Below are 72089 nucleotides of genomic sequence, written 5' to 3'. Positions count from 1 at the left end.
AATATATTCATTATTATTAATATTATTAGTTACATATTTATTATTATTATTATACTTAATATTATTATATTAATAAGTTATTATATTAAACCTATTATTATTATTATTATATTTATTTTTTAGTTATTATTATTTATAATGGTATCATTATCATTATTATTATTATTATTATTATTATTATTATTATTATTATTATTACATTACTATTTTATTTTTTATATATCTTATTAGATTATTATCATTATATTATAATAATATATTTATTCTTAATGAATAATATTATTATAATATTTATTATTATTATTGGTATTATTGTTATTATAATGTTTATAATTATTGGTATTATTATTAGTATAATCCTTTTATTATTATTTCATTTCAGTTCAATTCAATTCCATTAAGTTCAGTTCAGTTCAGCTCCATTAAGTTCAGTTCAAACAATTTCAGTCCAAAAGAACAAGACCTAAGAGGTGTTTGGTTGGGTTTTCTGAAATGGAATAAAATAGAGTTGCTCCATTCCAGTGTTTTGTTGGTGTATTATGAAATGGAGTTAGATACCCATGGATTCTAACTTCATTTCAATCCCTTCGAATTTCATACCCATATTCCTCCCTTGATATCAAACTATATTCCTTTCCTTTACAAGTTTAGAATGAATCAAATAATTTTAGAAAGTAATAGATTCTGGATCCCATAGCTCTATCATTCTATGGTATCATACTCCGTTTCATTCCATTCCTTCACCTTGAACCAATTGACCCAAAAAATTGTATACTAAAGGAATGGAACTTAAAACCTTGGTGAAGATCAGGTGGGTATGAGATTTCAACGGATTAGAATGGAGTTAGATTCTAATTGATTCAAACTCCATTCCAAGATAACCAAACTAAACATTGCAATGGACCAAATCTACTCTAACTCATTCTAAGGTTTTTATTTTTACGAGGGGTGGAGGCAGGCTTTGGGGAAGGGGAAGAGTTCAGTCTCGATGGGTACGATTACTCTCTGACGTTTACGAGTGTGATTTAGGAGATAGAAAAAGGTATTTATACGCGGGGGCTAAATTGGTTCTTCAATAATAAGGTTGACTCTGATGGGTTAGGTTGGTTAGTTGGGTAGAAGGGTTTGGACATGGGAAAAGGTTGGTTGATTGAGGTATTGATTGGAGAAGTTAAATAGATAAATTTTATTTTAAAAGTATATTATATAAAATAAGAACTCAACAAGTAATATAAATATAGGTTAAAAACCTTTGAAAGATCATGTATATAAACTCAATTTTTTTCTTTGTTACGCACAAAACTAAACAATCAAATGTTATACTACTTCTTCCAATTCAATGCTCCGTTGGTCAAGGCATAAATTTTAATGTGGAATGACTTTATATTGTTTTTGTGGGGGTATTCTTGGATTTAATTAGGAGTGTTTACAAAAAGATGTCATAATGTGAAGTTTTAATAAGGTGGTTACAAAGACATAATTGTAATATAGAAAGTGGATTGTACGAATATAGAAAGTGGGAACATTGGAATGGATTGAAGGGAATATATGTCATGCTAATATTATATCACTAACTTTTAATCGAGTTATTTTTTTTTTCATGATGAGAATGATTCTAACTACACACGTTGCTCTATTATATCGTCTCGAGTGTACTATTTGGTCCCTGCATTCCTTCACCATTTATCTCATACCTTATTTGCTAACCAAACAAGAGATTTGGCATGCTATTGTTCCCCTCTCATTTCGCAACCCAACAAGGTCTTGATGATCAAGACATTTTGTTGTTCTCTACTGCTTCTCCATATAGACATGACGTTAGGTTACTAACTGACTGAAATCTAAAAAGACAGTATATCAAACATTAGATGCACCATAAGAGTTTTACAACTAAAATAAGTAATGCAAAACACTATAATTACAACTTATTTTAGTATCCGTGCAACGCACGGGCAAAAAAATTAGTAACAAATTAAATAAAGCAATAGTTTTTTGGCCAATTTATCACATTCCCTTAACTTTTTTTTACCAATTTGTCAAAAAAGAGACATTTTTTACCAATTTGACAACCATCCTCCACTTTTTTAGCAATTTGGTTATTTGGCCCATAAATATTACTCCGTCCGTCTCAGAAGAGATTAATAAAAACTACGTACCCTCAACGAGTTAACAAAAATAGAGGTGGTGGAAACAGTATTGAAGGTATACGCCTCAGCATTGGAAACACTCTGACGTCCTCCACAACCGACGCCATTAGAGCATCATGGATTACCACCACTTTGTGGTACTTGGCAGAGAGACTACGGAGAAGGTCAGAAACAGGGGTGCGGAGGTGATGGACAGTTCGGAACAAGTCGCCAAGGTGGTCACAAGAAGGCTGTTGAGTTTATGGATTCAAGTACCTAAGAGGGGGAGGGGGTGAATTAGGTACTATTTAAAAAATTTATAACTCCAACTTTATTGAATTAAAGTGAGTTACGAAAACAAAAGAGATTAGGAGATACTTTGGATAATATTGAAAAACTAAACAAGTATCACGATGAATGTTTGCTGAAGTATGAAAGCAACAATCGTTCGATCAGATCTATTTGTCTCGGTTTGTGGAATATGACGCAAACCAAATGCGACAAAAGATGATGAATCACTTCTAAGGTTAAGCAAAGCAAAGCAAAACAAACAAAGTAAATTGCAGCGGAAATAAAGTAAAAAACAATGAACACGAGATTTTTGAATTGGTTCGGCAAATACTCAAGTGCCTACGTCCAATCTACCTTTTTATTGCTTTTCTTTTAGTGATCTACTCCGACAACTAAAAGACCCTTACAATAAAAGACACCAACCTACTCCGGTTGTAAAGCTAGTACAAGAACTACTCCGTTCTTATGACAAGCTAACTCGCAACCTACTCCGGTTGCCAACTCACAACCTACTCCGGTTGTCAAGAGTTAAAGACTACTCCGTCCTAAACTCTACTTACACACTTAGAATGTTATAGGATCAAGTTTCCACTAACACATTCTTAACAAAGAATAGAGATGGACAACTTTTACAAGATCAACAATTCATAAGCAAGAGAGTTTAGTATAGAAAAGCAACAAAGAGCCACGATCAGTAACAACTTGAAGACACTTGAAGACTTTTAAAGATTTTTGCAAATAAAACACGATTTTTAGCTTTAAAAATAATTTGCAAAGATGGAAGAATTATTTCAGAAAAGTCTTGAGGATTTATGAAGGAGGATGCACGGTTTATATAGAGGAGGTGAGTGAAGGGGTTGCTAGGGTTTTGAAGGGTCAAAGACCTCACATGTGAAGGGCAATAGCAACCACCCAAAACTTGCACCAAAGAGGACTCTTTTGCAAAGGCAAGAATAGAGAAAGATGGTTTGAAAGATATCCTTAAAAGCTCATGCAAATTCAGAAAACAAAGGGAGAAAAGACAAGTCACATGATGACAAGTTAACACTAAAATGGCAAAAAGCATTCTTTGTTTTCTTAAAGAGCCAAAGGATTGAATTTGCATAAAGAGGAAACATTTTGAAAATAATAATTCAAACCACTCTTTATTGAAGACCACCTCCTTAATAAAAATCTGATTTTTATCTTTGAAAAATATGAGTCACGTGAAAGCATTTGAAAGATAAAAAGAGAGCTTCAAGTTTTTACGAGTTGTGGCATAATCCAAACAAATTGTTTACTAATGAAAGCAATATGCTGGACTGCTTTCTATTACTCTAATATACTCTACTTTCTCACTTGTACATTAGATGACACTTGACTAAATACAATGGGATTAATAACAACTTCAACACTTCTTGATCTAAGCTTGATTACATCATTAATTCTGAAAAGGTAAACTAAGATAACACAAATCAAATGGGCATGTTATCATCAACATAAGGAACCCAACAAAGGCATTGGAAATTCTCGGAAAATCAGACCATCATGGACGTTATCATTAGTAGTAAGGTCCGGGCGACGGAGCTTGATTTGGTTAATATGTTGAGTAGACGAAACATAATGAACCGGGATATTATTATTATTATTATTATTATTATTATTATTATTATTATTATATAATGAGGTGGGACAGATTTAAGGACATGTTAAGGTGGCTTTGTGCCGGGTATGGCACTATTACTATTACTATCTTTTTATTATTTTCTTCAAGGTTGGACGCCATTTTTGATGGCTTGAGTATTTTAGCGGGTTTAATACTTTAATTTGATCCGAAATTATGAGAATGTGAATCATGAAAGGTGTTTGTGTGAAGTTGTTATATATATAGTGGAAGGCCGTTACATATATGGTGCCATGGTGGGCACAGTTAAATTCCGTTTGTTATCTCCGATTAGAAAGATTCTTTTTTCCGTATTTTCAACAAACTTTGATACTACTACAGTACTACTATTATGGACTTATTTTTGGACAGAAAATGAGTATTTATTTTTTGTGACAATAATAATAACTATTGATGATGGTCCCTTAATTTTCGGGAAATTGTTAAGTGACTCGATTAAACACCTATCTCTATATGTGCTAGCATCACACAATGGTATTATTGGCGTCAAAATTCCAAATAATTAAAAGCTAAAACACGTAATACCAGAAAACACGGGTTACTTTTTGACATTAAACATCCATACGATTAAGAGTAAAAATACTTGACTTATTTAATTAAAGCTAATAATAATAATGTTGATGATGAACCATTTGTTAACCTTGGACCTCAAACTCTTTCTCGATTGCTCCGATTCCATGCTCCATATCTCCTTCCTCCTCACTCAGTTTGACTTCCATATATCTCTCAACAAAGATACCTGTATTTGGTTAATTGTTACCCCTTATTATTAGGATGTCGATAAAAGGATCGAGGATCAAGTTTAGTCAATTTCGGTATTAAGACGGAAATAAAGAAGATGGTTAGTTGGTTAAAGGGGAATGTGAATGGCAAAATGTCAAGAAACCATCTCAACCAAAAGCTTAAGCTAATGGTTGAAGTTCCTTGATTCGTTTTATATTCTAACACTCCCCCTCACACGAAGGCCCTTTTTTCTTTTTTTGGGTTTGAAGTGTGGGTGCAGGCGGGATTCCCTTGCCTGTTCTGATTATCCACTTTAGAATAGAGGGGGTGAGATTCGAACCCGTGACCTTTTGGTCACCAGGCTCTGATACCATGTCAAGAAACCATCTCAACCAAAAACTTAAGCTAATGATTGAAGTTCCTTGATTCGTTTTATATTCTAACACAAAACCTAAAAGCGCTCCAATTATTCCATTCCTTGCACCCTTGAGAAAAGTAGTTCCAGGAACTGCAATAAAAATTGTTCAGTATCAAAATAATATCCTGATTCGACAATCGACACGATTATTACTCAGATTTTACTTACACGAAGTGAGGCCGATAAAAGCAGCAGATGCAGTAGCAAGTAAACCAGTGTAATTAACCCACGCATTCTCAGGAATACTGCGATTCTGAATACGCCAATTATGCAAACCAGCATGTGCAGCAGTAAGACCTCCAAAGCAGACAGCACCAACTACAGTTCCATAACGGCGTCCCGCAAACCTCGACTGCATTCCATACTTGGCTAAGCTGCTCACAACATAAGTTGGTGCTTTGATACTACTACCCACATTTGCAATCGCACAACCATAAAGTGTCCCGTAACCAACCACGGTTTTGACGTCCACAGGCTGCGAGTCCAAAAACAATAACCAAACCGCAAACAATTAGTACGTATATAAGTAAAAATGAATCAGTGATAGAAATGAAAACTTACACCAGATTGAGGCATATTTGGTAGGAGATTGTTCTGATTATTCTCTGACATTGTTGATATTTTTGAGAATTTTAGTGGGTTTGATCCAAAATGAGTGAATGTATTTGGTGTGTGTTGGTAATATATATAGTGGAAGACGGTTATGAAATCTTGGGGAATACTCCAATGCTATGAATGACGTGTTCAGGAGAGGCTCAACTAATTTTGTCTTTTTCTTACATTTTTAAATTTTAATTTGTGTTTTTATTCGCCATTCTTTTTGCTTTCTATCTGCTAGAAGGGGGTCATTGTTATTCCTTTTAAGTCTAGTGACTCCCATTAAATAAGCGAATTATGGTTAAAGATAAAATTGTTTGAACGGATGGGATGGGAGGATCATTTGTTCATAAAAATATACTCCCTCCGCCCTGGTCAATTGTTGTCCTTTGGTTTTGGCACAAAGACCAAAGAAAGAGGAAGGGACTAATTACTAAATGACAAGTGGAACAAATTGAGTGTGAATGATCAAATTGCTCATTAAGTTCATTCTTAAAATAGAAAGGACAACAAATGACTGAGACACCCAAATATGGAAAAGGACAACAAATCACCGGGACAGAGGGAGTACTTCTCATTCCTATCGATAGTTTACAATTGATTTATACACAATTATTAAGATAAAGAAAGGACTGAGTTTATAATTATTAAACAAAAAAAATCAAAAGCAACTTGAAATGGGGAGAAAATATAATGGTCTTCACCCACACGAGTCATGAGTGTGTTTATCTACTAGACAAAAAAGTGTAAACTATTAACTGAAACACTCGAAAAAAAAAGAAAATTGTAAACTATTAATAGGGATGGAGAGAGTATGAAATATTGAGATGTAACTATAAGCATTAAAATTGTAATCTTAACCTTCCCTTGTTACTTGTTTGGATGTGATATAAGGAGGATCAAGTTTACTCAATTTCGGAAATAAGTTCACAAATAATATTATACCTCAAGTGGTACAGTAGCATCATACAACCAAGTTATATCTTATGGAGCTTATGTGTAATTTTATTGAGTTTTCTTAAAAAAAAAAAAATTATGTTTAAGTGAGTGAATTCAAATATTTTATGGTATAGCTCGACTTCTTTAAAACAAAACTCGAAAACTTTATTATATAGCTCAGATTCTAGAGCATACAATTGGGTACAACTGGTTGTAGGATCTATTAACTGAAATAAGTTGGGGGCGACGGAAATATTTTACTTGGATTTTGTTGAACATGAATTATAGAAGGTCGTTACCCCGAGTTGGTTTAGTATTGAAAATTATAATAGTGGTTTAGTATTGAATGATACCATACGACCGCCTATATGATTCAATTTCAACAAGTAAAGAAAAAGAGAGCGCTTAATTTTGATTAATAAAACATGTATATAAATGACCAATTATGTTTTCCTTTTAATGTCGTCCACATTTTGCCGGAAAAGGAACCACGACGATGAACTTAATGCGGAATTGCGGACAATGCAATCTGCCGTTTTTATTTCATTTGTGTTCCGTATATTATTTATACAATGTTCCAAGCACAGCTTATCTACAGAAAAAAATGGCCTATATATCTGGAGTGACAGTACAAATAGTGGACAAGTGTTACAAATATCAACAAATCAAAGAGAGTTAGTAGGCAAGGATCCCATCAAAATGACATTATCTTCATCTGTATCATCCTTTGACTTCTCTTGTTTTGACAGTGTGAAGAAACTCGAAATAAATTTTACAGGTGATTTTACATCAAATTCTGTCACATTTCCAAGCGTCAGCGTTGATAATGACCGAGTTGGGGTAACCTCTTTAAAGACGAGCCCACATGGGCACTCTGCGAGTTTACTGAAGCAATCCTTGTGGAATACTGATTTACAGGACTTGCATCTTCGAATCTCCTGCTCTTCCTGTAATATCATCGAGTTACGAGCACGGCAGATATAAAATTTCAGACAGTTTGAGGATTCAATTTGCTGACAGCTCTTTTAAACTCCGTGAATTGGATTAGATGTGCAAAACTGTGAGATTGAAATGTATCCTTTTTGTTTAGTCAAGCATGTAAGAATACATAATCAGATAATGTTCCTTATTTAAATTTTTTTTTCACCCTCGAGACACGATCTAACAGTAACAAACAAAAGAAACAACTGTGCAGATAGTGTTGATGCAAGTAGTTTGCAACCAATGTGACAAGGCGGAGGATATGTACATATAGTCATATACCATACATATGTTATATACCGTACAAATGTTATATGCAGATTCAGGGATAATTTATTGAGACAGTTTCACACCAACCTATTTGTTTGGAAAGCGTTTAATGTGAGGAAAACGGACATGTGTGAGTATATGTACCTGGAAAGGGAAAATTAGGGAGGAAGGATTGCTGCAAGCACGTCGAGCACCACAAGGGATGCCATTATCACAGCATTCCAGACATAACTCGATAATATGCTCCTGCATTTTCTTCAAGACAGCTTCTAAAATTGCTGGCAGTGCTACATGAGTCAATGAACATTATGATTTAGTTAAACCATCACTTGGATTATCCTAAAAGTAATTCTATGACAAAATTCAACTCATCACTTCATCAGAATATATCAAACATCTTTCTATAAATCGCACACAAGTCAAAAATGGAAACACGCCACAAGTTATATTCGAGTATCATTAGTAGCTTTATATAAGCTTAATTGTCACCTTGTTGTAACTTGCCACCCGTAGATGACCCGACATGAACTGAATCGACCCAAACACGTCACTGACCCAACATAACCCAAACCCGATATGACCCGACCCGAGTGACCTGATTGCCACCTCTAACCGAAGGTGATTATTGTTTCCCTAGTACATGAAGATACGCATGAAGTAGACCGCACATTTATTGACATGCAATCCCCCAGTTATTTTTTAGACCATGGTTTACGTACTTTATAAAATTTGCAATTTGCCAATATAGAAACTATTACTCTCGAAAACGCCGAGAACGGAGCTGTGAAGTATATAAAAGCCATACCTGCAAATGCCCCTTTAGACAGATCAATGAGGTCTCTTAATGCAAAAAAGTCATTAGTTTCTAGAAGGTATTTCCGATATCCAAGTCTTCTGTAGATAGACCTCCGATATGTGCAGCGAATATGGGGAAGCATTGTCCCAATTTTCCTCCTAATACCTACAATATGAAGCAGGGTCGGAACTTTGGAGAGCAGGTACGGATTAACTGCGTTAACACAGAGCATAGGCTGCCAAAGAGGAGAACGAACATTAACTTCAAAACAAGAGTCACTTAATTTTACAAAAAAATATCAAGACTCTTAACCGCAGCAAAAAAAAAAAAAAAAAAATCAATTTAAATTGACATATGCTTGAGCTATATTTTAAATTTCTATATGAACACAAAAGAGAAGGCTAAGTAATAATTTGTAAGCAGATTCATGTTGAACTTTACATAGAGAAGAGTAACTGGGAATCTGGGATAACTATATGCCTAAATCATTGGAAACATTTGGAACAGTTGCTCCATCAAGCTAGTTTTGCACTCAAACCAAAAAAAAAAAAAAAACGCAGGCCTTTTTTAAGCCACGGATCTTCAGACTGATGCACCAAAAAAGAAAACGCGGAATAATTAGAGTGACCCTAATTTTTACGGCTAGAGCCAGAACACATTCTTCAATATGCATCTAAATCATGGAAAAGTAAGCTTGCATCTAAACACCCCTATATGAGCATTAAGCATCTAAACACCCCCGTATGAGCATTAAGCAAGTAAACAATAAGGAACATGTAAAAAAATGGGAGAAACGATGAAAAATATACTAAAAAGGTAAAAAGGTCCAAATTATGAAACGTAACGTAACTGTGGCATGGAATCTAACCTATCTACCCAGGATAGTTTTATATTTTTGTTACAAAAACTTCATACAAAATTATTGGGACATTTTTACTCTTTACTGAATGTAAATCAAATTATCACATTGGACATGCTCAACTGACCTTATCGATGATAGAATCCAAGTAGGACTTAGCCAGTTGCGATACTGGATATGGAGTAAAGTCCCAGTGGTGCAAAACTCTTGCAGGTAAAACCATCGTCTCATGTGTATGACATGAAGAACAGAACAGTTGGCCAGTATATTCACACAATCGCGGTTTTCCCCACCCAAAGTTCAACACAAATTCGTGCATGCGAGTCTTTCCATTGTCAAAATCTTTATGGCACCCAGCACATGTATAATGTTGTTTATCTAGAAGCTCCTTCAGTGACGTTTGGGGTTGAATATTAACTATCAGTGATATCGTCTTCCCTAAAGTGGAAACTCTTTCTGTTGAATTAGACTGATGTGCCACCTCATTGGACTGAAAAGAGCTGAGAATGGCTTCTGGTGGAGACAGAAACAAAACCAAGGCACTTGGAAGACTGGAAAGGTATCGGGAATCAAGAATGGAAGACAAGCATTCTTGAATAAGCGTACTTCTCTCTGAAACAACATGTGGAGAAGAATTTCCGAAAAGTTTTCGTGATTCTCTTTCAACGGAGGCCCAAGGAGGAGGAAGAATCCACTCTTGAGTAGCAAAATATGTTTTCAGCCGGTGATAAAGTGTGTAGAAGTCACGATATCGACGTTCAACGTCCCACTTACTCTGGCCACTCCAAACCCGTATGATGTATATAGTGTACTCCCTCACACCAACCAGCCTTTCACTAAGTGAAACATCCCCTTTTCTCTGTTTTGCACCCACTACTTCGATCCCATCAATCCTAAAAGGATGAATCAAGGAACAATCAGCCTCCATACCAAGAGTAGTTGTAGAAGACCCGCCAACTCTTTTAGGAGATGACTGCTCAGGTTGGAACATAATATGCTTTTGCTTCAGCCTCATTCCAACAGAATCATGCGAGTCTAACAAGATCTCTTCCATGTCGTGTACAATCTCACCATAAAACGCATTCATTTCAAGATCCTTTCCCTGTTAGAACAAATTGGCTTCATATAATAAAATTTGACAGGTGTGAATATTGGTACAAAAACAAGTAGGGGAAAAAATGATGCAATTAGCTAAAATAAATTTAAATGTTTATTGGGACAGTAGTGGCAATGTTTCATAGACTAAAAGAAGCAGGTAACTTTTAGGATTAAGGGCCGATTAAGTTAATAGCTCCAAACTCCAAAGCCTTTACCAACACTATTTCAACTGCAAGGAATAAGCCAGATGGGAATATCAAACAAGATTACAGGAAAAAGGGAAATAGCAAATTGACTGTCATTTATGCTAGTCATTGCAATTGATTCATGTGGAAAATAATGCTTCAAAATACCTTCCTAGTACTCTGACTAACACTAAAAACCAAACCCATACACGCATATTACTTTCACTGATTCTAACAACCACTACATACCATCTGGACTTCTTGAGGTTGTTAGGTGATATTGGAAAGTTTTGATTGATCAATGTTCCACCACTCGACAAAAGAAAAACAAATATTTGCTTGAAATAGATGAAACATTTCACGTTAAGTCAGCTCTAGAGAGCTGTATAAAGTTATTAAGTTGAAGCAATCCGCTCTTTCGTTCACCCAGTTGGCCAGTTCCTTTTTTAAGGCAGGTTAACAATTAAGCATTTATGATGTTAATTAATCTAAGTCAATAAAGCCACTGAGTATCATGCAACTACAGCTAACAGTCTAATAAAAAGCTCCTTATATTTAAATTTGAAAAGAAAAAGCAATCTTTTTTCCAAATAGACTTACTTTGCTGCTTGTTAATTTGTCTTCTAAAAGATTCAAGTCATCATGATTAACACCCTTGTCTCTCTGGATCCAGGATGAGTCTGGATTTGATTCACGACCAAAATGGGAGTTCCTTGTGTCATCATCCAAGTCATCAAACAAATGATCTTTGCATATGTCCACTCGAGGAAAAGAAGCTTCACCAACCCCTAAATCGAGTGGAAGATCCACACATTGTTGCAAAGCTGGCAGGTCTTGGATACCACTGGCTTCGTCACAAGGTATATCTTGATTTTCTCTTTCTCCATTAGATGGAGTGGAACCCACATCCACAGCAACATGAACGTGAGAATAACTATTTTCAAAAATATTATGCATTGAACAGCTCTCAAGGTATTCATCGGATCCATCATTACTAGTTATTTGGTTGGAAGTATGAAGACTAGCAGTTGAGTGACTATGCTGACCATTAAATGATTTATTGTCTACTAGGCAATCATTGCTACCTACAGTAACTTCCTTTTCAAATTTTGCTTCTACACGCCCCTGAAAATTTTCTTTACAAGTTGATTTTACCAAAGCGATATCTGGAGAACTGGTTTCATTATCACCACTTAATTGTTTCTGTTCCCAAAAATTAGCAGGAAGGTGTATTCCATTGTTTCCATTGGCTCCGTCCAACTCAAAATCTTCCCAGTCCTTAGATCCAAAAGCCACAGCTGAATTCATAAGCACCAAATTTCCGCAACCTGCATCTTCATCACATTTATCGTCCACATTTTTCACATAATATGCATGAGCCTGTGATCCATCATCTGAACCATAGTTAAACATTGAATCCTCGCCATCCGAATGTTCATACCTAGAGGAGGTCTCGTCTTCCTCTCGGCACCTCTCATCCTCCATTTCATCAGCACGGTTACAGTCCAACAAGTTCTCAGCAGCACTTCTCGCCGCAACAGCTCCTTGTAAAAACACATTTTCTACATTCTTCAGAAGCACAACCAAGTCTTCTTTCTTCCCTACCTCACTATTGAAGTCCTTAAGCCCTTTATGCTCAGCCATGCTCCCTAACATTGGCATAACCCCATGATCACCTGAAGAACTCCCTGCATTACCACCACAAGGACTTGAACCCTCCCTCCCACCAATCGACCCGCAAAATTCACCATTCGAACAACTACCAAAACCACAACCCCTATCCAATAATGTTGAACCAGAACTCTCCTCAAACCTCCTAGAAACCCTACTACCACCTAAACTGAAACCCTCGGAACCCTTCACCGACGCTAAATCGGAATCCATAGAATCATGAAAGAACCCCATAGAGCTACAAACACTAGGAGTACCCATCACAGAATTGGCGCTACAATACCGATCAAACTCCGACTCACCACACGAGGAATACTGTGAAGACAGCGGAGACAACCCAGCATCCCCATCATCAGATTTGTCTAAACCTCCATTCGACGAATCAGGAGAGGTGACTTCTTCCTCATCAGTGGGCCCAATCTCCATCTTTTACCTCCTAGGTTTCATTCACTACAAATCACCATCCTATAAAACAAAAAGTATTCTAATTATAATCAAGATTCGAACTTAAATACAAATCCCAGTTAGGAAGATTGAAGCAATCGACGTTGTACAGACAAAAACAATGATTTTATCGAGGATACGCCGATACGTATTTTATAAAGCAATTAAGAAGTAGCAAAAGCGAGTAAAAATAGAGGGTTTGGTGATGAAATTACCTGGAGATGAAGAGAAGGAGATGTGAGATTATTAAAAATGATATGGAATAAAGGGATTTTCATGGAAGATGTTCTTACTTGTGTCTGTCGTTCAAATCTCAACCTTTTGCCGCTTGTGTATGTGTTTAGATTTCCCAATTGTTATTGTTATCCTTTTGTTAACTCATGGATCAATCCACCCCATTTGATTTTGATTCTCAGATTAGTGTCTCTATTTTTTAACAGGTTAAACAGTGAACACACCAAAACTCAAATAATCAAGGGTAAGACACTAAAACTCAAATAATCCTACAGAACTCAAATAATCCTAGGTAAGACACTATAATACAAAATTATTCAATTTAGCTCCTCTCCATTTTTTTCAACCGTCCCGATTTTATTTTGGAACGATCTAACAAAAGAGGATCGATGAGGTAAATGAATAATAATAATTTAATATTGGTATGTGAGAATAAATAGACAAGAAATAGAGATAAATAGATGGAGAGGATCATAACCCAAATTTATTCTAAAACCGGTTCTTTTCATAACTATTAGTAAAGGTCTTGTATAATTTACAGTATATATAACGGATTTTTTTGGGTTCTTGTATGATTTACCTCTTTGTTTTTCACTTTTCTAAAGTGTACCCCTACTTTTTCTAGATTATCTACGGTACCCTTAAACCAGGGGTGGACGCAGGATTTGAGGAAGGGGTAGACATTTTTAAGAGAAAAAATTACGAACAACATTTATGAACTCTAGACTTTAAACATCTACCAAAAGACAACACTGATACTAAATTTCAAATAAAACCTCAGCCCACTCACAGATAAACTTCTGTACCATTGTCTTTACCGTCAAAGTAGTTCAGCAGGTACATGTTACTCTAAACAACCGAGCTTCTATCAGTGTACAATTTCGAAGTACAAGTTGATAACTTGGAATAAAAAAGATAAACTAATGTCTGTGATAGCCAGCAAAAGATGCCATTAGATTAGACAGTCAGATTCAAGCAAGTTTAATAATACGAAGTGCTACTTTTGTGTCACTTAACTCACTTTTAGAACTAATGAGCTTATCCTATAATACCACTAGTAGTTTTTGTTGGGATTTGGGATTAAATCAACAAAAGCACACCCACATTCATATGACAAAAAAAAAACGTAATTCCTTTACAGTAGACTAGTGTCATGTAAAGGAGAAAAGTTCACGAACAAAGGCTTGAAGTAGTAGAGATGAGTGGGACAATGGACTAACCAGAAGTGGCCAATTGGTCCAACAAATGCAAAGCCAAAAAAGCTTGTTGCAGAAACTCTTTTCCAGTTGATCTTCAACTATTCGTCCTTCTCCTATTAAATCCAGAGGTTAGGATTCAATTTTACCATAAAAAAAATTAGAAATTGTAGGTTGATCCTTCAATTATTCGCACAATTAGATGATGGCAAAGGCAAACTGGATATATGTTCCACCTAACAGTTAGTCGACATCAGTTCGATTTTCAGCAAGAAAATTTACTTGATTAAACAAGCAGAACAGCAAACAAATAAACAAAATCATTGATGGGATTCGATGAATTACCACAAGATAAAGAAGACAAATACTCCTACCAAACCAAATCTGTAATACCCTACGGCAGCAGCCTTATGACCTCCCTTCCCCTTCATTCTCCTATAATACATCTTCCTCTTCACCATTCAAGAGGCTAGCATGAATCCTTTCATAACCCACCCTTATTCCCGCCCTAGTTCAACCCTATTCCAGTCCTATACCTCACCCTAATCAGCCCAATACCTTAATTTGAAAATGTGCATGGCGCATAGAGGCGCGAAGGGGATGAGGCGCAAGGCGCCCTATTTCTAAAGTGCATACGAGTTGGCCTTGTTAGGTGACATTGTCTAAAAGGCGCAACTAAAATGCACCAATGCGTCTTAGCTACTGCCTCATCCAAGGCGAGCCTTAAGCGCACTCAGGGCGCCGCTTTTTTGAACTAAGCCCCAATCCCCATACACGGCCATCAAACACCCTAAATCTGCCCTGAACCCGCCAACTTCAGTAGCCTAAAAAACATCCTTCACACAACCACGTTCCAGCATCAAAACCACCGTGTTCCAGACCCACAGCGGCCCCCTTCAACACGCCTCGTACAGCCCTTCATGCCACCTGCATAACCGCCTCCCTTTCTGCTCTGATAGAGCCATCAGGCCCGCCTCACCATCTGCCCACAACCAGCCATAAACGTCCCTCGCCACACACCCAAAACAGCCAAAACAATCCTGCAATCGTCCTCAGTAAGACCCCTAAATCCGCCTTATTTAGTCACCAAACATGCCTTTTTTCCGCCCTCTGAAAATATCAGTCCCAAAACAGACCTCAAAACAGCTCTGAAATCAGTCACAAAACAGGCCCCCGAAAATCGACGAAAAAGTCGACTCAAACCAGTCCCGGAACAGCCGTTGAGCAGGAAGTAAAACCGTCTCAAATCCTCATGAAAAGAAATCCCCAGCCCCCGAAATTGTCTTTCATAATAACGATTCCGAAAGCTAAAATCCAACTCCGTCGAAACTTTACTACACCATATTTATTGATTGTCCATTAACAACTAACTACGATTCTAATTTAAATCGAGTTAATAATCATTTTCAAATCATTATATCACTTTGACTTAAATCATCATATCACAATCAAAAAAATTAAGGTAAAGAAAAGAACCTTATTTATCGTCGGTGCTGGGGTAGCCTCGGACAGCAGCGGTGGTCGATGGCGGCCTCCTGGTGGTGGAGCAATGGAAAAGGAAAGAGGAGTGGAGGAGGAAGGGACTGCAGCGGTGGAGTCGACGGTGGTAGTGGTGGTGGTAGTGGTGGTGGTAGTGGCGACGGCGCCGGTGGGGGAGGGTTGATTGTTTTTTGGTTTGCGTTTGAGATTTGGAGTGTTTGGATAATTACGATTGGGAGTTAATGTTAGGCAAATTCTTGTTGGAGTCCGACTATTTTCGTTGAAATGGAGATGAACTAAATCTCACAATTTTATGATGAAATGTATTACTCCCTTCTATTCACTATATTCTTCCCCTTTTTTTTTTTTGTACAAAAATAAGAAAGTTAATTTGGACCAGACAAAATATCCTACCCCACATGCAATTGAATTTAGACCACATAAATCAACCCAAAAAAGGAAATAGGGAAGAAAAGCTGAATAACCGAAAAGGGAAATAGGGAAGATTATAGTGAATAGGAGGGAGTAATATTTATTGATAAAAGGGTTTTTTTTGTCAGAAACTACCTTTTATTTAAGGGTGTGAACAACAACTACCTTTCATTATATTTTTGGCTTTCAACTACCTTTCATTTCTTCATTTTGCGAAAGACTACCAAAAATCCACTTCCGGCGAAAAAAAGTCAACTTTCCGGCGTTGACTTACCATTTCATGTTGAATTTAACTCTTTATTTCATAACCATAATAATCGATGATAAAGATTGATTAAACTCAACATTAATCACCTCAATTTGTCTATCTCTTACCCAAATCAAAGTCATAATCACCAAAACAAAATCATCATTGATATTAATCTTAACATGGTAAATAATTTTTCAACAATAATGATCTATTATAGCCTTGTTGGCAAAATAAACTCCTAGTGTTAACTATTTGAAAATAATCATGGATTCACTCTTACGATCACTTGTGTGCTACTATCTCATTAGTTTTCGTATACCCACCATCTTACCATGAAGAGAGAAAGAAGGTACTTTAATATCACTTAGATGGACAGTAGGTTGATGAATCATGAGTAGTCTATAAGGTTGTTGAAATGTAAGGGTGAAGGTGAAAGTTGTAGTAAAGGTGACGACGGAGATGGAGATGGAAGTTGAGAGGGTTGATGCATATGGTAATGCTTTGAACAAATTTTTGATAAGGTGTTGGGCATGGAGAGGAGCTTTTTTGGATTTTGTTGGGTGAACAAAGTGAGAAATATGGGTTATGTGTGTGAAAAAGGGAGGAAAGAGCAAGCTAACGCCGGAAAGTTGACTTTTTTTCGCCGGAAGTGGATTTTTGGTAGTCTTTCGCAAAATGAAGAAAGAAAAGGTAGTTGAAAGCCAAAAATAAAATGAAAGGTAGTTGTTAACAAATGACCCTAAATAAAAGGTAGTTTCTGACAAAAAACCCTTGATAAAATGTTATAACTACGGATTTTTTTTTTTAAATGACGACTTTATTTATAATATTTTATCATTAAATATTTACTTTATTTTTGATATAGGGATTTGCCGTCACTTCCCAATCAAAAACAATTTATAAAACCAAATAAAAGTAGTATTTATTCGGGTGTCGAACACAAAGATGGCGGGGGTTAGATACTTGGTTTGTTTAAGTCTTTAGTCTAGTCAAACAAAATAAGATGTTGATTTATCTAAAACTAAGATGCAACAAGGTATAAAATTTAAACTAAATGAAATTGTATTCAATTGATGGAAGAACTAGAGTCTTCGGGTTCACTTGGGTAGGAGGGTATAAAACAAGATCAAAACAAGACATGGGTGATGACAATGGTCAAGGAATTAAGACTAATTTCCTAATCACCTCGAGTTCATTAACAAGTTGTCACTTAATTAATATGAACTCAATACTAACATGGCATATAGACCTTCCAATAGCATAAGCATCAAGACAAGCCAAACATGTCAAAGAAAGAGTCAAACTTTCGTTCAAACTATTCTACGAACACTTAATATGCATGAGAACAAGACCGATCGATCTACTAATCATAGCATAAAGACCATCCAATAGCTTAAGCACCAAGACAAGTTAAACATGCCAATAAAAGATTCAAACTTTCGTTTAAGCATTTCATCGAGCACTTCATATGCATGAAAGTAATTACCAAGTAATCACCCAATTCCAAATGTTAATAACCCATTTTTACACCCATTAATGACCCAAGATCCCCCTAAACTCTAGATGAGACTACTCACTCATGTTCATGGATGAGAAATCACCAACAATTTCCAACAATAAACAAGTAAACATTGTAAACATGATAAAAACTAATACTTTTGATGAATAACAATTAAACAACATAAGAAATGTAAACAAATGAAAATAATGTAAACAAAAGATGAGAATTGTACCAACAAAGAGGAAAGTAACAATCTTGGACAATAATGGAAGAATGAATTTCTTCTAATCTTCAAATATAACCCAAATGACTAATTGTATACTATTGAGAATGAAGAACTTGAATGAACAAAGGAAGAACTAAACTAAAATTAAAGAAAGATTACAACTTTTTATTGAATGAAAATTGAGAGAGTAAATATTAGGGTTCTACAATATTTGAGAGGAGAGAATTAACTAGTCTAATTCTATTCTAGGCTTAGGTAGTGGTGTTATTTCTAAGAAGGTCTAATGGTATAATATGAGGTAGTCTTTTTATACTAATTTATTAATTAATAATATTACTAATTACTAATAATAATGATAATAATAATAATAATCCTAATAATTCTAATAATACTACTAATCACCCCAAAAAAACACGACACATCTCCCTCTAACAAAACAAAAGGGAGAAAACAAAAGGGAGGAAAGGGAAAAAAAACGACAAACGCGGTCTATGGGAGTGGCTGCCGGTCAACCGGCGGCCGGGCATGGTCACCGGCAGCGAGTACTTGAAGAAAGGGGGCGAAATCAAGTGGGGTGTGCGTTCTGCCGGTCAGTCGACTGCCGGGGCACCGGTAGAGGGAACAAAATTGATGCGAGGTTGTTGGATTGCGTGTTGCGTGCCGGTAGCCCGGCTGCCGGTGGCTATGACCGGTAGCGAGAACTTCACAAAAAAGAGAGAAATTGATGTTGTTGTCTGCCGGTGGGCTGAGTCGGCTGCCGGTTGGCCGGCAAAGAATGCAATGGTGTTTGATTTCTGCAGATTTAGCCGTGGTGGCTCACCAATTTAGGCTCGAGGTTAAACTGCTCGGAGCTCCAACGAGCAAAAGGAGCAGCAGGGAGTCGAACTGGTGGCTTGTTGATGAATGGCTGATGGATATCGGGGACGAAGGTGATGAATGTGTTGATGTTGGTGATGCAGGCGACTGAAGTGGTGTTAAATTAATGATGGAGGTGGTTGATGTCGAAATTGATGGTGGATTAATGGAGGATAGTGATGTTGTCGCTGCTGGTACTTGTGTGAGCAGGTGAGTGAGAATGGTGTTGGTCACGGTGGGATGCGGGTATGGTGGTGAAACGAATGGTGGCAGCTTGTCTTGATTTCTGTTGATTCGAATCGGGTTTTGATTCCGACATGGTCCCATTGTGATTTGGTGATGACCGAATTGATGAGAATGAGAAGTAGCAGGTGTTGGCGTGAGAAGCAGGTCAGGGGTCGAAATGGTGGTTGAATGTTGTAGAATTTGTGATGACGGAGGTGAGGTGGTGAATTGCTGCGTTGTGGATTGGAGGCATGTTAATGGGTTGGTGATGATGATAAATTGCAGGGCAGGTGAGCTGAGGATGATGGAGGTTGATTATGTTGATGATGAGGTGAAGCAGGGGACAACAATGGTGATGGTTAATGGTGATTTGAAATGGTGGTAAGAATGGAGGTTGAAGAAGAGTTGCAGGGGTTGACTTTGGTAATTGGAGGTCAAAGGTTGACCTTCATTTCCCTCCTTTATGACTTGTAGCTTTGACCCGTTTCTTTGACTCGTCTTGATTCTTATTATTCCGCCTGGCTTTCCCGTTTCACCTACACATTAAATTAATATAATAATAAATTAATATAATAATAATAAAATAATACTAATATTATATAAAACCGACCAATTATTAAATATAACTAATACGACTAATTATTATAAATTAGTAATTAAATGAGCTTATTAGACAATTAAGCACACAAAATCGAGTCGGAATAAAGTATAAATGCGGGTCAAAATACGACTAAAATGCTACTTATCAATTTTGTATTAAAAAATGTGTGTCGTATAAACTAAGGTGACCTTCCCCCTTCCCTCCCCCACTCCCCCCCTCTCTCTTTATTTAACTCCCAAATTTGATCCATACTACGGCAAACACTACACCCACATCGGCCTCCCTCACCCTTAAATTCTTGCATCACTAATTCCGCATTATCACACACCACACAGGCCACCACAATCACCTACTATACTTGACAGTCAGTATACTCGTTGGTCATTGTTTCTCTATCTCTATTCATGCGTCGCACTGCTTCCCATAAGCTCCCTACGTCGTCTCATCTCCTCCACATCGTGTCACCTTCCACACCCTTAGATCTGGAAGTTGTCATTACGCCAAATCAGACCATCAATAAGAAGCGTATCACAACGGTTTAATGCATTTAATAACGACACTTAGATTACCGTTTTCCAAATATTGGCGGAAACCTAGACCGCGCTAATAAGAATAACGATTTCCCTCGAAAACCGTTGTTATTATAATTTGACAACGGCTGATTAACAAACCGTTGTCAAAAACTTTTAACGGTTTCCAAAAAACTTGTTATAGAATCACTCTTATCAACGATTGTTAGAAAACTGTTACCAGTTTAAGATATCGGCATTTGAAAACCGTTACTAAATTAACATCAGCAACGGTTTTTGTTACCCGTTGTTATGTTATTGCTACGGATTTTTTGTAATCGTTATTATTGTCTATTATGAGATAACGGTGTTTCAATTCAACCATTGTCAGTATTTGATTAGATTTTTCAGTTTGATTACTGCATTCAAAACTGAACTTTAATAAGTATTCAATTTGACCAATAATATTCAATTTGACCAAAATAATTCTATAAATATGTCTTCATAATGTTTTAGGTCAAATTCTAAATTATCAAACATTTACTCTCTAATTTCTTTCTAAATATCTCTCTAAAAAAATAGGCTGGTGAGCTACAATCATGTTCTCGTTACGCACAGCCTTTTACTTGCATTCCCCATAATCTCCCGGTTCATTATGGTGTGAATGGAAAGGGTTTAAACCCTAATTTTGGGTGGTTGACGGAAATGCTTCATAACTCCGGTTTCACCGCGATTAAAAAAGTGTACCCTGTGTCTACAAACAAGCAAGGTTTTGTAGGCTTCGCTTTTATCGTGTGACGAAGCCAACTGCCATGATAGTTTTCGTCAGGCAAGAAAATTAGGGGCTAAATTTGCGGGGGAAGATGCGGGGAAAGAGGACTTCTATTCGGATGATAAACAACAAGGCCCTTATCTATGAGTTGCGACTCATCTTGATCATCATCTGATGAAACATTGCAGGAAGCAACACATTCTTGCCACCTTGCCTATGTCATGGGAGAGAGAGACCATTCCACCTGCGCTTCCCGGTGATAATGAAGGGCCGATCTACGACTTGCTCTATACCGAAATTCATAATGAGTATCCTAATACTTAATCAGATTCTAATAATTAAGTCTTTAATTATTATCTGCCATTGTAAGTTTGTTAGGACATATTTGTTGATGATGACATGCCCAATTTAACTTGTTTCTAAGCGTACCATTTCAGGAATAATGCACCCTCCTCAAGCAAGAATTAATCAATGTCAAAGTCAAGAATGGTTGATAATTTTCTACCCAAGATTTAGAATCAATTGTGTCATCTAATGTACAAGTTAGGGAGTAGAGTATTTAATCATAACAACAACAAATCAAGACAATCATTTATTACTCTTGCAAGTAACAATAGCCTGGACTGTTACCTTGGTCCGTAACACTTGAAACTCGGTTTCACTTTTCGAAAATCCTTTTTATCTTTTTAAATGGCTTGGATTTAAATGATGACTTTCAGATTTCTTTTTAAGAGTTGGGTTTCTAGAAAAGAGGTTTAGCTAATTATCAATTCAAATTGTTTCCTTCTTTGTGCCAATTTGTTTCCTTGGTCTTTTGTAAAACAAAGTTTGCTTTATGCCATTTTTGTATAAGCTTGTCATCTTATGACTTATTTTCCACTCTTTGTTTTCTGAAAAATCAAAGGCTTATTTTGGATATGTAACACCGCCATACTCCAAGTGCCTTACCAGGACCACTCGGGTATGAAGACATCACCATCTCGGTCGCCCGAGGTATAATAATCAAATAGACAAAACAGAAACAACATTTATTATAAGTAGTTTAATGAATAAGTACAATCCTCGAAACCGAACTGAAAGTACAATACAACTGTTCTCAAACTATAAACCAACTGAAAGGAACTGTCCTAACAAATACAGCGGAAGACTAAAGACTCTGATATGTGATGACTCCATCCCCGACTAGATCCCACGCGTATCCAAGATATACCCGCTAAGCAACCTCACCACCCCGAATGGATCACCACAGTTTTTAAAACATTTAAACGGTCGGACTAATCACACAACTTATATATATATATCAACAAGAAGATACACGACGACCTTAACCGTCACACATACACACAACTGACTACTCCAATCCCATCAATCTCAATCACCGATCATCCACCGGACCAGCCACGCCAAATGGGGGACCGCAGCCGTTCCCACCTAAGCCCCGCTCATCATACCGAGCGATAACCCCGTCCCATTAATGTGCACATCCCCTTCCGTGGCGGGTTCCACGAAGGGCGAAACTAGGCGTGAAGTCACTCCCGCAAGTGACTCCACTCGGTAGAGAACGCATCTCGAGAACCATAGACAACCAATCACAATCACAACATCAACAACCGTTTGAATCTATCAACAATGTACAATCACAATCACAAAGTCACAATATAATCACTATATCAAACAATCAATCTCACGCATCAACAATCATCCCATTATGGGACTAATACTTGAGTAGGAATCCTACCGGAAAGCATAATTATCGACGGTCTCTCACAAAATGTATCAAAAAGGCTCTTCTACAAAACCTCCTCCTATCATACAAACATACAAACACTACCGAATCACAATCTACACAAAACCCCCAAATCCCTAAATTAGGGTTTAACCAAATCAAAGGAAATACAATAAAAGGGTACATAGATCTTACCCTCGACGCAAGGAACTCAACGGTGCGAACAACGACAAGAACCGACCGTCGAACTCCGGAATTGCTAAGAATGCGATTAAGAAGATGGACTTGTTTGCTTTCTCTCTTAAACAGGAATTTAGGTTTTGTAAAAGTGGTTTAGAATAATGACGACGAAGCTTAAATACCTTAATCGCATAATTAACAAAACCCGAGAAAACTCCCCGTAAAACCGGACACTCGATCGAGTACCCAAGGTACTCGATCGAGTACCCCCTTACTCGATCGAGTACCCCAACTACTCGATCGAGTACCCAACAGGTCAGAAACTATTTTATTTCGCAACTTGCCCATACTCGACAGAGTAAGGGCTACTCGATAGAGTACCCCAAGACATATAAATACGGAGTATTACAGGATAAATTACAAACCTTCTTTTCTTCTTTTGCTTTTTAAAAGAGTGCTCTCTTTTGTGTAAGTTTGGGAAAGAGTTGGTCTTCATCACATGTGAAGACCTTTGACTCACAAACCCTAGCTTACCTACCTTGTTTACCCTCTCTATAAAAGGAACTCTTCTCCTCACTTTGAAAGCAAGACTTTTCAGAGAAATCAAAAGTATTTTTGCAAAATCAGTTTTTAAGAACTCGAAATTTTCTTTACAAAAAATCTTCTAAGTCTTCAAGTGTGTCAATCGAAATCACTGTTACTTCACAGTGTTGTACCCTCTCATCTAGAAATCGTTTATACCAATAAGTTGTCCTTCTCAATTCTTTTTAAGAATCAGTCTAAGGAAACTTGGTTTGAAAACATTCTAGTTAGAGTGTAGAGTTTGCAAAATTGTTTTCAAATTTTCAAATCGTCTTGATATTTTGCAAACCTTTCAAAGTCTTCAAGTGTTACAGTCATAACAACTGTTGCTTTAAATATTAAACTCTCTCACTTATGAACCGTTTGATCTTGTAAGTTGTCCATATCAATTCTTGTTAAAGAATCAGTCCGTGGAAACTTGATCCTTGTAAACGTTCTAAGTTAGAGTGTTGAGTTCTAGGACGGAGTAGTCCTCTAACTCTTATGACAACCGGAGTAGGTTGTGAGTTGTTGAGTTCTAGGACGGAGTAGTCCTTGAACTTATGTGGCAACCGGAGTAGGTTGCGAGTTCTTTTTATTGTACGGGTTTTTAGTAGTTGGAGTAGATCACTAAATCAATCAATAAAAAGTAGATTGGACGTAGGCACTTGAGTTCTTGCCGAACCAATTCAAAAATCTCTTGTTTGATCTCCATTTACTTTTAATTCCGCTGCAATTTATTTTATTTGTTCTTCATTCACGTTTTAGCTAGCAACATCCTAAATACTGTTACTTCTGGTCTGTAGCTTTTACTTCACTTGCTAAGACAAACAAGTAACAGTCAGAACAACTGTCGCTTCCTGATTTATTTGATGTATCCATTTAACATTCATATTGTCAATCAACTTACTTTAAAACAATAAAGATTAAGTTGAAATTTTCAGTTAAACTCATTCATTGTTCTTAAGCACAACAGTCTGCGATACTGTCGGTTTGGTCTGTTGCTTACAACATTTGCAAAGCCAACTAGTAACAGTCTGTCTCAATGTTCCTCTAGTCAGGTCAACAATACGCCTTTTAACTTTCATTTAAAAAGGGTGTTTGTTAGATACTTGAGATATCATTTCATTTGACTAACTTAAATCAATTAAGTTTAGTTAAAATTTTTAAAACAATACCTAATTCACCCCCTCCCCCTCTTAGGTACTTACAATCCATAAACTCTTCAAAGTTGTATTTGGATTATGGTGGTAGTTTGAATTAAAGTTTAATTATTTATGTTTTTTGTTACGTTTTTTGTTACCCCATCCTCTGGAATTCAGAGACAATATCACCACAAAAATATCGAACTTTTATTATAATGACTTAGGTTTTTAGGAGTACATTAAAATATCAAGCTAAAGAAAAAAAATCGCGTAAAATAAGCGTTGACAAACGTGAAAAAGCAATTGTGTAGTGTGGAGTTGAATGGAGGGAGTATGTTTTTTGTTACCCCATCCTCTGGAATTCAGAGACAATATCACCATATATGTCTCTTTCACCTTCAGCCCAATCCACACAATCGTTTTCCCATTGCAACGACATTGTCCCTTGCTCGGCAATACGACATTGGCGGTGCAGAATCGGAAGTAGTAGGAGACGGTCAGATTCATTCGCAACACATAAATATGGGCCTACCCGTTGTTCATCCTGATCAAACCAGAGTCTCGAAGAGTCATTGTTATAGAATGCCCGCTCAAGTTTGCGAGCCTGACGAAAGCATTCCCGCTTCTCATCCCGCCAAACTCGATGAGGGCACACCGCCCGAAGCCATGATGCACATCATTGTCCGGGTAGATAGTTTGAACCAAATTCAATCCGGCCAACCGAATCAAACCTATTAACCAGTCAAGGCTATACGAGAGTATAGCCTTTCCATGCTCGTCCTCAGTATACGGGAGATTGTGAATGATGCACGTAAAGGGTTTAGCGTACATAAATCTACTTGGGGTCCTACAAGAGGTTCATATGATGCTTCATCATCATCATCAGCGGATGAATAATATGAACCACTATAAGTTGATGAACTTGGCGACATAATCGATGTGGAAAATTAATGGAGGATTTAACAAGTTAAGAATTGCAAAGTGCAAACGGTACAAGTTAAGATTGTCAAAATTATAATTCTACTTATAATGAGTCTGGGTTGTATTAGAAACGGTATAATAAGATAGTAAGAATTGGAACCGGTATAATAATAAAATAAGAATTGGAAACTTAACAAGTTAAGAATTGGAAATTGGAGACGGTACAATTTAAATAAGAATCGGTCAACTCTACCGTGTTAAACATATTAGCTTACAACGGTTATCAAAAAACCGTTGTCCAATCAGTAAAAACACAACGGTCCAATTACTTAACAAGACCAATGCATGCCTTGCAATTTTTACTTTTTCTGATTCAAAGTTGCAATATTCCTTGTTTGACCATATGTATAACATAAAATGATAACGGTTCTTTGTTAAGCCGTTATCATATTACACATATCAGAAACGGTGGAAAGAATCCGTTTTAAAAAAATTTGTTTAATTATCTGTGATATTCTAGTGTTTGTGATTTGACTAATGCATGCCTTGTAATTTTTACTTTTTCTGATTCAAAGTTGCAGTATTGATTGTTTGACCGTATGTATAACACAAAAAGATAACGGTTCTTTGTTAAGCCGTTATCATATTTCATATATCAACAACGGTTATTGTAAATCCATTGTCATATTACACCAATAAACAACGGTTTTTCTTATAACCGTTGTAAATACACACTGTGAAAACTGAAAAGTTTGTGGTTTTACCAATGCATGACCTATATTATTATTGTTTGTTTGACCATTATTCACCACATTGTGAGATCCCTGAACAAATCTCCTTTTTAAAAATTAGTAAATAATATGGAGTCGCCAGCAGGTTTTATAAAAAACATACAAAAATAAGTTAACGGAAAATGCCCCTTTTGATCCTTGGAATGGGGACTGATCCGTCACTCCGGCCTAAACCAAAGATTGCGGATTCGGGGGTAAATGTACGGTCAGGGAAGGTTTTAGGCACCCGGACCGCCCATCAAACTGACGGCCTCTACTATTTATTTGTAATATTATATATTTGACGGAAATAACGAAAGAATAAGAAAAAATGATACAAATTATATACAAAAAAAACAAGTTAAATAAGTTAGTTTATATACAAATATACGATAAATAAATAAAACAACGAAATAGAAAAAAAAGTAAAGAAAACTTATTTGATGTCGGTACCCTCAGGCCTATGTGGATGTTGACTATGAATAAAGATCGACTTTGTCGTTAATTATTGGCTCTTATGCGCTTATATAGAACTGGGACAATTTATGTGAATGGTTTGATTTTGAAACTGGAATAGTATATTTGAGATGGAGTATAAGAGTAGAATTTATGGATCTGGTAAGGGTATTATAATTTATGTCGTTGGTTTGTGTTTGTCTCTCGTCTGTATATTTGTGTCCGTCCCCCTAATCTCGTTCTAATCTCTTCTATTTATACATGTATGTCTCCATAGGAATAAACACTCCTTGTCCATCAACAATACCACTCATGATAAGAAAATACATATGTAAAGTTTTTTACTCTCTGACGTTGATTTGGGTTTCCTCGTAGAGTTGGACTAGAATTCTACACTTGTTTATTCCGTGTTTGGTCTTATCCCTTTGTAACATACTTCTTTTCATCTATTAAAGAGAGCGGCCTAAAGTGGGCTTTTTATTTTAGCATTGTCCAAATCAATTAGCTTGATATCCATAATATTTATACCTTGTGTTGGTTTTGGGCCAAGTTTTAAAGTATTTGAATAGTACGGCTTTGGGTTGTTGATGAATATGGATTTTTGGTGGTTTTTATGTCGATAACGTATTAAACTAGGCTAATTTAAGGGTGGTTGTAGGCCATATTAAGTGGTTTTCCGGGAAATAAGCGTAAAGAATCGTTAATTATAACATTGCCGATTTTCATTTAGTCATTAAGTTTTAGCCTCATCATCGGGTACCCTTAAGGCTAGTAGACAACTTTGAGGTGTCTACACACATGCATACATGCACAATTTAATACAAGTTTGAATGTAACGTATGGATGAAATTAATCCAATTAATTATAACTTTATTATACTATAAATAGCATCACATTTCCACTAACCTTCCTACTTCACTTTTTAAATAATCTACATATACATACATATCATAATTAAAAGAATGTCGTCGTCTTCATCATCTGCAGTCGCACGTCCTCAACAATCGGTAACCCGCTATATCAACCCGATTACGTGCATAATTCACAATCTCCCAGTCATACGCGATTCTGCTGGGAAGCCAGCTTTTAATTCTCTTATCCAATTGAGGGACATCCTCATTGAGAATGGGTTTTCAAATGTTAGGGCAATCTACCCGGCTTGGAATTTTGGTCGTGGGTTTCTTGGATATGCTCTGATCGTGTTTCGAGGGGATGGTCTTGACGATTTTTGCCAAGCAAAACAACTCGCTGCAAGGTATGCATCACGTGACCATCAAAGGGACAAAAGTGACTATTATAACGACCACCCTAGGGTTCGTTGTGTTCACGTTGGGCCTCACTTATGGATTGCCACCGCTGAGGACGCTCATCTAATGAGAAGAATCATTTTGTACAATTTTATTAATGTATCGAAATCATGGGAAGACGAAGAAGTGCCTCATTTTGATCCCCGTGTTGATGCCGATGTAGTACGCATGATTTATAATCATGTTTATCCTCAGTACCCACCTCCTAGTCAAACTCCTGTTAGGGTGTTTGATTAATGTACTAATTAGTTAGCTGTTTGTTTTTGTGTTTTTTTTATTTTTTATTGTGTTTCCTTTTTTTCCCCTTGTTGGACTGTTTTTTTTTTTTTTGCCCTATTGTATAATATGCTCGTTTTATTATATTGGTCTACTCTTTATTACATGCAAATGCTTATTAACATAAATTTTAAATAACTTGCGAACAGACAATTGAATGAAACATTAACATATAATATAATGACTATGGTAGTGCATAAAAACCGTGTTAGTTCACAAACACCTCTAAAAATAAATGGAAATTGGAAGATATCAATAAGATAATTAAAACGGTTCTTATAAGAACCGTGTTATACCCAATGAAATATAAAAAACCTCTAAAAATAAATGATGCTTTATTTATTGGCGGTAAAATCAAACACAAAGAAATATAAAATAAAACGGTTATACCCAAACCGTTGTTAAGGAAGTATACAGTTATAACGGTTCAGGCCGTTGTTATGTATATAAAAATGATGCTTTATTTCTTGGCGGGAAAATCAAACTACGTGAAAATATTACAGACAACGGTTATTTCTAACCCGTTGTACATAGTACTAATCAATTACGGTTTCAAACAAAACCGTTGTCTGTTTGGAAACAAAATACAACGGTTTTTCTTATACCGTGTTTATTAATTACTTTCCAATAAACAAGGTCTTGCAAGTGTTGTATTATTCACACATATATACTCTGAGCTTCCCCTCCCCCACATAATATTCTGAAACATTGAGCTTCCCCTCAACCACCAGCCTACCTCATCGCCGTCGCAGTCATCGTCATCATCGTCATTGCCGCCGCCAGATCAATCCGGATTCTCCTCTTTAAAGAAGTAATAAACCCTTCTCTCTAGAGATTTGTTTGTTATTCTAAGTATGCATTGTTATTATTTGTTTATTAATTTCTGCTTTAGATATGGTCCAAAAGAGCAAAAGAAATGATGAAAATGCGTCAGGCGACGACTCAGGTGATGAGAATAATTTGCAACACATTGCGGGTCGAATGCACCACTGGGTTTCCCTAGAAGCAATAAATTCAAAGATACCTAATCCTTTACAATGGGATAAAGAAACGGGGCTGCCATATGGTGAGTATGCCGGGTATTTTGCGAGTTGGATTGGTTGTCGTGTAAGACAGTATGTGTCTCTCGGTACGCTGCGTATCAGTGAACTGAGTAAAATACGGAACACCATGCTAATAAACAAAATAAAGGTATGTATATACAATAATAAATGTTTTTGTTGAAATTAAGTTACTACTTGATATGTGTATTCGCCGAAACACTTGTACCAACTATGCTCATCATATATGCAGTTAGCTTACGTTGTCCCCGAAAAGTATGATAAGTACCTAAAAACAAATACAGGGGAAGCCCTCGGTTCTTGGAATGAAGTTAAAGATTGCTGAGAAGCACTTGTTCAACAAGGAAACCGGGGAGATGATCAGACACCCACCAACAAAGAAGTATCCGTATGTCACTCAAGACCATTGGGATAGCTATATCGCTTATAGGCAGTCTGACAAGTTTAAGGTAACTTAATAATAATAATAAGTAAAGAAGTATACTTAGTTTAGTATTTGGTTATGCTTACGGTTCTTGATACAATTTTTTTGATAACGACTATGAGTGAGAGGAACAAGGCGAACATTTTAAAGAAAAAGACCGTCTTTTACGGCTCCCGAGGTGGATATAGATTGATTAAGAAGAAACTTGTAAGTACATAATTACTATAGTATTAGACTGTACTATTAGGTGTTTTAGTCGGATATTATATATATTCTAGTAATCATACATATTTTGAGAGGATATCAATGTGATGAATGAATTGTAGGCAAAGCTTGGAAAATTCAGTCATCACGACGTTTGGGTGGAAGGTCACACTCCTAAGAATGGAAAGATGAAAACTGAATTTGATAAGGACATCAAAGAGAAAATTGTATATTTGAATAAATATGTCACTTCTACCACTGGTAGTCGGAGTTATATACCTGTGTGTTGCTTAATGGTTTTATGTGTGTGTAGAGGATCTGTGAGAAGGAGGTCAAAGAAGGAAAATGGAAGCCTGAAGGACGTGATGACATTCTTGCTAGGGCAATCGGCAAAGCAGAGCATTCAGGTCATGTGATAGGGGTATCGACGCATGTTGGTATCACTAAGTATTTTAGGAAAACTACTCGAAGTGGTGATGATTCCAAGAAGGTAATCTATAAATACTGTATTTGAACCAACGTAATTTATAACTATATATGCTGACATTAATTTCTACCACACAGCTACATAAAATAGCGATGTTGATGATGAGAATGTTGGAACGGGGGAAAAGCCATCAGAAAAAGAGCTGGATATGGTTCAACAAGTCATAAAGGAAGCAGAGGAGGAGGAGAAGAAGGAGGAGGAGGAGGAGGAGGAGGAGGAGGAGGAGGAGGAGGAAGAGGAGGAGGAAAAAGAGGTAATAATATTTATGTCTTATATATATACAATGTGTTATATGATTTGGAAAATCAGTACGTGTTATATAGACAAGTGTTAATATACAGAAGGAAGCCGAGGAGGACATGGCAAGGGAGAAGGAAATGCCAAAGGAGACTCAGGTGGGAGCCAAGGATCGATATCAGGCAGTTGAAGAGGAAGCCAGGAAGGCCGTGACACAGGAAGAGATTGAGGTAGTTGATGATCAGACGTTCTTCTCTACACCGAAAAAGGTAATAGCTGCTAGTTTATAATTATTCATCTCAGTACACGTTTTTTACTTATGAAATTTATTAAAAGTAGTGAATGTATGTGTACTAATTGATTAAAGCCATCGTGAAGGGCGATTGCAAGGTGGCTTGTCGTCTGTTCTATTTACAGGGAAAACAGAAAGTTGCTGTTGCCAGGGGATATGTGTTCGCTTATGACCGGCTTCAACAAGTTAAGGTTCATGGTATACCCCTGCGTCACAATTACAGTAAAGTGGAAGTGTCCCAATTATATAAAGACGAGCATTTCAGCAGCTGCTACAAACGCTGCTGAAAAAATAGCATTTCAGCAGCTGCTAGAACATGCTAAAATCATTTTTTTTAAAAAAAAGAAAAAAATTAAAAACGATAACGGTTAAAAACAACCCGTTGCAAACAATTATTTCACAACGGTTTTATTTAGATAAATAACCGTTGACATATTTTCCCTCCCATTCAAAACGCCAAAAATATAAGATACCGAACGATAACCGTTGTCGAGTTCAAAACTTTTACAACGGTTTATTTAAGCAGAACTGTTGACAAAATTTTATCAATATTAATAGATAACGGTTACATACCGTTGTCAACAAATGAATATAATAACGGTTTTGCATGCAATAAAGCCGTTGTTAAATTTTGACATTCAATTAAATAAGATAACGAAATGAACCGTTATCATATATAATATTTAACAACGGTTTTAGAACGATAAGACGTTGTCAATAGTAAACTACGACAACAGATTTAAAACCGTTCTTAAGATTTAACAACGGTTTCTTAAAAGATTTTATAACGGTTCTTGATGTTATATAACGGTCGCATGTTATTTGTACAACCGTGGTACGGTATACATTTAACAACCGTCGTTGCAATAATGGTCCCGTGTTTCTATTTAAAAACGGTAATTTGCATTATTTGACCGTTATTGGATGTCTTATTTGGCGTAGTGTGTGGTTTTTGGATTTCAAAGGAGGCTGTCGTGGTGTTGCTTGCCTGATGGTGGTTGCTACTGCGGGTAGATGACGATCACTGCTTTGTGGTGACAAAGAAGATAAGGTGTGAAGATGGTGAAGTTTAATGGTGGTCTGATAGGTTTATGGTGAATTGGAGCATGCGGAGGTGAGCATATGCGCTGGTGATCGGAGGGAGTCAGCGCCGAGGAGTTACCACGAGAAGAGTGGTGGTCGGAGGGAGGACCGCCGACGGTCGACTGAGGGGTAATTAATGGAGGGAGAACAGATGAATTGGGTTTTTTTGGAATTAGGGTAAGAATTAAGGTGTCTTAACCCTTAAAGACATAAGGGTAACATGTTGTTTAGGTCACCGATCACTGTGTTATGGGAAGGAAGGGGGATAAGAGGGATTAAATTCGTATTACTTAGAAGATGGAGTAATTAAGCAGACCACTCATATGATGGATTATTCAAACAACCTTAAAAAATATTGCCGTTTATATCCCCTCCTCTCCTTTTCCTCTCTAAAAGCCCTAACCTCCATCAATCAAATCTGGGACTTCCATCGACCATTAATCGATGGTAAGCTCCATAAAAGTTCTATTTATAAATCATTAGTATGCAAAACTATGAGTTAATTAATAAAAGTCTCCTTTTTTAGTGAGATCCGTTTGTCCATCTCTATTTTTTGGAGTTTTTTTGTCCCTTATATCTTTCTAGGGTTTAGTTTATTGGATAAGAGCGGTTTGTTAATGATTCGCCATGTAATTCTACAGTGGATACGCATTATTCGCCGGGGATCTATGGTGCTAATTTTTGCTTTCCAAAATTCTTAACAATGGTTAAGATTATAGATTTTTGCTACTCCAAAATTCTTAAATATGGACATGAACACAAGTATAAAATCATATAAGGAAAATTCGCAATCCCTCATCACCTAATGCATTTCCATATTCAAGCTCAAAATTATCAGCGTGGCAAATTAGTGTTGAGCCAGAGCCTTGATCACCGAACTTCTTTATCCTTGATTGAAGAAGGGAGCTAAACATAACAACGGAGGATGTGTCCACAACATCCTCGTCTTTTATAAAAGCATGACTCGTAGTTAGAGGTGTTCTCGGGCCGGGTTTGGTCGGGGTCGGGCTGGCCACGGGGCGGACCAAGCTCTTCTGGTCATGCCCTTTACCAGGTCCGTGAGTGAGACGGGTTGGGCCGGGCAGTAGAAGATACTCCCTCCGATCCAGACAAATGGTAACACTTACTTAAAACGGAGGATACACACCAATGTTAACATACCTTATTTGGCCTAAAAAATGACTAACTTTATACCCCACTACCTATTTACATGTCTGTCATCAAATGGTCCACTCACCCACTCACTCAATGTTACAATTTGTCTGAATCAGAAGGAGTATAACACGGGCCAAACCCGTATTCTGTTTTAGGCGGGCCAGATGAAAATTTAGGAGCCAGTCGCGGGCCAATGATGGGTCGGGTCGGGCCAAATTGCCTAAAATAACGGGTCGGGTCGAGGTCATCCCGTGCTGATGACCAGCTCTACTCATAGTCACTGACAATTTATAACCCATGTTCGAAATCCGTTAACATCAAAGTAACCTATGTACAGTCGTACCTTAGAGCATCCGCAAAGGTGAGGCTCCCCATATTTTCTCTTTCCTTTTCTTATTCGTCCACCTCATTTTCCACTAACTTTTTCATTTACCCTTCCCATTTCATAATTACATCTATGCAACAATGGGGTTCCCCAATTCACACACAAAAATTTGGGAACCTCCCCAAAAGTAACACAAATTGCCTTACTTTTTTTTGGGGAGCTCCTCTAAAAACAGTGGAACCCCAAATATTGGGGAGCTTTGTGCAACAATGAGGAGCCCCATATGAGGAGAGAGAGGACATATGGGGAGGCACCTCCCCACCTTTGCGGATGCTCTAAAGTACCTTACCCCCTCCACCAAGTAAAAACAATTGATGGACAGAAACACAATTACAAGTATATTAGGAACGCAAATTCTCCCTTGTGAAGTGTACTATTCCGTCACAAACACTGTTCACATTTGCGACGGGCCAAATGTTACCATTTTTTGTGAAAATGTGACCATTTTTTTATAAGTGACATTTTATAAATAGTACTTGAGTTGTTACATTTTATCAAAAAGTGATCACATTTGCCCGTCGCAAATTATGACTGTCAGTCTGTTACAGGGAGAATTGGTGAGGAACAGCCAAAGTTTGTTCAGAAAGCTAAAAGTAATTTACTCTATTTGCGAGGAAAGTGGCTAATCCATCACACCACATGACAGGAGTATATCCCCGAAGAAATTCACAAGTCTTTCCACTATATAACTATAACAACACAAACACCTTTCATTATTCGCATTCACTTAATTTCGGATCAAATCCACAAAAAAAAAAAAAACTTAAAAAAATATAATCAACAATATAGTACTCCATAATACATATACAATGGCAGCCATTAATAAAGATTGTAAAAATAATAAAAATGTAGTAGTAGTAATAGTAATAGTGCCATATCCAGCACAAAGCCACCTTAATATGTTCTTAAACCTGTCACACCTTGTTATTTCATCGTCACAAAATAATATCCCGGTTCATTATGTTACGTCCACACAACATCTTAACCAACTCAAGCTCCGTCACCCGGACCTTACTAATAATACGGGTCTAATTCTCCGGGAATTTCCAATGCCATCATGTGACAAAATTGCGGATGTTTTCAAAAGTGTCCACCACCTCACTACCCCTGTTTCCGGCCTTCTCCGTAGTCTCTCTGCGAAATATGACAAAGTGGTGGTTATTCATGACGCTCTAATGGCGTCGGTTGTGGAGGACGTGACAGGTGTCCCCAATGCTAAGGCCTATACCTTCCATACTGTTTCTACCTTCTCTATTTTCGTTAACTTGTGGAGGGTACGTGCATGTTTCTCCCATTAATTTACTCTCAATCTTGAATATTTGTCGTGTGTTAATTAATTTGGTTATATTTAGCGTAGATTAACCCTTTACATGTTATTTATAGTCATAAGACCATAACTTTGAATTATTCCAATATCTCATTGAATAGTTTACACTTTTTTTTTTTTTTTTTTGAGGAAGAAATAAAATAAGTGTAAATTATTCCTTAGGATAGACGGAGTAGTAATTTAGCTTGGTTCGTTTAATCGATGGTGGACTTGGCCTTTGGAGATTGTATCTTTCTGTGTCAACTTTTAGGCCCTCTTCTTTTGGACTGAAACGGATCTGATCTGAACTGAACTGAACTTATAGGATCTGAACTGAACTGAACTGAACTTATAGGATCTGAACTGTACTTATAGGATCTAAACTGAACTGAACTTATAAGATCTGAACTTGTAGATACCTCATTTCTGCACCTCTCGCAAACCACCCGGTGATGATTGGGCCGCATGTTTTGTACGCGGAACGATTTGTGACAGTTCGTAAGTTTATCGTCAAGTGATTGCTCAAACACTGATGTCTACCTCTTAGTTGTCATCTACGTGCCGACACGGTCGTTTTGACAATAATTAGAGTACATTTGGAGTCTGGGCCTAAAACCGTCTTCATTTTCTGATAACCGTTAAATCCCGAGTCAGAATGTTCTGGAATGTTCCGGATATTTCTATTCCATATTTTATAAATATTTCACAATCTTTTATTCTTTGGTAAACAATTTCCCGTAATATTCATACAAAATATTAAGGAAAACCAAATTATCCCGTTATTCCATAACTTAAACACGGAAATCTTTCTTCCGCAGGAGAAAACCACTTGGGAACAGACGCAGCAGGTGCTGCGCCTCTTCCAAGAGACGCAGTGACTGCTGCGCCTCTTCCCAGGTCCTTTTCTGCGTGTTTTTCGTATCTTTTTCATATCTTTCCGAGATTCACTTCCAAAGTCTCTCCGAAACCCTAATTCCTTCACGTGATTAGTATAAATGGGAGCCTTCACTTCTCATATTTCTCACGCGAGTGTCCGCCCTTCTCTTCTCCCTTTGCATTCTAGACCTTTGTTCTTACTTTTTGGCGTCTACGTGCTTGAACATTCGACCACGTAAGCTCGGATCCTTCCGTACCAAATTTCGTTTGCATGACCGACCAATTTGACCAACTCCACCATAATCAACTTTAATCAATCTAATCGTTTTCCTCTTACGAGAGCACTTTCGTCTACATTCGAGTCGAGCATCACTAATCGATAACTTAGTTCTTCTCGTTTCGTCAAACATGTAAGTTTGAGGGTGTAAATCTTTCTTTTATTATTGTTATTTACCTTTTTCTATCATTAATGTAAGGTTTATGTCGAAAATACCTTTTAAAACCGATTTCTAAAACCTCGTTTAAAATCTCTTTTACGGATTTCCAGAAAATAAACCGTCGAGAAAGGACGCAAAAGAATCGCGCCTCTTGAAGGAGCGCGATTCTGCCGCGCCTCTTCGTGAGGCTGCCGCAGTTCCTGCTTCCTTCGTCCTCTGTAAATTCGTTCGTTTTTGTTAGCTTCGTTTGTTTTCTTGTCAATTCTTTGTTACAATACCATCATAATTTCACATGTATATATTATTCATCATTAACATGTTTAATTCGTCATTAAACCCGACTTAAATCCCTTATAATCTCATATTTGCGGGTTTTCGTCATTAAATTCAATCCGGGTTGTAGGAATTCGATTTGTTCATATCGAGTTTCTGGAATTCGACCTTTGATATATTTTCATCTGTCTATTATGTTATTCGTCATTAATTTGTCGTTAATTCGTCATGTTTAGCCTATTTTGTTCACCCATGTCATTAATCAATCATTCATCCATATAAATAATTCGTTTGCATTTGTCTCATCCATGTTTTGTTGCTTTTATGACCATTAATCACATGTAAATAACCTGTTAATCACTTCCATCCGGGTAAATATCGTAATTAATCATTTAAATTCACCAATTAACATTAACGATTTGCAGTTCCGGCTTCACAGCCAGAACTCACCCTTGGAACAGACACGCACAAGAATCATCTGCGCCTCTTCCAAAGGGCGCATTTTTTCTTTGCGCTGTTCCAGTTGATTTATTCTCTCTGAACTTCCGTTGTTGCTTGACCTAGTTTAATTAGCTTACGTATAATTGACTATTAACCGTATTATCGCCTAATCATCTGTTCGTTGATTCTTTCTTTTATTCTTTTTCTCAAATTATCCGTTTTAAAGGTATTTTCGACATAAATCGCTAAGCCCATTGTAATTATTGTAATTTTCTTTATTGTAATTTTATTTATTGTATCTATCACATTTCTTGTATCATTTGTATGCCTTCACATATAATTGAGCATTAAATCCTACTTTGACATTAATTGTATGTTAAATTTCTTGTTCACCGACTTAGTCTAATTCTCACATGCTAGGATCAAAACTTGGATGTTGCATTGCATTCATATAATCGACGATATATCGAGTATAGATGATGTCCCTAATCATTAGTAGAGGCCGCTATCGAGGCGGGCGGGATTAGGTGTTCGATCAAAAGAACTTCCTAATACGTACCCTCACCCCTTTCTCCAGATCTCTGTGAACATCCGTGTTCATTGACATCCACGAGAGTCATTCTAGACATAGAATGCTAAGGGTAACGATTGCTTAGTGTTCATGTCACTACTTTATGTCTTGACATGACACGAGGTATTCGAACGGTTCCAATTTCCCATAAAAATTGGTGGCGACTCCACAAAATGCAAACGCTTGTTCTCTCTCCCAAGCGCCCCGTGGCCCCATTGTCCACGTAACCGAATCAACTTATTGGATCTCGAATCGAATTGAACTTATAGGATCCGAATCGAATCATCGATAGGATCTCGAATCGAACTTAACTTATAGGATCTGAACTGAATTGAACTTATAGGATCTGAACTGAACTTACACAATCCGAACTTAAATTAATTTAACTTAATTATTATTATTATTGTTATTATTATTATTATTATTATTATTATTATTATTATTATTATTATTATTATTATTATTATTATTATTATTATTATTATTATTATTATTATTATTATTATTATTATTATTATTATTATTATTATTATTATTATTATTATTATTATTATTATTATTATTATTATTATTATTATTATTATTATTATTATTATTATTATTATTATTATTATTATTATTATTATTATTATTATTATTATTATTATTATTATTATTATTATTATTATTATTATTATTATTATTATTATTATTATTATTATTATTATTATTATTATTATTATTATTATTATTATTATAAAAAAAACACAAACTTTTATTGAGATTAAACAAAAAATTTACAAGAAATTATTGGGCAGCCAAGAGAGAACACTGATAAAAACATACAGTCTTAAACAAAAGGTAAGATAATAACATTTTTCCGTTTTATATACATTGATTTGTTCATACATAATACTACGGTTACATTACGATAAAAAATAATGAGAAGAGTGATAATTTTGTTTTAAAAATAATAATGTATATATGTATCGAATAATTAATAATGTCAAATGTTTTTGTGTCTGTTTTTAAAAATAATACTTTGTATATAACTTTTCTAAACTGAATTTATAGGATTTGAACTTATATGATCTAAACTGAACTGAACTTATAGAATCTGAACTGAACTGAACTTATAGGATCTGAACTGAACTGAACTTATAGGATCTGAACTGAACTTATAGAATCTGATCTGAACTGAACTTATAATATTTGAAGTGACTTTAAGTAAGTTACTTTAAGTCTAAAAGAACAGGGCCTTAGGGTGTGTTTGGATACCATTTTAGAAGGGAAAGGGAGGGGAGGGGGAGTGAGGGGAAGGAAAGGTAGGGGAGGGGAGGGGAGGAAAAATAAATTATGGTTGTTTGGATAACAAAAATGATGAGAGGGTGATGGAAGGGAGTGAGGATCTTCTGTCCCATTTGGTGTCCCAATGTATGTACCACTCCAATCATCTTCTAACACGTCATGAAATTAATATAATTGTTGCAATATTTTATTTTGCAACAAGTGATGTGTCAAAAGGTGAGTGGAGTGACACACACAATGGGACATAAAAGTGGGACAGAGGATCCTTACTGGATGGAAGGGGAGAAAGAGAGAGAGATGACAGAGTGGATGGAGGATGTTGATGAAATGAAAGTAAAAAAAAGTTTTCCTTCCAAATCTTGCCAAAGATGGAAAGATTTTAGTTTGTTCTAAGGCCCTGTTCTTTTGGACTTAATTTCAGTTCTTATAAGTTCGATTCGATTGATTCGACTCTAATAAGTTCGATTCGATTCGATTTAGCTTCATTCATTCGATTCGATTCGATTCGAGATCGATTCGATTCGATTCAACATTAATAATATTATTCTTATTTTATATTCTTACTATTATCATTATTATTATATTAATCTATTTATTATTTTTATTATTATATTAATATATATTTTCTATATTTATTATATTACTATTGTTTTTATTGTTATTTTTATTATTTTATTTTTATTTAATATATTTATTTATTATTATATTATTATGATTAATGGCAATATTAGTAGTATAAAGTATAAAGTATTATTATTATTATTTATTATTATTATTATTATTTATTATTATTATTATTATTTATTATTATTATATTTATTATTTATTAATATATTCATTTTCATTAATATTATTAATTACATATTTATTAATATTATTAATATTATTATTATTAACATATTTATTATTATTACTATTATTTTTATTATATTACATATTATTATTATTATTATTAATTGTTAAAATTATTTATAATATTTATATTATATTATACTTATCATATTTATTTTTTAGTTATTATAATTAATTTATTGTATTATTTAATATTATATTATTATTAATAATGTTATCTTTTATATTACTAATATATTATTATTACAATATTTATTATTATATGACTCTTTTTTATATATATTATTAGATTATTATTATATTATATTAATATATTAATAATAATAATAATAATAATAATGAATAATATTTTTATAATATTTATTATTATTATTATTGGTATTAGTTTTATTATTATTATAATCTTTTATTTTTCATTTCAGATCAGTTCAGTTCAGTTCAGTTCAGTTCAGTTCAGCTCCATTAGGTTAAGTTAAGTTCAGACAATTTCAATCCAAAAGAACAGGGCCTAAAGGAGGGAAACTAAATCCTCTCATTTCCCTCTCCTTCCATTTCCTTCATTCCATATATTGTAACCAAATAAAGGAAATTAAACTCCTCCCTTTCCCTCCCCTCCCTTTCCCTCTAATTCTCTCAATCCAAACACACCCTTAATATCCGGCCGGTACAAATTTCAATAAAATCCATGAGTATATGGCTGCGTTATAATAACTACGGTCGATAGTGTGTCAAATTGGAGCAGCAAGTCAGCAACAGTAATCTAACCTTACAATTTTATGAAAATTACAACCAATTTTTTTATTATTGACAGATATATCCAGATAAGCCATTTGCACTAGACCCTCCGGATGTTCTCCCAAGTTATCTTCCTTCCGTAGCAAACACACACATCCCCTCTGATTTCGGCGCCTTCATTGCTAAAGAGTGGACGCTTAACTTTCAAATTGACGCCGGGACTCTATACAATGGGAGCAGGGCCGTTGAAGGCACTTATGTAGGATTACTCGAAAAATTGTATCCTTTGAAGAAGCATTTTGCAGTTGGCCCTACTATTAGCAACAAGTTTGTGCCATGTCACTCGAAATCTGATCAGAATGCTTCTACTGAAGTCGCAGCAGATACTAGACTTGAATGCTTAACGTGGCTAGATAACCAAAAGAAAGATTCGGTGATCTTCGTCTCATTTGGAACAACAGTATCACTCCCTGAGACAGTAATCCAAGAATTAGCAACCGGATTAGAGAAAAGCGGCCATAAGTTCATGTGGGTGATCAGACAAGCTGATAAAGGGGACATCTTCACTAATGGGGACGATCAAGAAGAAGTTGAAGTAAAGAAGCTTCTACCAGATGGGTTTTTCGAGAGAGTCGGAGACAGGGGAATGGTAATCAGTGGAGAATGGGTCCCACAGGTTGAGATTCTAGGTCACCATTCAGTTGGAGGGTTCATGACCCATTGTGGATGGGGTTCCTTGACTGAAAGCATGACCATGGGTGTTCCTGTCATTGCTTACCCTATGCATTCTGATCAGCCTATGAACTCGGTTTTGGTGACTGAAGTGCTTAAAGTTGGTTTCCTTATTAGAGACGATTTTTGGGAGACTCGACGACAGCAGACTATAACCTCAGACATTATTGAGAATGTGGTGAAGAAGCTGATGGGTTCTGAGGAAGGCGAGGGAATGAGAAAAAGGGCTAAAGATATCGGTCAAAGCCTTCGTGGTTCTATGGCTCAAGGTGGTGCGTCTCAGCTGGATTAGTAGGTTTTGATATTAAGAACATTATATAGTTTCAAAAAATTGAGTACTGTCTCATATATTACAGAGTAACAAGTCGGGAAAAAAGAAAAATAATGCTAGGAATAAAAATACGGTGGTGATTGGGGATATACCGTGAAGGTTGGGGTTATTTTTAAAAAAGCAAATACGTGGTGGTAATTTGTAAAAATACGCAAATACGTGGTGGTTATTTGTAATTTTTCCTATATTAATTTTTTTTCTGTATGCTTCAATCATGTGGGAGCCATTTGGCACGGGACTGGAGAAGTGATACCCTTTGTACCAATTTTTTGTATGCATCCGATTCATGGACATTATTAGGGCATATTAGCCGTATCAGCGTCTTCGGCAGTTTGGGTACCTCAAGTGATGCCAGCACTGATGGCTCGTGGTATTGTTTATCGCCCAGCTTCAAGTAATAGATATAAGGTAGAGTATGTTCCGTATGTGGATCATTCATGAAGTGATGAAACCATATTAATGATCACCGAGGTGGCGAGGTTATGTTTATGAGAGATTGACGCATGTTTTGATCCAGGTGAGATAAATTCTCACTACGGTGGTTGGTGTGCTCAAGTCTCTCACTCGCGTTTCGCGTATCACATATCTCGAGCATGTCCATATATCTCAAGCATGTCGGTACCTCAATAGTTGAATCTGATGATAGTTGAATCTGATGTTACTGCAGAGGTTTTTTTTTTTTTTTTTTGGAACAAATCCTTATGGGGCTTATATAGCATTACATAAATCGGCCTCAAGCAAAGATACAATGTGTAACGGGATATTAACATCCCAACATCGGCAACTTGGTACCCACGGAACAAAATGTGAGCTAAACTATGAGTTACCCTATTAAATAGTCTACGAACAAAAGCAAAGGAAACAGACTCAAACCAATTACAAAGAACAAAAATATCCTCATAAACTAAAGAAATATTACTTCTATCTCGCCTTCTGGTCTTAAGTGCATCAATGATAACCTGACAATCACTTTCAATAATAATCTTCTACTCTCCATGTCTTCGCGCCTCCTTCAGCCCATAAAGAATTGCTACCGCCTCCGCAACTGTTGGCTCTCATTCCTCACGCACCTGAATCGAACATACCCATTTCGCCACGCCATCATCACCATGACACACCACTCCCCATCCCATACCGCCCCCCTGCATCAAACCCGCATCAACATTTATCTTAACTATCCCCACATACGGTCTTCTCCAACTTTCCCTCTCAGCCTCCCCTTGTCCGTTTTGCCCTTCTACACCACCCTCATCACCCATATGCCCAGCCATCTTCAACTGAACCCCACCAACGAGGCCCCTCATCTCCTTACTCCCCTCTATTTCAAATATCATCTCTCTCACTCTCTTAATAACCAAATTAGCTCGCTAATCACCATCATCGAAAATTGCTTATTTCTCCTTTTCCAGACGGCCCAACATCCAGTCATAAACATCACCCTTTCTCACGAGTCTAGTGCCCTCAAGACCTCCTCAGCCCAGCCTCTCAAATCCATTCCCCTCGCCATTGTATGAACCTCACACCCAACTCATACCAAACTCCCCCAACCCACCCACAATCTCTAACAACATGGAGACAAGTCTTGACGCTGCCGTGACACCGTGGGCATAAAGAATCCGTCAATCCCATCCGAGCTGCCAAATTGCATTTTGTAGAAATTGCTCCATTACAGAACTGACAACAAAAGACTTTAATACGAGGCATAACATCTACTTTCCAAATATAATTCCAAAGCCATTTATCTGCATTCAGTGCTAATTGCCCTTCCTCCTCAACACCATCACCAGTAAGCAATCGGTATGAAGATTTAATAGAGTAATTTTCGTCCTTCTCCCCATCCCCACACCACTCGTCCCTCCCATCAGTCTCACCCAATCGTATATTCAATATCATGGCCGCTTCAAAAGGAAAAAAAAAGACCCTCAACTATTCCCATATCCCACGCACCAACCCCGACCACCATCAAGTCTGCCACTTTCATATCCGACGACGCATATCCTAAAAGTAAAATAATGCTTTGTGTCTGAGTCTTTGGTATCCAAGGATCCGTCCATACAAGAGTATCACGCCAATTTCCAATTTGCCCACGAGCTCCATTATATAGTGCCTCTCTACCTTCTAGAATACTCCTCCAAGTGTAACTCGGATTTGGTCCCAACGTAGCTTCCAAGAAACTCCTATCTGGGAAGTACTTTCCTTCCAATATATACCCGACACATAAGACTATTCGCTACCGTTAACAATCTCCATACCTGCTTGCCCAACAAAGCCAAGTTAAACATATAAAAATCACTGAAACTCATTCCCCCTACATTTCGGACGGCACATCCGTCTCCATGCGACCCATAGTATTTTCCTCCTCCCATTCTCTGACCCCCACCAGAACTGAGATACTAAAGAACTTAAGTCATCACAAAAATTGACAGGGAGCTTAAAAATGCTCATCGCATAAGTCGGAATAGATTGGCCGACAACCTTTATTAATACCTCCTTACCCGCTTTACTGAGCAGCAGACCCCACCAACCTTGCAATTTCTTACCCAATGTAATACTCGGATAATTTGGGACCCATAAAAGACCTAGGGACACGTGAGGGAACCCACATGTACTCGGAAGTAAAGGATGACCCCTCCTACGAGACCAATTAAGACCTAAGCTAGACCTAGTAGACTTCCAGTGAACCGAGTAGAACTATAGGTGGACCAAGTAAGTGAGTTGGCACTCGGCCGAGTAGGGGTATACTCGACCGAGTGAGTACCACTCGGTCAAGTGAACTGGTCACTCGGTCGAGTGGTGCTGAGTTGTACCCGAGAAAGGATATTTCGGGATTTCATCTTATCCCAACCATATCCCCTTCATTCTTCTTCTTCTCCTTTCTTACTTTAAAAACACTCTCCCCTCTCTCTAAAATGCTTCCAACGTCCTTCCCTTGGCCTTCAAGCTTGGATTAATGGTGGAACACCCCTCCTAATTCCCGATCTACCTTTGTAAGTAGAAATCTCACCTTTTCCTCTTTGTTTTATGAGTAATCTCGAGTTAGGGTTTACTAAGAGAGATTAGTTAGTAATTGGTTATGTAAAATGAGTAATTAGTGACTAATAATAAGGGATTTTATGTTATATTATAGTATAGAGTGAATTGTGATAGTTATTATATGATTTATGTAGGATGAGACGGTTTTATGCGATGAATACTTTGTGGTTTCGATTAGCTTGTGGATTCTGCTAAGAGGTAGGTTATCCTACTCGATTTCAATATTGTGTATACATATTTGAGTGTCTTTCCTTGATAGTGCATACATGAGTCGGTTAGTATGTATGAGGGATTGAATTCATGAAAGAGTTATATGTTTAATATTGTTCTTCCATTTGTCATGGTTGTGATTGTGTTGTGTTGGAGGTCTTTGGTGGTGATACTTGATTGTTGAGGAGACGTAAACGGGTTGGAAAACCATCTTATGTTTGGGTCGCCCATTGGAGCTTCCCACTCCAAGGGAGATGTGCACATTAATGACTTGAGTCACGGAGGGACTCGTGTGGTTGAGGCAGGACATCTGGAAGGGGATTCGATTGGCTTCCGGATCCGGTACGTCTTGGCGTGTCCCGGTACCGTTGTGTGAGGTGTGGTGTCGTGGACGTGTCCCTGACACTGGTGGTTGTGGGTACGTCTGGGCGTGTCCCGATACCGGTGTGGTGATTTCATAGTCAAGTCTCATTCACGTAATTATGTCGCGTCTACACTTATCGGGTCATGTCTTATGTTTGTGTATTGAAACTGGCGTTTGTTGTGTCTGTGTAATTGTCACTTATTTCCGGGGTGGCCTGTGTCGATCCATATGATATTTCCGATCATATGAGGAGCAGTTGTTTTTAGGTTAGCTTTGGTAGCATGTGGAAGGAGGGACGAGCCGTGATGATATTCGAGTCGAGCATAGTTGATTAGATTAGTTTAGTAGACATGAGTTGTATTATTCATTTCAAGTTAATCATTTATGTCTATGTAATCCACTAAATATTTATTTATGTTAATTGTTTTCGATTGCGACTCCGATTTCACTACTTCGGAAAACCGAGAAGGTAACATCTCCCCATTAACTTGGCCGGGTACGAAGGGGTTGTTACACCCAATCTGTCCCGCACCATCCTAGTAATACCTTGCTTCGATTTACCCACCACAGCCGGTAACCCAAGATATTTCTCCTGTTCCCAAACCTCAGTCACTTGCAAAATATTAACCACTTGTTGTCTTCTTACCATAAACGTACCCTTACTAAGGGTGTGTTTGGATACCATTTTAGGAGGGAAAGGGAGGGGAGGGAGAGTGAGGGGAAGGAAATGTAGGGGATTGGAGGGAAGGGAAAATAAATTATGGTTGTTTGGATAACAAAAATGATGAGAGGGTGATGGAAGGGGAAGAAGAGGGAGATGGTAGAGTGGATAGAGGAGGATGATGAAATTATAGTCAAAAAAAGTTTTCCTTCCAAATCTTTGTCAATGATGGAAAGATTTTAGTTTGGTCTAAAGGAGGGAAATTAAATCCTCTCATTCCCCTTCCCTTCCATTTCCCTTCTTTCATATATTGTAACCAAACAAAGGAAATTAAACCCCTCTCTTTCCTTCCCCTCCCTTTCCCTTTAATTCTCTCAATCCAAACACACCCTAAAAGAAATTGTAGTCAGCCTTATTTATCAGCTGCCCTGACGCACTTTCATATTCCCTCAAATATCATCAACTCGTTTAGCCTTAGATGCACACGCCTTTGTGAAAATAATGCTATCATCTGCAAACAATAAATGAGACACCATTGGAGCCTGTGGTGCCACCCGAATCCCGTGAATAGACCCACCTTCTACAGCCCGTCTCAACAAAGATGAATGAACCTTAGCACAAAGTATAAATAAATAAGGTGATAACAGATCTCCCTGACGCAATCCTCTACCCGATTTAAATTTGTCAGACAACTAACATTTAACTGTAACTACATAAGAAACAGAGCGCACACACTCCATAACATGATCAACCCACGCCGAGGTAAATTTATTTTGGATTAGATTTGATTATTTATACGGAGTATTTGTTTTAATGTAACTTTAATGGTTTATTTTATTTTATTTATATATTTAATTCTCATGTTAAAGATTGCACACGCCTTGCTGGATAGGCTAGTTGAGGCGGAGCGGATTTGAGACGAGAAAGAGCAAACCCTTAAATATTGGACTTTTTTCCAAATAAGATTCACATATATTATAATCGTATATAGATATAATATACCTCCGATAAGCACAAAATCTCATTTGTGATAACCGATATCCATTACAAACTTGTGACGGTTATGTAAAACCCACATTGATAGATAAGACAAATCATTTATGACTCACTAGGCACTTTAATTTTTCTCTTATCTAGGATGATTTACAAGAGAGACTTACCGCCTAATAAGATCCACACTTTATTTTATCATTTTTTTAATGCCCTCTTGGCTCACAAGCCACGAGTGAAAATTAGAATCAGCAATGTTATGGGTTGCGTTGTAAAATAGAAAGGGTCCAGACCAATAAATAAGTGGTGATGTTGGACCAGTAACTACAAGGACTCTTTATACTTCTACAGTTCCGCGATCAAGTCCAGATTCATTATACTCATTGGCAGTGACGTTACAACTTGCTTAATAGACAGATTTACTAAGCCACCATACTTCTTTAATAATCAACTCATTGTATTATTTAATTACTCCTTGAGCATTCATTTTGATTATGTATGTAGTGACGATGCCGGATAGTCGGATTCTAGTCACCATATAATAACAAAAGTATTCAAAACTAACTCTACCCATGGACTCGTGGTCCTGGTACCTTCGTCATGTTTTGTGTTTATGCTATATCGGTTTAGTTTGGGTTCAAAATAAGTAAAATGACAAGGAAAATTCAGATCACCAGCTAAAATGTTAGTTTTTTACACTATTACATTCTCTGAGCTCGAACTCGGAACTTCTTATTAACATTAAACAACTTAGTGCCAGCTAATCTAAGTGATTATAAATTTTACCCTTTAATGTAGCTTAATACGAAGTACTGTTTAGTGTTGCATTGACAATTTGGTCTTAGCTCAAACTAACATCAGATATCGTTCACGATATTCAAAACTCAGAACTACTAATTTTCCTGAAAAATAACATTTTTTTAATAGGCAAATTGCCAACGAATAAGATTAATTAATATAATCATTTATAAATTAACAACAATTAAAATATGTGCTCCCTTAATAATCTTCACATTTCCTAAACGAAATTTTCCAACTATAACACAATTTAAACAATTAGGATTCTCTCCATTTCCTAAAAGAAATGGAAGGTCCATTTTCTATCAAGGGTCAAGATTTCATCTCACGGCAACCTAATGGTACAATGTTTTCAACTGGTAAATAAAGAAAAAATGCAATAGAAAAAAAGATGTAATATTATATTATAATGTGAAAGAAAATGGACAAAAAATGAAGATAAGGAAATTAAAAGAATCTTTGTTCCAATTTAAAGGTCAAATATAGTCTCAAAAAACGTTAAAAAATGATATTCCCCCTTCATTTGGCAACTTTTGTCCAAATTACAAAAACCTCAACTATTTAACAAGGAAAAATCTTTGCAGTCTTTTCGGTACTCAAAAATCAAAATACTTTCTCTCCTAAAACTGTCACCTGCGCGCCTAAAATGCAGAGCACAGCAATCTCCATTTCTCCGTCCACCTCTCTCCACCGTACTACTCGCCGGAATCCTAATTCCACTGTCTCTCTCCACCGTATATCCGCTGTCAATTTCTCCGCACAACGGTTAACCTTCGCCGGAAACTCGCCGGAAAATGTCGGATTCAATCTTAGCCGTCAATCGGAGTGTGGATTCGGCGGTTTGATTTCATCGCCGGTGGTGAGAAAGACGCCGGGAAATGGTGACGTGGCGGTGGTTAGGGCGGCGGTGCCGGAGAGTGTTGGTGGTTATGGTGATGAGGTTAAGGAGGCGACAGCGGTTGGTAATCGGGTGGTGGAGTTAGGGATTTTGTTTGCGGCTTGGTTTGGGTTTAATATTTATTTTAATATTTATAACAAGCAGGTTGTTATTTTCTCCAATTTTTGTTTGTTTTTTACTCGTATTATGGAATACTTTCTCTGTTCGATTTGATTGTTTACGTGTTTTGAAGAATATGACTGACTGACTGATTTTTACTCGTATAAAGTACACTATGTTGGATGTGACTGACTGATTTTTGTCCGTTTTGAACGAGTATTGATTTATTATTACTGAGTACTTCCTTGGTTCGATTTGATTATTATCGTGTTCTGAAAAACACATTTTATAAAACGAATACAATCAAATGGAACAGAGAAAGTATTAGGTTGAATGTTATTGACTTACTGTATTTTTTTGTCTTTTCATGTGAGTATTTGGTAATTAGTTAACTCATGGTTCTATTTTTTCTGTAAGAGCAAAAAAGTTGTGCTTTTTTTAATGATTTTGCAGAGTCGAGTATATAAAATCAAGTACAAGTAATTATTTCGGGAAAATGTGAGGAGAGTAGCGTGTTTTTGAGAAGAGGATGTTATGATAGTGATGCATTACAGGCTACAGCATTAGTGATATTGCCTAAAAATGTGGCAATCTGTGGTTATGGTAATCTTATTAAAACCGTCTGTAACTTGTTCGCGAATTTGTGACACGGCCTATGTTCAAAACCATGATGTTGTTAATTGTGATAGTTTCTCAAATATAAAAAGACTTGAGCTTGTGATTGAGAGCTTCGTCTAGGTGTAGCCGTGTAGGTAGATACATGTTCGAGGTGATTGGTGAATGAGGGTCTTTTAGGTGGATAGTAAGGTTAAATGAGAACTTCAGTGATCATGGTTGCATTGCTTTTCAAAATGAATTGAAAATGAAATTTTGCGTGGGTAAGAGAAATGTTTTGCTCTCTGCTTTAGAAGGCGGTTGTTGTGCATAGCCTATCTTAACTCGACACCTCACTTTAGTTGCGCGCCTGGCTCTCTGATTTTGCGAGAAGACATGACATTTGACACTTCATTTTTGTCCAAAAACATGTTCGTTTCACAAAAATAGCTGTGTCCACTGTTGCATGCAACATTTGCAGCTGATATCCAGGCAATGTAGAACAGTTCAGGAGGAGGGAGTATCAATTTGAATTTGATGGCTTGGAATTATAATATTGTATTCTGCTATGCATTTCTGTTGTCCCTTTTGAACTTGTATGGTTGAATGATGTGAATGTTGATCATTCCTACAGGTTCTTAAGGTATTTCCCTACCCCTGGACTGTCAGCGTGATTCAGTTCGCCGCTGGGTCAATCCTTGTGCTCTTTATGTGGATGTTCAATCTCTACAAGAAGCCTAAAGTTAGCAATGCCCAGGTAACATGTCTAAATTTGTTTTCTACAAATCCGTTAAATCATATGGACAATTGGACATGGCTACAGTAATACGGTTGATTGTTATGTTGTAGCTACTCGCTATCCTGCCATTAGCGGTTGTGCACACCTTAGGAAACCTTTTCACCAACATGAGCCTTGGAAAGGTGGCTGTATCTTTTACACACACGATTAAAGCTATGGAGCCCTTCTTTTCTGTCCTCTTTTCTGTCATGTTTATGGGAGAGGTAAGTATATCATAATATAACGGAAAGTATTTTCACGAGAGTACATTTTAATGACGTCTAAATATATTTTGAGAGATAATGAAGATAGAACGAAGTGCTTTGTTCAAGAGTATTATGTAGTTTCAGTTTATGTGCATAGCTTAATTCTCAAAATGTTGGTTTGTAGAGACCTACTCCTTGGGTTGTCCTTTCACTGATTCCTATTGTTGGAGGAGTGGCTCTTGCATCTCTGACAGAAGCGTCGTTTAACTGGTTAGCTTACATGCTGTAGCCTTTTCAATCTTACATTCCCATGGACACTGGTATATTATGAGCGAACAATGTGGTTGCATTATTTTTTCTTGAAGGGCTGGATTCTGGAGTGCAATGGCTTCCAATGCCACAAACCAATCTCGTAATGTCCTTAGCAAGAAGCTCATGGTGAAGAAAGAGGTAATACATTTGTCAAGACTCGATATAAAAAGCTGCATTATATGAATAAGCAGGGTTATCGGATTTACTCAAGTAACCCGGCCATGAATTGCAAATTGATTCATGATTCGTTAGACTATCAGTTCGTCTGAATTAGCTTATTAGTTGGTATGAGTTCATGTATTAAGAGCGAACTTCGTACTAGTATAAGTATTAGCTCAAGGACTCCTTGTTAGTCGGGTGATTGATTAATTGGTTATATATCTGGATTCTAGAGTTATGCTATTCATACAACTATACAAGTAATTGGTGCATTTTCGTTGTGCTTTATCATTAAATGATTAATGTGATCTTTATTAATCTTGTGACAGGAATCGATGGACAATATAACCCTCTTTTCCATCATAACAATTATGTCATTTCTACTCTTAGCTCCAGCAGCTTTGTTTATGGAAGGAATCAAATTTACCCCTGCATATCTAGAAGCTGCTGTAAGAATACTGTTTTTAGCTGTTTTTCGAGTGTTTGAGCTCCAAAGACCAATACTCAATAAAGCATTTTGCCGATACATTTCTCTTGGTTGTGGCAGGGAATTAATGTGAAGCAGATATACATGAGGTCTTTACTAGCTGCTATATGCTTCCATGCTTACCAACAGGTAGAATTGTACTCCTTCTCTAAAGTACTTTTTTACTGCTTCTTTGTAAATGTATATTTCCTTGAATATTACCTAAAACCTTGGTTTACTGTGCTGATATAACTTGTTTTTTTTTACGCGTGTTTATCTTCATTTTTCTGCTCTGTTGATCTTGCTCTTGTTTCGCAAGTATAAATGTATAATGGTGTTGCATAATGGTTCCTAATGCAGATGAAATGTAGGGCAGTCTCGTATTAGAACTTGTTAGCATCCTGAGAGACGGTCTCATAATATATTGCGAGACCAACCCCAGTTCCACTTAATTCTTCACTCATATACACATTAGTAAGACACAAGTACTCATAGTATCATCGGTCTCATGGTATTCTTATCTCGAGACACTTGAGAATTTGTTCTATATTGGGATTATTTGAACTGATTTGGACATTCAGATAATTCGATTCACTGGCAATATCAAAGGTCTTGGCCTTTAGATGGTCGGCAATCATGTAGCTCGCTGCATGTAATCTTGCTTTCCCATCAATCATGAGACACAGTGTTAACTTTAATTTCAATGTGAATATTTCAGGTATCTTACATGATTTTGCAAAGGGTTTCTCCCATAACCCATTCTGTCAGCAACTGCGTAAAGAGAGTGGTCGTCATTGTCAGCGCTGTATTATTCTTCAGGACACCAGTTTCACCTATCAACGCTCTCGGTAAGCTCACTGGCTTCGATAATCTACATATTACCTTTCAGTTCACCAATATATTCTTTGTTATTATCAGAATACATTGAAAATCTCATTTTTTTTTGCCTTTCCTCAATTGTAGGCACCGGAATAGGACTTGCCGGAGTTTTCTTGTATTCCAGAGTGAATCGCATCAAGGCGAAACCAAAAGCAGCTTAACATTTGTAGATTGAAGACTGGAGGTGAACTAACTCATGCCTCTGCTTTCTGTAGGCATATAACTTAATGTAGAGTTTTTTGAGTTCTAATATTATAGGTTGGATCGGAAAGTTGAATGCATTCCTTATTGGGTGTGCCATTATTTTTAGAAACCACAAAAGCTCAGTAATCGATGGCAAATCTACCATGTTTGTTATCGTTATAACTTATAACTCAACTTGAATAATTTACATGTAGAAATATCACTAACCTGTATCATTTTCTCGCCATTGAAAGTATCATTACGGAAGGATTATGTTACAGACCACTTTACTTGGGAATGTATGAGAAATTCACTTCTCTATTGTAGTACTAGATATAGAAAGTGGTCGATTAATTTGCGATGAATTAAAAGGATGGAGACGATCTAAATTGAATGGATGATATGTATTTTACATTTCATCTGCACTATGTTTACCGTCTATGCGTGATCCTCCTTTCCAATATACTCCTCCGGTCCTCCCTATGATGGTCTTAGCTAATGCGACGCGTGTAAACTAGCGTTATTATCAAATGCTAAGGAATTTTTCTATCTCTGTTTTTCGAAAGTAGTGAGCTTGTAGTTATTATATAGTATAAGAAAATGTACATCAAAGTCGGCAATCTTTTACTGTTAAATTTAAATAAGGAAAACGTAAATGAGATTTTTAAGGGAAAAAAGTTAAATCAAAAGTATGTATTGTCCGAACGCCCCATTAGATTATTAGAATCGAAATTTCCGACTTTTTTATTGTTTGTAAGATTTTATTAGACCACTTCTACACATAATACAGTATAAGTTTAAATAACAGGTAAAAGCAGTTTAAACAACAAATTACACAATCCTTGTTCATTTATAAGTCATTTGTACACTCAAACCATTGAAAGTCCTCTTACAGATTAGCCTGATTAACCATCTGGTTCAAATCAACCTCTTCTTGATGATCCTCAGATTGCAGCATTGCATTCAAATCCATTGAAGTATCATCCATAATCTCATAAGTTGTCGCGTTATCGTCGTCTTCATTAGACATACAATCAAGAAGAGAATCAATGCTGCTCTCTTCAAACAATTGCTCATCAAAGTCGAAGTCAGGAACTTCACTGAAATCAAACTGATCAGCCTCAATAGGGTATCCCGTACCCAAGTCCGAGGACCCAATTTGATCATTTGCTGAGTTTGTATTAGTATTAGTATCAGTATTAGTATTCGTATTAGTATTGTTGTTTTGGAGGGTAGGTTTTGGTTTTTTCCTACAACCAGCATTGATGACTTCAGGAGTTAAGCTCTTGATGTAGTCTTGCAAGAGGGAACTTTGATTTGGGTATTTTGATTTGCATTTTCTCTTGGAAAGTTGTCTTCTTTTGGTTGCATTCCAATGGTTTTTGATTGAGTTTTCAGTTCTTCCTGGGAGTAACTTTGCAATTTCAGCCCATTTGTTGCCTATCTCCTTATGGGATTTGATGAGGATTCTATCTTCCTCTTCACTCCAAACTTCCTTCTATAAAAGATTTAAAAATGAAAAAAAAGTGTGGTTAAAATAAGAATAACTAAGAATAATGATAGGGCGTCAGCGTCACTAGATGATACTAAAAAGTAGTATAGTACCCTCTCATATATCCATCTTTTTTAGTCTTTTACATAGAGTGCATCATTTTAATAGATCCTACATATTGTATAAGAGAAAATGATATCGAAATTCACCACCATCAGCGAACCATATTAATTACCAACTAAGAAAATGAGGTGAAATTCTAGTTTCTCTCTACTTTCTCTCACCCCCTTTTTTCTCTCTAAAAACCCTAGCCTCCAACAATTAGATCCGGGGTTTCCATCGACCATTAATCGATGGTAAGCCCCATAATTTTTATTTATCAATTATTAGTATGAAAATTTATGAATCCATTAATAAAAGTCTCCCTTTTGGTGAGATCCGTTTGTCTGTCTCCAATTTTGGAGTTTTTTCTGTCATTTATATCATTCTAGGGTTTTGTTTTATTGGAAATATAGATAAGAGCATTTTGTTGATGATTTGTCATACGACTCTACAATTGATACGCGTTATTCGCCGACGATCTATGGTGCCGATAAAAGGTAAATTTTCTCCATCAATGAATCAAACGAAGGATCCCCTTAAAAGCTACATGAAGAAAGCGATACAAGGACGAGCCGAATTGTCATATCATGTTTTGAGATCCCAAGTTTTAAGAGAGGAATTTGTCATTTGGCTTCTATTAGATTTGTTGTTTTCGATTATACCTATCTCTTGTAAGTGCCGTTTGGCGATTTATTAATGAATTAATCTTTTCCTTCAAAAAAAAAAAAGAAAATGAGGTGAAAGATACTATTTCAAGGGTTTTTCCTACGGAGTACATAGTACTAGACCTAGTAAATGAGTCAACTAGGTCGGGTCAATTCGGTTGCATTGTTTGGGTTTGCAAGAATTTGGGTCAGATTGGGTCAGTTTCGGATGGGTTGTTTTCAAGTTAGTTGGGGATAACGATATGTTTGTGATAATAAACATTCGGATCGGGTCAGCTTTGTCGACCTACATAGTACCCTCGTTTTTTTTATTATACATGTTATCCATCGGTTTTTAAAATATCACTCAAATTTAATGAAAACTTCTTCAAATACCGCTTCTAATCTACTTCTTTTAAATGTTTAGTTTATACACTATCTTTTGATTTCTTTTGTAGCATTTTTTGTCGAACCATTAACAAAAAAATATTTTCTTTGTAAAAGTTAATAATTTCAAAACTCATAATAACCATTTCAAAAACTTTTTACTAGATTTAAAAATGCCTTATATTTGGAAAATAGAAGACTATCATTAAGAAAAATCCAAATTTCAAATATGGTAGTAATTTTTTTAACGAAATCTGACACTATCCGTCTTAAGCTTAAGACGGGTCAAATACCATACCATTTGTAAAGACAAGACAAAAACAAAATGCTTAAATTGACTTGCCTTATTTATGTAAGTAATAAATTATTTAACCCGTTTTAATTTTAAGACGATATATCCGTCATAACTTCCAAGGGAGACTTATTGAATTTCATGACTTTAATGTGACTACCATATTTGGATGTGCTGTTAATCTTTATCCTTAATTAATGTAACGTATCTACACAATTAGACTTGTTGTCCGTAGATTGGCTCGATCTTACTACTCTTTCTATTCCCTTATTGGCCTGTGGGATGGAGGATTCTAACATACTAACGAAACATTGCATGCATGCATGATATCTTCTATAGACGGTATCATATTGTAAGACGGTGTTATATTAAAAAACAAAGCCATTTGCCCTTTTTGTGCTCTTTAGCAACTGGTTTGTTACTTTGTTACGTCCCCCAGCTCCAATTTAGACACTTGTACGTACGTATATATATGGAATTGTTGGATCAGAAACCAAATATGGTAGATAACATAGAAATGTAAATCTAAAGAAATTAAATTGAAACTTTAATGTGCAATTTATGATGAAAAAGAGCCTTGTTATAATTGAGAATTTGCAATAAATAAAAGTGATGAAAAATACAATATTACCTTAATATCTGGCTTTAGATGGTTATGCCATCTTTCCCTACATTGCTTCCCAATCCTTCCGGTGAGCATATCAGCAATCTGAGACCATTTCCTTATTCCGTAACGCTCCACCAATTGAACCAAACGTCTACATTGACATGCATTAATCGATAAATAAGAAGACGACAAGTTTTATGTACAACGGTCTCATTGCTTGTTAGACCACCCTAAAATGTTCTTACACGCAAAGTTCGTGACAAAACACGTGAAAATTTCATTAAAGCTTATAATAAATTATACGTTTATGCTGAATTAAGAGCATACATTGACATGCATAAATCGATAAATTAGTAGACGACAAGTTTTATACAACGGTCTCATTGCTTGTTAGACCACCTTAAAATGTTCTTACACGCAGAGTTCATGACAAAACACGTGAAAATTTCATTAAAGCTTATAATAAATTATAAGTTTATGCTGAATTAAGAGCATACATTGACATGCATAAATAGAGCTATAAATAACAATAAGTTTTATTTGAAACGGTATTATAATTAGACCATCCTAAAATATTCTTACATAAATTCCGTGACAAAGCGAAAAAGGAAAATTTTATTAAAGTTTTTAATAAACTTTACGTTTATACTGAACCAAGAAATGTTGTCATTAACATGCGTAAATAGATATATAAAACATAGCGAGTTTCATTTAAAACGGTCTCATATATAGTCAGTCGATCATTAGACCACCCTGAAATATTCTTACCTGGAATTTGTGACAAAGCGACAGGAAAATTCTATTAACGCTTATAATAAATTTTACGTTTATACTAAAATCTATAACGATAGAAATTAAAAAAAAAATTGATTTTTTTCTCACCTATCTTCTTCAATAGTCCATTGACCCTTCACTAGATTAATCTTCTTTTTATGTCCTCTACCCCTTCTTTTCACCATGGTTGCTGATAAACTATTTCGAATCAAGTTAGCACCGGCTTTAGGGCTTGTGCTTGACCCTTCATCAGGTAGCTTAAACGACTTTGTGAGGCCAAAATCGCGGTAGCTAAATGGGTTATGGGTTAGACCAATTGGACTAACCATGTTGATGGGTGTGACCATCATATGAGAATGCCCTAAAACACCAACTTCTCCACTCCTAGTGAAGTTATTATTGTCCATGTAAGGAACCAATGCACCTTGATTTCCTACATGGTTTTCATATGGCTTATGCTCGAAAAAATCGAGATTTGGCATACAACTAAATGTAGAGTTTTCAAATGTGTCAAAAACACAAGTTGATTGAAGAGAAAAAATGGGAATTGATGAGGATGAAGGTGCATTGTTTAGATTGAAATACTCAATTTGATTAAGATCATCTTGGAGATAATTTGAGCTCTTTGATGAGAGAGTTCCTTCTAAGGAGAATTGATGATCGTCTCTTTGTTTCGGTGAATAGTTTTGATCATGAAAAAATAAGGGCATTTGAGAAGGAAACTTTTCACCAAATTTTGCATCAAAATCCATTGAAAATGGCATTTTGAAGGAGAATAAGAAGAAAAGGAAAGCAAAGGTGAAACTTAGTTCATTTATACTTTGTGTTGTTTTTCCTCATTTTAGAAACTAAAGATGTTATGAGGTATTTATTGAAATTTTTTTGTAAGAGATGTATCACAATGGTTGATCTATATTTAATCCAATGGTTGAGATTGATTTTCAATTGTTGAAATGTGAAAAAAAAATATATAAAATAATTTAAAAAATACCAGTAATCATATTTTGTTGTATGTAATTTAATAAAAGGGTACTTATTTTGTATGTTACTCAACTTGGGTGCAAGAAATAAAATTAAGCCCACATTAAAGCTTAGATATAAATAATTACTATCCCAAGTTAATTAATGTGTTAATAAAGTATTTTACTGTTACAAATCCTAGTTATTTTCATGTTTAAGGACAAAAAAAAGTGGTCAAATAAGTCTTTAATTAGTAACATTAATAAAATTTGAATTGTGTTGGTGTTGAACCCTATTTGTTTGATTTCTTGAGGTAAAACTTGGTTGTTCATTTAATTTGTTTTGGTACCATGAAATATTAGCATAAGTTAATACCTATTTTATTTATATATAATTTTATTTTCGCGAATATTTTGCAAAAAATGATTTTGTATGAATCAGCGTAGCAGGTGAGAAAAGAGGACACGAAAATGTTGTTACTTTAATGCGATTGTCGAGATTGTTAGGGTTATTGTTCGCATTCGTCCGACATACCTTTGTTTTCATTTAAAGATAAAAAGTTTAAAGTAAAATGTGAAATCTAAATAATCCGATGTTATTGGGGAGAACTGATTACGAAATAAATATTGTGTCGTCATGGAGGATTCCCGTGTAACTGACTTCTTTTACTCATTGAATTTATTATATTAGTGTCTGATTATGCTAGAATTTATTACGAGCATTTGTTTTGTTCAACGGCGACAAAATCTTAATTCCAAATATATAAATAAATTTAAAATCATCACGGAGGTATACAAAAACACAACATTTTTTTGTTTAAAAAGGTCTTAATTTGAAAGGGCTCTCACACTTGATTAAAATAGAGGTGAACATAAAAAGAGTGTGAAAAGTCCAGATAGTCTTAAGCAAGACCAACTGAAAAATAAATCACCCGTAAAACAGCTTTATAATAGAGCATTGTAAAACGAGATGCCAATAACCTTGCTTATGACAAAAAGGAGTATCGGTTAATAAAAGTTATTTTCGTGGAATTATTTATCTAAAATATAATTTTGTTTTAGAATAACAAATACATAATCGATTTTATACCAGAATTATTAATACTGATAAAACCATGGAAAAGGTGAGTCAAAAACTCAGATGGGCACTAAATTCCAAGTTTGTTAGTACTTTAGTCCCCTCGATCAGAAGCCAACAAACTAAGTGTCATTGAGTCATTTGCTTCAATTAGAATGTCACGTTTTCTCTCATTCTATAGTCTTAACTCACATGTCTCTTCACATTTATTTTATAGCCAAAATCATATTTTTATTTTTTCAAAATGATTTTTATAAGGATGGTTAATCATGCTAAATATTCATTGGATTACAAGCATGCACACGAATGGCTCATAGTGTATAGGTAAAAAGTTCCATCTAAAATCATTAACCATTTAAATACAATATAAAATGATTTCATGAAAAGTAAATTATATTGATAATAACTTGGGTAAAGTTCTAAAATTGTCTCGGGCAATCATATATTCTTTGCTTTTGGCACACAATAACAAAGGAAAAGAGGAAAACACTACTTGTAATTATTGTTATAGTAAGATAACAAGTAGACCAAATTGTTAATATGAAACTATGAAAGATCATTCTAAAGATAGAAAGGTAAATGATTAATCGAAAAATATCAAAATTTGTAAACAAATATTCTTGACGAAGGAGTAACTAGTAAACTTTTACATGATTGAAAAACTATTTTACATGTCGTAGAAATTTTTCTCCAAATAATTAACTAGTAATTATCTTATAATATCATTGTATAAAGTTAGGCCCTATTCTTAACTTAATTTAAGCTCTTTTCAATTCAACTCGGTTCTATTCAGTTCAGTTCAGGTTCAATCAGTCATGTTCAGCTCATCTCTTCACAAAATTAATTCTTACTTCAGCTGGACACAATTCACCTTAGTTCCATTCAGTTCAGTTCAGTTCAGCTTAACTCCATTCAATTTAGTTCACCTCATTTCAGCCGAAAAGAACAAGGTCTTGGTGAGGGGAAACTAGGATTTGTCACTACAAGAGAAAATACTTAAATAAGGAAAACAAGAGAAAAAGTTAATTGTTGTAGTCTTTTAATTATGTAAGGAGGGGACGAAATCGCCCATCTGTACCCCTAGTTCTACCACTATACAACGTATTACGATTTTACAATATCCCTACCCTTAAAGTAATAAATAAGGTGACAACATTTTTTTTATAGGATTATTTAATGAGAATACTCTAAACTATCGAGGTGCTTCTCAAAATACTTCAAAGTAGGGTATATTTTAACTATCAATAAAACAAACTATCACACCCCTTTCCTATGAATAGAATGATGTTTTTATAACTTGTTGTAGCAGGTAGCTTTGAGCGCGGACCCACTCTTTTCCCTTTTATGAGTCTTCATCTTCCTTTTTTCCCATTTTTACTGTAATATGTCAACCTAACTATTTAATTTGGATTTTTAATATTTTTTCCGTTCTTCCTCGAAGCACTCATCTTCATCAAATAGAAATATCATTTGATAATAGCAATGTCATTCTGGTGTGCACAATTAACCAGACTTTGATACAAAGAAGAATAAGACTCCTTCATTACATCAGGATTATTTGGGTCCACGATGTCGCAGAAGTTAACTTTGCAAGCGCCATTACCGTATTGGAATACTTCAGCAAACATCTTTTTTTGATCAATGACCCTTGATTAATGTCGCAAACATACTTCAGCAATTGGTCCAACTTAACGCCCTCCAGTTGAGTATTGGCAAGCTTGTGCATAATTTCGTAAACACCTAAACAATCGCGGCGACTGAGATGTGCTTCAGTTACATCGCCAAAACTGAGGCATCTCGTATTGTAGATCAGTTGTTCCAATCCCTTTACACCATCACCTCTTGGATATGAATCTAAGCCATATGCTATGGCAACATCAATACACATAAAGAAAATCTAGTTCCTTTGATCGATGACCTTTGATTAATGTCCTTCAACTAACAACAAAACACCACTACATACCCTTTAAATCGATATCGAACACTAGAAAACTAAATCAGCGTAATCAAAATTGTATGGCAAAATAAAGACAAGAAAATCTCATACTTGTAAAGAGCAAGAGCTCTTTGAATGACATAAACTCCATTATTATACTTCAAAATAAAGATTCAAAATCAAATCAATGAAAACATTGAATGGGCTGTTTGCGAAATTCAATGAAATGAAGTGGATTGATGAGCTCACAGAATAAAAGAGTCCAACTTTACGGCAGATTTCAACGATAATTGTTCCGGGTGTAGTTCCAGAGCAGATATTTGTTACCACTCGTAGCTCGTAGAATGATGTCCTTGCTTGAATCCTCCTTGCGATCTCCTGAAACGATGAACCAACTGAGGGCTCGGCTTTGGCCGAGCGTACTCACTCCGACGCTCAAGTCAGTAAACTTAGAGAGAAGTTGTTGTAACTTGGCTAAGAGTATATTGTAGAGAGATAGGGAAGATATTACCAGATGAATAGTGGTTATTAGGTTAATTTGTGGATCCTTTCCTCAATGAAGGTTGAGGAGTATTTATAGACTTTTACCTTTTGTCACGTAGTGGCCAAGTGGCCAAGTGGCTAGCAGGTGAAAAGACCGTTTCACCCTCGGCCGATGGACCTATGGCAGGCCGGCCGAGGGGTCTTGGATATGAGTACGCGGATATGTGCCCCTACCGGGCCGGTTGCACAAAGCCGAGACCAGTGTGACAGTCGATGGGCTCCATCGGCTAGACTGTCTAAGTCGTTGACTTTGCTGTGGGATACCCTTGACCTTGCTCAATATGTTGACTTGGTCACGGTGCGAGAATATGCCCCATCAATTTGCCCCAGCCGTAGTCTATGCCGTGGGTATGGGCTCCGATGTATGTTGAGCGATATTCTGCGCAAGTATTTTGCAAAATTTTCTCGATCGGCTTCTTCGAGCGTCGGCGTGGTTCTTGTTAGGCCGTACCATATCCCCCTCCACATGGATGCGTAAAGGGCATCCGATGTGGAAAAAGAATGTGACGCCGGCCGAGACCGGGAGAGTGCCGGTTGTTTTTGATTGCCCCGTTCTACGTGCTTCCTAGCTTGTTGATCGGTGGCCGGCGGAGAGCAGGTACTTAGGAATTTGTTGAGGAAGGTGAATGGGCGAAGAGATGTGAATGGGCGTGTTGGAGACGCTTCTTACCGCGCATTGATTGACGTTCAATTGTTGCAACGATTGACATTCCGTGGTTGCATGTCCGACACGTGTCTGTTCGCTGATTGGCTGACGCTTCATGGGCTGTGCCCTGATTGGTCCTTTTCCATGGGCTTTTCCCTATAAATAGGGCAGTTTTTTCGTGATTTTGGCCATTACTTTCATTTCCTCAAATTTTCTTAAATTTTCTCCCAAAATCTTCATTCCTCTAAACTTTCAAGGGCTACTTTTTCTTCCAATCTTTAGTCTTCGATCCGGCGAGTGTTTTCTTCAAGGTAAACAAACAAATCTTCTTCTATTTTGTTAGTATTTGTTGTGAATATGTCTTCTGCTGGTGCTGGACCTAGTGAACCTGCGTCGGGGGGCCCTAGGTCCCCTTCTCCTGAAGTTGATCCTCGAATTCTGGAGGAATGGGAGGATGATGATTCCTGTGGTGATTTTGGTGATGATTTTGGTGATGAGGTGGAAAGGCCTCGTCCTAGTGAGGGGAGGCAGTACGTTATGGATCACGGCTACGTCTGCAAGATCCGTCTTGACCGTACTTGGACTGATAAGCTCGCCAGTTGTTCCGGCGAGAAACTTTTCGGGGGCCATTTCTTCTTTGGTAGGGGATACAAAATTGTTATCCCTGAGGAGGGCCAGGCCGTCTGTTGCCCTCCACCAGGCCACACCGGCGTATACATGCGGCATTTGGAGTACGGGCTCCGGTTTCCGCTGAATGGATACGTTATGGCCATAATTAGAGCCATGAAAGTTGCCGTTGCCCAACTGCACCCGTTGGCTATGAGGACCATAATTGGTTTTGTCTGGCTTTGTCTCTTCAAGGGAGAGGCCCCGACGGTGAATTTATTCCGCCGGCTTCACCACCTCAAGCCATCAATCTCTGGCCGCGTCGGATGGTACAGTGTGCAAATGGAGCAGGGTTATGTCTCTGTTGACAAACTTTCTTCTTGCAAGGATTGGCAAGATCGGTGGGTGTACGTTAAGGTGCCGGATGACTATCCGCTGCCCCGCTCCTTCCAGCAACGAGTTAATTTGCGGTGTGAGACTAAGGCGGAGCACGACAGATGGGTCACCCGGAAGAAGCTCAAAATGGATGCCAGCAGTGTCTATCTCAAGGAGGATGAGAGGCTGGCAATGAGGCTCTTTGAGGTGGACAAGAGTGGTGTGCCGAAAAGATGGATTCCCCCGACGCAGATCATTCTTCAGGATGAGCCGCTCTGCTATGTCGGCCTCATACCGGCCCTGGCACAGGGTGAGTGGGGTCGGTGTGAGGCCCATCACCGCTCTCAATGTTCCTGTTTTTCGAACTTCGGTTTACTTCCTCTACTTAACTCTTGCTTTGTCTCTTTCACAGACCACTTTGGAACGGACCTGTCTGAGGATATTCTCCGGAGAATGGGGCTGCACAAAGATAAAACCGTTGCTAACTTGCATCCCAAGGCTCTAGCCCACGACCGCAGGGTGTCGCCGAATGACCTTATGGAGCAACGGCTGAAGGGCTTGAGTAGGGAGGAGGCCCAGGCGAAAGTGGTTAGCGGCGTAGTGCGTCGGACGCGGAAAACAAAGTCTTCGGGGCGACGGCGTCGACACCGGCTTCCACCTCCCATCCCTCCCCCTAAGAAGGTGGAGATTGTTGATATTCCCGATGAGGGGGACTCTGATGCGGAGGGATCTCCCCTTATCCGCAAGAGGAAAAAGATAGCCTCTGCCGCTGGCGTGGAAGTGCCTACTCCGGCCAAGAAGGCCAAACATGGTACCTATCTATCCTGTGGCTCAATTTTAGCCAGGCTTTCTGATATGTCGATACATGTTGATACTGATGCCTTTATTAAAATTTTGCAGACCAGCCTCTGTCGGCTTTCGCTCTCATTGGGCAGCAGGTGGAGGGGACCTCTGCGCAGGTTGGTGATCAAGGCGCCACCGTCAACCCTTTATCCCAGAAGGCTTCCCTCTCCCAGCCGCAGGCTGTTGGTCAAAGTGTCACCATCGTCCCTTCATCCCAGAAGGCTTCCGTCTCCCAGCTTATAGAGGAAGGCACGAAGCTAATTAGGGAGCTGGCGAGGTGGAACGTGGTTACCGGTGCTCGTCTCATGGAGCAGGAGAAAGCCGTGGCTCGGGCTGTTTATGAGCGCAATGCCACTAAGCAGGTGGCTGCGTCGGCGAAGCTGGATCTCCTCAATGAGCAGAGGCTTAGGGGAGTTGCTGAGAAGGCGCTCTCGGCTGAGAAAAAACTCAGGGAGGACGCTAAAAAAGAGGTCCTTGCTGAGAGAGCCAAGGCCGAGGCTGCGGCAGCCGAAGCTGCGAAGCTGTTGGAGAAGTTTAGCTTTGTTCAGGGGCGTGCCGACCTCTATCTTCAGCGAGGAACGAGTCCAGGGGACTGTTTAAGGCCCAAAGGAGGTGATCCGAGCAAAGAGGCCATCATCAAGCAAAAGGAGGAGGACATTGAGATGCTCCAAACCGTCATGCTCCCCAACCTGTGCGCTGAATTCCGGGACTTGGCCGAAGGAGCTGCTAGGGAAGTGATCGGGGAGCTTTTCCCTCTTGATGATTCCTTTCCGTGGGGCAGATATGACGAGCTGCTTGATGACAAGCTCGAGGCTAAGGAGAAAGCCGTGGCGGAGAAGGCCAAGGAGGCGGTGAGGGCGAAGATGGAGAAGGAGGCGGCCGCGGAGAAAGCAGCTCTTGCTGAGAAGGCTAAGGCGGCCAAAGAGGAAGCCGAGAGAATGAGAACAGCTGATGACGCCGAGGCTAAAGCTGAGGCTGCTAGAAAAGCTGCTGGGTTGCCTATTGAAGAAGACGTGGCTACTGCTGCCGGTGGTGAGCAGCAACAGGCATAGGGAGGCGGGCGGTCGTCACCAGGCTCACCCGGCGTTTCAGATAGCTTCAGCTCCTCACTAATACCGTGGGCTACTTGATGAGAACAAGTTTACAGCAGATCTGCTTCAGCTGTTCGGGAGCCAATTATTAAGCCCTTCCTCCCTGCCATCTTTTGGCGCTTCAAATGACATTTGTAATTTTTGCTTTTCTTTCTTTGTAATTTGTACAACTTTGGTAGGTTGTGTTTTGGCTTATCCTAATGGGGACGGCCGTCGTCTGCGTTCTTTTCACCTGTAACCTGTTATTATTAATAAGAGTTTGTTTCTTTTGCCTTCGGCATGGCCGAGGTCTTTACCTTATTTCTTTTGAGCGTCTCAACGGTATTTAGTGTTTCCACTTTGCCTCTGGCTTGGCCGAGGTCTTCTCTCGTTTTTGTCTGAGTTGCCCTCTTACGTTATTAATTGAGCGTCTCTTTTTGTTTCCGCTTCGGTTTGGCCGAGGCAGTTTTAGAGTGTGTATCTCAACTGTGTTTAACGCTTCTAAGGTATTTTGATTGTTTATCAATCTATGACGCCGCGACTGTCGCGGTGTCTGCTTTCTGATGGAGACTGCCGCTCTTGTCGGTACGACAGTATGAGTCGGCGTCTGTTTCCGGATAGCGTGTTACGCGGCGTCTACCACTTTAAGTGACTGCCGAAGCGTCTACTATTTGGGGTGACTGCCACAGCGCTACATTTCTTGATGGAGACCACCGCTCTTGTCTATGACAGTGTGGTCCTCATTTTCTCGATAGCGTGTTACGCGGCGTCTACCACTTTAAGTGATCGCCGAAGCGTCTACTATTTGGGGTGATCGCCACGGCGCTACATTTCTTGATGGAGACCACCGCTCTTGTCTATGACATGTGAGTGGCGTCTGTTTAGATAGCGTGTTACGCGGCGTCTACCACTTTAAGTGATCGCCAAGCGTCTACTATTTGGGGTGACTCCATACGACTACATTTCTTCATAACGACTGCCGCTCTTGTCGAATCGACAGTGTGAGTCGGCGTCGGCTTCTTTCTTCATAACGACTGCCGCTCTTGTCGAATCGACAGTGTGAGTCGGCGTCGGCTTCTTTCTTCATAACGACTGCCGCTCTTGTCGAATCGACAGTGTGAGTCGGCGTCGGCTTCTTTCTTCCTGCCAGTGATTTATGGGGAAAAAGGACATCTTCATGGAAGACCTGGTCGATTTTACATTAGATATAAACATGCGTCGGGGTGCCCACAGCTGTTTTGGGCACCTCCGGCGCTATACAAGGTCTATCAGTTTCCTAATGCCTCATTAGAGGCGCTCCTCCCTCGTCAGCCGTCGGTCGCATCCATAAGGTCGCCCTTCGGTTGTGAGGATGAGCTTTTCCCCTTCTCCGACTGCTTCGCCACTTTGAGGGATTGCATGTTGCATCCTCTGGCAGATATCTGGACGTTGACCACCTCGTCCTTCTCGTCTTTGGAGACGAGCTTATGCGCTTCCCCCCGGTCCGAGACATACATTAGTGTCAGGGCCCGGATGGACATCACTGCGTCGGCCTCACTCAGAGTGACTCGTCCTATGAGGACGTTGTAGGCGGATGTACCGTCAATGACCACGAACTCCGACATAACGTTCCTGGCAGCACCCCTGATACGTGCATTTTATATAGTCTTTTTAGCCTATTTTATGCACGCATCTCTATGCTTTTACCGTGGTTTTATGCTACGAAATGCCCCGAATATGCTACTTTGGGTTATTTTGTCTTATTTGCAGGAATGAACCCATAAAGTAGTAGATTCAAGCCTAAAACATGTCCCTACGAATGCATTTAGGAGATGAGTTGAGTTGGAGCGGGAATGTAGCTATCTTGAGATGCGCAAAGGAGTAAGATAGCTAGGCGAGCAAAGGAAGGACTTCAAATTGCTAGTGCCTACTTTGGAGAGCCATATCTCGAGTTCTACGACAGATATTCAGGTGATTCCAATTGGAAATGAAAGCTTATCCTCTTAGCTTTCCAACGCCACCAACCACGCCCTATTTGTCCAAGTAACGAAGGAATGGCAGCCGTTTGAAGTTCAGTGCGCGAAGCAGGAATTACGCGCTGAGAAGTGCTCGATCGAGAACTATTTCTATTCGATCGAGAGCCCATTTGCTCGATCGAGAGCCACTTCTTCTCGATCGAGTGGTTTAGGATGAATAAGTACTCGATCGACTATTTTTCCTTTCGATCGACCAGTTCCTTTTATGCCTTTGCTCGATCGAGTGATTTAGTTACTCGATCGAGTGGATTTTGGGTCGACGGTTTGGGCTTTTTAGTTATTTTCCGTCATTAGGTTTAATTGTACTCCTAATTTCTTATAAATAGGAGTAAAGGTTGTCATTTGTAATCATCGAGGGATCAATATACGTTACTTTCTTCTGTCACTTTCCCTGTTACTTTTGCTCTTTCATTTCCGGATCTTTTAATCTAGTAATTCCTTCTTCCCTTTTCTCTTCCTTTTTAATGTTTATTGTTATTATTTATTTTATTCTTGTTTCTCTCATTTCCATGTCTAGCTAAATCCCCCTAGTATGTTAGGAGTAGGGAAGCCGTGGTAGCATGTTTTAACTGACTTGAATAGGTTGGACTTGCGATAGGAATTGTATTAGGCAATTTAACTGTTATCCGGTCGAATGAATGCATGCAGGAGACCATAAATCTAGTTAACCCCGACCTAGATCGAAAGATTGGAAGGGAAGGCTTGCTTAATTACAATAGGGTATTGCAGTGAGGGCGAAAGTTAAGTTGTTTACACTCTAGGGCGGTTTAAGGACCGAAAGGTGACGACCATAGCTCTTCTTATCAATAGTTTAATCGTCTCAGTATTTCAGATAGTGTAGCTGCCACGGTGGACCGACTCTTAGCATACTCCCTTCTCTTATTGTTATTTTCTCGCATTCTTTTCCCTCTTGCTTAGTCTCTTTAGTTTAAATCAACATAATCAAAACCCCCCAGAAAATTCGTAGACTGAGTTAAGACACTTAGAACTCCCTACCTCCCTGCGGATCGACCCTTACTACCGCTTGCTAGTTGTAGTTTGGAATTTATAAATATTATTTTTGGTACTCACTTCGACAGGTATCAAATTTTGGCGCCGTTGCCGGGGAGGCAGCGCTAGTTTTAGTTGTCTTTAATTTTAGTCTTTCTTTCTTTAGTCTCAGGGAACTTCGGTTCCTTGAGACCGTTCTCATGTTTCATGTTCTAAGTTTTCCACAGGAAGAGGACGAAATCTTTGGTGTTTATTTAGCCAGACTTTGGGAGTTCATTGAGCCCAGACGAGATGCCTTTACTGATCTCCAAATATGCTGCACTATTGTCCGGCATATGAATGACCCTACGCGAGCATACCTCGAGTCTATAGGTAAGTGGGATTTCGAAGGAATCCCCGTAATTGAGGTATTAGAATTCTTTAATTGGTTTGCTACTGAATCTCTTAAACCTACTTTTTCTCTTCATGTTGACTCAGATGAGGGGGTGGGTGAGACCTTAGAAACCAATCTAGGAAATGCTGACGGAGACATAGAGGAGACCATTAGCGTGGTTGACAATCCTTTTTATGAGGATAGTCTAGAACCCCTTTATGATTCTTGCAATGTTAGTGAGGACGATTTGGAGGCTCTCTTTGAGAACCCCCATCTTGACGAGTCTAGCAATGAGGAGAGTGATAGTCTAGAGGCTAAATGGGATACTTATGATGATATCGATGATGAGCCTATTTTAGGAGACCCCATTGACCCATTTGACTTTGCTATCCCATGCATTTGGGACGATTATCCACCTTCTCCCTTAGTTGACCAGACTCCTCCACCTCACATTTCATACCCGTCAGAGTATTTTAATTCTACTCGCGTTAATTTTGAGTCGAATGCACCTGAGTTCGTTAATTCTCCACCTGTGGTTAACTTGAGCTTTTATATTCCGCTCTTAGCTGGAGGGCAGAATTCTTTTGTGAACAATTTTAGGAGCTGCCATAGGAAATTTGTTAAGCTTAAATGTTTTTACATTTTGATTTCCTATGTTATTTCTATCTTATGGTGCTACTTACGTTTGTGTAGCACATGCGCAGCTATTTGATGATTGTCTTGCGAGCCTTGAGTTGTTTTGACTGGGCTCCATTAGAGTAAGCTGCTGAAGAAAAAGAGGTCGAGCTGGGACCTGTCTGAAGCTAGCGCTACCCGGGAGGCAACCCGGCGTCTTTATTTTGCATTTTTATTTACTTTCAGTTGTAATAAATGGTTTTTATACCATAGACTATCTCAATATGCTTGCTTTGTTAGTTTGCGGGCTGTTTTTATTTGCATTTTGCAGGAACACGCTGAGGATCACTCGATCGAGTACTTTTTGTACTCGATCGAGCACTTTTGCTGCCAAATCCATTCGATCGAGCATTTCCTCTACTCGATCGACCACCTGCAAAAGGAGAACCACTCGATCGACCTAGTTACCTTTCGATCGAGCGCTTTTGAATGCCCGATTCACTCGATCGCTACTATTCCTCTTGATCGAGTGCTATTGACTTGGATTAGCTTCCTGAGACGGTTTTCCGGGCCCTTAGCAACCTCCCATTTCATGGTCGGTTTGGGGAGGTCCCCTTATTCGCGCAATCTTGTGAGTTTTTCCGCATTTACTCTCTTTCTCCTTTCAGTTTGCATTTCCTTTCCATGTTTTGGTACAATGGGGGCATTGTACAGTTTGGTTTGGGGAGGTTATGCATCCATATCTGTGTCTGCATCTTGTTTTTATTGCATTTCTGTTATCACGTTCAATTTCAGTATGCATTGTTGTTTATTTTCATAAAAATAAAAAATCTCATAAAAAATGAAATATGCATCCATATCTGTGTCTGCATCTTGTTTTTATTGCATTTCTGTTATCACGTTCAATTTCAGTATGCATTGTTGTTTATTTTCATAAAAATAAAAAATCTCATAAAAAATGAAATATTTTAAAAAATTCAAAAATATTCACGTTTATTTTAGCATATAAGTTGAGTCGGAACGGTAGATTCCCATGATGAAATTGCACTGCAACTGTCTTTTTGCTTAAAGCCTTGCATTAAACTGTTATCTTTTAGCTTTGTCTTTCTGCATATCTACGAGTTAATGTTAAAATTTAGCTGAACGAATAGACTTGACCTGAAATTTTGGCAACCTACTTATAATTTCTAAGGATTAGAGCCTTATAAACTGGTGTCATTTATGACCAGTTTCATGTAGGATTGTGAGTAGTTACTCCTTGCATAACATGTTCATTAATTTGCACGTATATGAAATTCAATTGCTTTTTGCCGTCATACATTCGGGTTAGTGGTTGGTGTCACATGCAGGGAGGTGCTTACAATTTCCCTTTCTTTCATTTTTACCCATTTAACTCCACATTAGCCAAATTTGCCAGTTGACCCTTAGCTACATCCAAATTTAGCCTGCCTTGTCAAGCTAGTTTAGATTGTTTCTGCGGTATATTGTCTATTGTATCGAGTTTGGTTCATATCATATTGATTTTGGAGTTGGTAATTTATGAAGAAAAAGAGGATGAAAGAAAAAAGAAGTTGAAAAAAAAAAAAAGAAAAAGAAAAGAAAAACAAAAGTTGAAAAAGAGAAAAATTCGAAAAAAAAGGGTTGATGTTTGGTGATCGGTTTCTGCTCCTATATTCTATCTTATATCATTTGAGGAGTATGTTTGGTTCGGTTTGGTGAGATTTTATGCCAAATGAAGGGCATGTGCTTTATTCTATAATTGAGTTGGAAATGGATATGTCTCATATGGTTCTGTTTAGGTACTAGCTTGATCACCTATACCTCCACATTCCCATAAATGTTTTGCCTTTTCTCACCCATTGCCTCACTTTACCATATTTTTGTAAGCCCTCGGCTGTGACAGGACCTTGTTTGGTTGGAATGTATGTACGGTAGCTAGAATTGTCTATCATATTAGTTGCATGCATGTTTATGTGGGTCGTAGTTTAGGTGAGCGACTATTTTTCTTTCTCTCTTATACATATATGTTCACCCTTTGCTTCATGAGAGAAAAGTGACCCGTGAGAGTCCACTATTAAAGGTCTTGCAAGGTCGACGGTTCAGCTTTGTTTATAAACATCTTATAACTCGTTTGCATTTGACTGTCTGCTATAAGTGTTTAGTTTGCTTGCATTAAATTGGTTTAAGTGGGCATTTGTAGCTAGCTCTGAGTTATCTTTTTCCGTTCCTTTAGTTGCATTTTAGTTTACTCGGGGACGAGTAAAGGTTTGGTTTGGGGAGATTTGATACGTGCATTTTATATAGTCTTTTTAGCCTATTTTATGCACGCATCTCTATGCTTTTACCGTGGTTTTATGCTACGAAATGCCCCGAATATGCTACTTTGGGTTATTTTGTCTTATTTGCAGGAATGAACCCATAAAGTAGTAGATTCAAGCCTAAAACATGTCCCTACGCATGCATTTAGGAGATGAGTTGAGTTGGAGCGGGAATGTAGCTATCTTGAGATGCGCAAAGGAGTAAGATAGCTAGGCGAGCAAAGGAAGGACTTCAAATTGCTAGTGCCTACTTTGGAGAGCCATATCTCGAGTTCTACGACAGATATTCAGGTTATTCCAATTGGAGATGAAAGCTTATCCTCTTAGCTTTCCAACGCCACCAACCACGCCCTATTTGTCCAAGTAACGAAGGAATGGCAGCCGTTTGAAGTTCAGTGCGCGAAGCAGGAATTACGCGCTGAGAAGTGCTCGATCGAGAACTATTTCTATTCGATCGAGAGCCCATTTGCTCGATCGAGAGCCACTTCTTCTCGATCGAGTGGTTTAGGATGAATAAGTACTCGATCGACTATTTTTCCTTTCGATCGACCAGTTCCTTTTATGCCTTTGCTCGATCGAGTGATTTAGTTACTCGATCGAGTGGATTTTGCTGACGGGCTGGGCTTTTTAGTTATTTTCCGTCATTAGGTTTAATTGTACTCCTAATTTCTTATAAATAGGAGTAAAGGTTGTCATTTGTAATCATCGAGGGATCAATATACGTTACTTTCTTCTGTCACTTTCCCTGTTACTTTTGCTCTTTCATTTCCGGATCTTTTAATCTAGTAATTCCTTCTTCCCTTTTCTCTTCCTTTTTAATGTTTATTGTTATTATTTATTTTATTCTTGTTTCTCTCATTTCCATGTCTAGCTAAATCCCCCTAGTATGTTAGGAGTAGGGAAGCCGTGGTAGCATGTTTTAACTGACTTGAATAGGTTGGA

General features: G+C 37.5%; 5 protein-coding genes across 5 annotated transcripts; 2 read left to right on the top strand and 3 right to left on the bottom strand.

The window, feature by feature from the left end:
- Window positions 1-4420: 4420 nt before the first annotated feature.
- Window positions 4421-5918, bottom strand: LOC141652126 (uncharacterized). Its single transcript, XM_074459759.1, has 4 exons — window positions 5783-5918; window positions 5390-5696; window positions 5250-5311; window positions 4421-4842 (listed from the first exon to the last, which is right to left on the bottom strand). Exons 1-4 carry the CDS (start codon window positions 5831-5833, stop codon window positions 4837-4839), a joined length of 426 nt encoding a protein of 141 aa, XP_074315860.1. The 5' UTR covers window positions 5834-5918; the 3' UTR covers window positions 4421-4836.
- Window positions 5919-7259: 1341 nt separating this feature from the next.
- Window positions 7260-16299, bottom strand: LOC141653144 (uncharacterized). The gene is made up of 7 exons (XM_074460810.1): window positions 15968-16299; window positions 14516-14607; window positions 11547-13082; window positions 9791-10765; window positions 8814-9039; window positions 8153-8295; window positions 7260-7704 (listed from the first exon to the last, which is right to left on the bottom strand). Exons 3-7 carry the CDS (start codon window positions 13041-13043, stop codon window positions 7423-7425), a joined length of 3123 nt encoding a protein of 1040 aa, XP_074316911.1. The 5' UTR covers window positions 13044-13082; window positions 14516-14607; window positions 15968-16299; the 3' UTR covers window positions 7260-7422.
- Window positions 16300-34694: 18395 nt separating this feature from the next.
- Window positions 34695-41851, top strand: LOC141652125 (zeatin O-glucosyltransferase-like). The gene is made up of 2 exons (XM_074459758.1): window positions 34695-35285; window positions 40866-41851. Exons 1-2 carry the CDS (start codon window positions 34821-34823, stop codon window positions 41811-41813), a joined length of 1413 nt encoding a protein of 470 aa, XP_074315859.1. The 5' UTR covers window positions 34695-34820; the 3' UTR covers window positions 41814-41851.
- Window positions 41852-48509: 6658 nt separating this feature from the next.
- Window positions 48510-53171, top strand: LOC141652124 (triose phosphate/phosphate translocator, non-green plastid, chloroplastic-like). The gene is made up of 10 exons (XM_074459757.1): window positions 48510-48950; window positions 50134-50256; window positions 50349-50501; window positions 50668-50753; window positions 50849-50933; window positions 51284-51403; window positions 51502-51570; window positions 52139-52268; window positions 52384-52483; window positions 52810-53171. Exons 1-9 carry the CDS (start codon window positions 48555-48557, stop codon window positions 52458-52460), a joined length of 1239 nt encoding a protein of 412 aa, XP_074315858.1. The 5' UTR covers window positions 48510-48554; the 3' UTR covers window positions 52461-52483; window positions 52810-53171.
- A 102-nt stretch (window positions 53172-53273) lies between these two features.
- On the bottom strand, window positions 53274-57544 carry LOC141651176 (transcription factor MYB98-like). Its single transcript, XM_074458898.1, has 3 exons — window positions 56889-57544; window positions 56031-56157; window positions 53274-53980 (listed from the first exon to the last, which is right to left on the bottom strand). Exons 1-3 carry the CDS (start codon window positions 57542-57544, stop codon window positions 53372-53374), a joined length of 1392 nt encoding a protein of 463 aa, XP_074314999.1. The 3' UTR covers window positions 53274-53371.
- Between the last annotated feature and the right edge of the window lie 14545 nt (window positions 57545-72089).

The sequence above is a fragment of the Silene latifolia genome, chromosome 4 (assembly GCF_048544455.1).
Source record: "Silene latifolia isolate original U9 population chromosome 4, ASM4854445v1, whole genome shotgun sequence".
NCBI lineage: Eukaryota > Viridiplantae > Streptophyta > Magnoliopsida > Caryophyllales > Caryophyllaceae > Silene > Silene latifolia.
Note: the sequence above shows the minus strand (reverse complement) of the source record. Positions and strands in the feature narration are given on the sequence as shown.

Coding starts and splice junctions, on each gene's coding strand:
- LOC141652126 (XM_074459759.1), bottom strand. CDS start 5,833: ATGTCAGAGAATAATCAGAACAATCTCCTACCAAATATGCCTCAATCT. Junction 5,697..5,782: donor CAAATATGCCTCAATCTGGT/GTAAGTTTTCAT, acceptor TTGGACTCGCAG/CCTGTGGACGTCAAAACCGT. Junction 5,312..5,389: donor TTTTATCGGCCTCACTTCGT/GTAAGTAAAATC, acceptor TTTTTATTGCAG/TTCCTGGAACTACTTTTCTC.
- LOC141653144 (XM_074460810.1), bottom strand. CDS start 13,043: ATGGAGATTGGGCCCACTGATGAGGAAGAAGTCACCTCTCCTGATTCG. Junction 8,296..8,813: donor GTCTAAAGGGGCATTTGCAG/GTATGGCTTTTA, acceptor TGACTCATGTAG/CACTGCCAGCAATTTTAGAA. Junction 7,705..8,152: donor CCCTAATTTTCCCTTTCCAG/GTACATATACTC, acceptor ATGATATTACAG/GAAGAGCAGGAGATTCGAAG.
- LOC141652125 (XM_074459758.1), top strand. CDS start 34,821: ATGGCAGCCATTAATAAAGATTGTAAAAATAATAAAAATGTAGTAGTA. Junction 35,286..40,865: donor TTTTCGTTAACTTGTGGAGG/GTACGTGCATGT, acceptor TATTATTGACAG/ATATATCCAGATAAGCCATT.
- LOC141652124 (XM_074459757.1), top strand. CDS start 48,555: ATGCAGAGCACAGCAATCTCCATTTCTCCGTCCACCTCTCTCCACCGT. Junction 50,934..51,283: donor AGCTCATGGTGAAGAAAGAG/GTAATACATTTG, acceptor ATCTTGTGACAG/GAATCGATGGACAATATAAC. Junction 51,571..52,138: donor GCTTCCATGCTTACCAACAG/GTAGAATTGTAC, acceptor TGAATATTTCAG/GTATCTTACATGATTTTGCA.
- LOC141651176 (XM_074458898.1), bottom strand. CDS start 57,544: ATGCCATTTTCAATGGATTTTGATGCAAAATTTGGTGAAAAGTTTCCT. Junction 56,158..56,888: donor TGGACTATTGAAGAAGATAG/GTGAGAAAAAAA, acceptor ATGTCAATGTAG/ACGTTTGGTTCAATTGGTGG. Junction 53,981..56,030: donor ATCTAAAGCCAGATATTAAG/GTAATATTGTAT, acceptor AATCTTTTATAG/AAGGAAGTTTGGAGTGAAGA.